This window comes from Pterocles gutturalis, unplaced genomic scaffold (genome assembly GCF_000699245.1).
Source record: "Pterocles gutturalis isolate BGI_N339 unplaced genomic scaffold, ASM69924v1 scaffold3675, whole genome shotgun sequence".
NCBI classification, from domain to species: domain Eukaryota; kingdom Metazoa; phylum Chordata; class Aves; order Pterocliformes; family Pteroclidae; genus Pterocles; species Pterocles gutturalis.
The window spans coordinates 64,137-123,959 of NW_010143162.1; the positions used below are offsets into that span (position 1 = coordinate 64,137).

Consider the following 59,823-nt stretch of genomic DNA (forward strand, 5'->3'; position numbering starts at 1 on the left):
AAAAAACCCCACAAAAAAACAAAAACCAAATCCAAAACCAACAAAACCAAACAGTAGCTTGATTAAGCAACTCAGCAAAAAAGTCTGACAGTTTAGCAAAAGGCAGTAGTTTTCTGTCAGTTTATTTCTTTCTCTAATCCAAGGAACTGTTCACCTTTTTTAAAGGATTTGGAAGGTTCAGGCTGATATGTTTCTTTGATGTAAAAGCTAAAGTAGATAGATACATCTAAGTAATACTTAAGTTAGCATGTTAATAAATCAAAAATTTTTGATAATATATTTAAAACCGTGATTTTTCTTTCATTTTACATATTTAATGTACAAAATAATTAAGATTTTTATTTTTTTTTTTCACTTCATTAGTGAAGGTAAAAGTTAGGGAAACAAAGCAAATGACCTCCAGCTGTTCAGCGTGTTGTCTGCAAGTTTGTTGAACACCAAAGGCTTAAATTGCCTTTGGCTACTGGGAGCTTGGAAGGCATAATTTAGGAGAAGATTTTTCATTTGAGGGAAGGAAGTGGAGGGCCCTACAGATATTTCTTGCCATGTGTAGAGAAAAGCAGGTGTAAAACAAGTTTCCTTACATTTGCTTCACTGTAAAAATTCTTGCAACACAACTTTGTGGCACAGATAACCTCCAAACAAACTTAGAGAGCAAGCATAAGCAATAGAAGAGTGTTCCTCAAGAAATGACCATCTTATTATGAGGTGAGCATCCCTAAAAGCACTGGACAAGCTGAGCAATATAAAAGTCTAAGATATCTTTGAAGTGCAATAAAAGACTTTTCAGCTGTATTATTTTTGTTGTGAGTCAGAATGTACAAAATGAAAGGACAAATCTTGAGGTCTTTATTCTGTTTCACTAAATCCTTAGCTAAGTATTGCAGATTAGAAAACTAAGCAGTCTTCATCTGTGTAGGCTTTTTTATGTGGCAGCCTCCTTGGAGAGCTGGTGAGATGCATTTGAACAGAGATTTTAATATATTATTTTACAGAAGAGTTTATTTTTATTAAAATCACAAACTGGGATAATGGAAATCAAGATTTACTTTTTCTCCAATGAATAAATTTGTCTCCAAAAAACAATCTTGTCTCTGAGGGGTTGACGAGGTGCACTCTTGCCTCTGATTGTTACAGGTGTCAGTGGTGAAAATGTTCAACTGATAAACATTTGAGGACGACTGCGTGTGGTTAGACTCCTGTAATCAGCTGTACCATTTTTTCTCACTCTTTTTTCTAAACAATGCAGTGTCATAGATTATAAATTCTTTCCTAGCTATGAAATTCATGGTACAAATTGTATCTCTGGTAGACAGTGTCAGGTGTCAGGCTCAGAAATGCAGAGAAGCAGGTACTTTTCCATTTGGCAACCAAGGTATACTAGTCAATGTCCACAGACTGTAATGCACCAAATTCCAAGTTTCCAGGGGTTCAAAAAACAACTAATAGGAAAAAAAAAATCAGTCATTCTTTGTTAAATACAAAGAGCCCAAACCTTCGGCAGTGCAAAAGATTGGTGTCTGTTGTGAGAATGTGCTGGGGAGGTAAGAATATATAGATAGTTCAGTTTAGACATCTTTGTTGGCCAGTGTTGAGAGTATTTTGTTGGTCTTGATGGGAATTTGCTCTGTCCCAGGATGACTGTTCTAATTTCTTTTTTCATTGATGCTCTGTAACTGGGATTTTACCTACACAATTGGTCCAGATTGTATGTGCTGTCTCTTTAGCCTCAGATTATGTGTTTATGCCCCAGCTATGTCTTAAGCTATGAACACTTCATTCATTGTCTTTGGGTTTTTTGTTTCTTTATTCATAAACTAGTACTCACGAGTAAGAATGAAAGGAGGAAATAGTTGGTATGCTCTATAATTCATTTTAACATCTAAGGTACAATGTGAATACTTCCCAATAGACAATAATGGTTCTTGCCAGACCCATGCAGTCCTTTCCTCAAGCCTGCCTTCTGGTGTCTTTGTAATAAGTAGGAAGAAGAAGGGAGGGCAGGGGAATAAACCTTTGGTTTAATTCGGCTGTGATATTCTCTGCTTCTTATCTTAAACCTTAGTGTCTGTGCTTTTAAAAATAGCTACTATGTTTTATGCAGACAAGATCATCATTCAGTTGTGAATGAAGTGATTTCACTACAAATGGAAGATTAGAATTCATTTAAGATTAATTTGGAAACACTTTTAGGGAAAATGCAATAGGGAAATTAAGAGAATAGCTTCAGTTTTACCTCTCTGAAATTTCTGATTTATCTGAGAGCAATGCATTTTTTCCTCCTATGTGAATATTGTACCTGTGCATATAAAAGTAAATGAGCAAGTTTTGCAGCTTTTATCAGTTCAAGTTTTATTTATACATATTGAAAAACTGTTTCTCTCACTCTTGAAGAAATAAGAATTACAAAACCTCATAATGGGAACCAGGTTGTGGCAGCTTCATAATTGGAAAAGGGGTGGGGGATGAATAATACAAAGGCTGCAATGAACTCCACCATTTGTTGACCTCATTCAGTTAAAAAAAAAAAATTGTTGCCCATCAGATTGCAATCTTTGTATTGTTTTAGGTGTTTTACAGAGTAGTTAGCAGTTCATAGTGCAAATCTTTTCTGATCATATATGTAAACAGAAAAAACAGTTTTGATCAGGACCTATCTTGTTCATGTGATATATAAAGCTTAAGATAAATTTCTGTAGATGAAAAAACATTTTAAGTCCTATTGTTCAGAGACCACATGTATCAAGATTAAACCTGATGGAAAATTTTATAATCTGTGTACTATAAATCTTTAGAAGAAATTGCAGAAATGAAAAAATTTCTAAGTTCTAACCTGTGCTACTCAGTGCTGCTGCAGCCTGTAATCTAAAACGCTGGTTGTTCTTATTTTGCTAGTTTGCCCAGCATAAGAGAGAGACTAATACGGAAAGATAACAGGAAGACAGTTAAATTATAGATTTCTCCATAGAACTTTCTCTAAAATTCCTTTACATGTCAGGAAAATAAATATTTTTTCCCTCTGAGTCTCTTAAATAAACACAAGGCAATTGTGTAGCAAGAAATAAATTCATTGATTGAAGCCCGCTTTCCTGATAGCAAATTGTCTGCAAATATATTTATGCACTTGTTAGCTGTTCTAACTTTGTTTTTACGTGAACAAGTTCAAATAGCTTTTGAGAATGTATTTGAATATATAAGTTATTCATGTTAATAGCAAGTCATGATCTGATATTGGAATTTCTTGTTATGTTTCTCGGTCTGTTTGTGTGGGTCTGTGATTGTTTTTTTCTGTAAATTCTGCTCAAGCTGTTTATATTGCATCTGGATGGATGCAATATAAATGCATCCTCCTTTTAGATGGAGGATGTGGATTATGACCATAGCTTATTAAAACATATATAGTTAATTAAACCTAAAAATACTGTGAAGCATCTTGAGGATTAGTTTCATTTTATACGCTGAAATATTGGGAAGTTAGAAGTTATTCAGGTGTCTGAGTCTCCACATTCTAATTTGATCACAAAATATTTTAAATTAAATTTGTTGACAAATTGAGAGATTAGTAGTAAACAGTAATAGCTTAGTGTCAGAGAAAATGTTGTTCTAATGCAACAGCAAGTGTAGGTGCAATGGATATGCACTTTTATCACAATGTATGTTTCTTCACCTATATTTACTGGTGCATATTTATGCTGCATTTTTTTCCCTAGGAGTATTGAGGAGATGGAGATTTCAGTTTATATGAGTTAGTTGTCACTCTCCTTTTATTATATTAGTGGGAAAACAAATTTGCAAACCTGATCTGCATTGTGTACACTTCCTCGTGGAAACAGACTGCAGTTTATTATTCAGTATGCAGGTCAACATGCTTGATGGGCAAGTGTTCTTTTCTTTCACTTTGTGAGTGTGAGAAGCAAGACCTTTCTGCAGATAGGGCATTGTTCTTCATATCCATTAACAGATGTTAGCACACGCCTCCGGGAGGGTTAGCAAATACAAGTCACAGAATCACATTCCCTCAATGCTGATAGACTGTGTCTTCTGGGTTAGACACGTGGTCAACACATGTTGTTAGAGTTCAGTTCAGACTCTTTAGTAGTACTTCTACCTGGTTTGTTTGGTTTTTTCTAATTATTATTTTGGTTTGTTTTTTAAGAATTTAAACTCTGAATAGGTTATTTTCTCCCCAGTGTGCCTAACTGTAAAGTGTTTGTTAGCACAGCAGACATCAGGTAAGACTTTCTTGCTTTATTAAGAAAGATAGATATGTTAATGAATCAGCAAACTGCAGTTTTTCTGCTATGGGACAGAGGTAGCTGAGGTGGGTTTTATATTTTCAAGCAAAAGCATGGAATAAAAGGTGAATCTGACATCTTGTGTGGTGGTATTGATGACCATGTTTAAAAATACGTGAGTAGTAATTACCAAATCTCCTCAGTCCACCTCAGATAAAGTGGGATAAATGCTCCTGGTGAACTCCAGAGTAGTAGTAATGTGAACACAAGTAATGCACTTGTGTCTGTAAGTCAGTTTAACAAAGAGACTGGCTTCAGCACAGATGTTTTAGATTTACGGTGTGGATAGAGACTCCAAACACAAATCTCCAACTGCCTTTAGTATCTGGTTGGGTGTGGTATGTTTCAGATTCTGTTACTAAGGTCTTCAGCAATGGAGTTTCTTCTGTAAGTCTAAGTGATGCCTTTGACAGAATAGTAATTCTTCCTTTACCTTCCCCTCCTTCCTCCTGTCTTCATCCCTCTCCGCAAGTTAAATGCCTACAGCAATGGAAAATCAATAGCCAGGTAGAGTCTGTAGTCATGTGAATTAAAGCTATCAGATCTGAGACAGCTGAGAATGAGAGCCTGATCTCTTCAGGATCAGTGCTGTGACATGTTGTACCCCTTTATCACGCTTATCCTCCACAGCATCACTGCGTCACTGAAGCCCCCAAGATTCAACAAGTGCTTTGCTTCAGAAGTTGCAGTAAAACAGAAGTTTTGAGAGATCAGGTGAAAGTCATGTGTACCAGCTTTGAACAAATTTTGCAAATGCAGAGTCTAAGGAAGCAGTTTTAGTAAAGAGAATAAAAAATGTCCAGCTCATCAGTTAGGAGGTACAGATGATGGGCAATTAAGTGGGTGAGGGTGTTGCAATATTTGTGAATATCTGGAGTACACAGATTTATAGGTGGGAAATAAATGTTGATTTGTTTATTCCCTCCCTCATGTCTACTCAGGGAAGAGCAATTAGTTTTTATTTTTTAGTGTTTGCATTATCATTGAACATAAATCTTTCTTCAGTATCAGCTATAAAAAGTCAGTACAGGATCCAGCTTTAAATATAAACACGATTATGAGTGTAAGGGGGAAATTATTGACGGTAAGTGGAGTAAACACATTTTTGCACAATTCATTTCTTAAGGAGCTTCTAGAACATAAAAATAAAAGATGTGTCTATACTTTAAATTCACTGTCATCATTAACTGTTATGATGCAACTGAAATTTTTGTTCAGTGATAGAATCAGAAAAAAAGTATTTGTGGTCTCTGAGGTTAATGGGATTAACACATACATGTAATTCAAAGAACTCTTACATTTTAAATAGGATATATATATATTTAAATAGGATATATACCTTTCCCATTTCAAACACCTTTCTTTCTTCCTGTGTTTTGCAGTCTTTTTTTCCATTCTGCAAATAGAAGCCTCCTTGTTCTAGGTGTAGGCTGTCTTTATTTTGTAAAGGATGTGTTTCTATCAAGACCCATATTAGGGAGTTTTCAACAATCAGGTTTTATTAAAAAAAAAAAAAAAAAAAGAGTTTGTGGGGGGTTTTGTTAGTGGGGAAAGTTTTTGTTTTGTTTTATTGTTGTTTTTCCAGAAAGTTAAAGGCTTTTACCAGACTGGTTTTGAGGAGGTTTCTTGGTTCTGGAAGGTAAGAGAATTATAAGAGTTTAAGTGGTTACATGCAGGATAGCTGCAAACTTTGATGCATGGGAAAAATGAAGTTTGAGAAAGTTAAGCTTGAGCAGTTACTTTACAACACTGGTAAGTGTTGCAAACGTTGGTGTGTCCTATCTAAAGATAGCATCCAGATCCATTGCCTATGCAGGGGTAGGTGCTTCTGACATTTCAAAAAGTCTAGTTTTTGTATCAGCACAGAATAAAAATAATTAACATGAGCTGGGTATTTTTTAGTGAATTTCTTCTGTTCTGGTCAAACACTTTTGACTCTTCAGATCTACTTTGTGCTTAATAAATTCTTTTATTTAAAAACCTAAATGCTATCTCAAATTAATTTCTTTCATATTTCTTCCCATGTTCTAGTCCCTATATGCTTGTTATGTATGTTTATTATGTTTGTCTCATTTAAATAGGCAATATGAAGTACCAGATACAATGGTAACTGGTCAGAATCCTGTTATTTAACAAGGAAAAAACCCCAGCCCTCCAAATAGGAAGGCACAATATCTCTCTTGTACTGTTGGCTGATAAGAAGGAGTAAAGGCATGAGACTTTTTTCTGCTTTTGGACCCATTCAAGTAGTGTGAAAAATCTCCCAAATGGGAGGGACGTAGCAGGAATAAAAGGGGAAGGTGGACCTCTGACAGATGCATGTGAAGTGAAAGGCAGGGAGATCATTCAGCTCTTTGAAAAAATGTGATAGGCTCTTGCAGCCGCTTGTGAAGCAGTGATTTGAAATCTGATGAACTCTTTCAAGTGTAGGAGCCTGATTCTGCTCAGCTGTGTAATTGTGATGGAAGGGAGCCAGCTGAAAGCAGAGACCTGGCTGCAACCTTTTGGAAGGCTTGTTCTGGCAGAGTGGGTGGGAAAGTAAAGAGAAGGTTACAAATACTAAGTTTCTCTACCTGATTGATAATGAACCAGTAATAAGTGGACTTACTATAGTAATAACTTTCCCATGGAAGCCTGATGATTGCAGAAAAGCTTTTCCTGAGTGCATGTGACCACATCTTACTCTGATCAGCTGTAGCACAGCAAAGCTGTGTAATTATCATAATCTAACAATTAGCCTGGCATCCTTTCCCAGTGTTTAATTACTCCAATAAATGGTAATTGAATAGAGGACTTAATGACAAGAGAATAAGTTTCTTTTTGCACTGTGTACTTAACTTGCAGTCTTTTCTAGGCATGATTTTTGAATAATGTTTTTTGAACAACAGCCTTGATTAGTTGTTTCTCTTTTGTTCTGTCAGTCAGTATTTTGCATCCTACATTGTGTTTTCTTATGGTGTTTTGAACTTGTCTTAACTTGTGAAAGTGTTACATAAGGACTAAAAGGTCACAGACAACTCCTTTATATGAGAGGGGGGTTTTTTGTTTGCTTGCTCAGGGTAGCAATATCCTGCTGGAGACCTAAAATGTCACTGGCTTGCTACTGTTATCAAACCCACTTCTCTTAGCATCTGGAAAATGTTGAATTTTCTTTTGGTTTGAATAGAGCTAAAATTAAAACAGCTCTTTGATTACTTCATTGTTTGTGCATCAGAGTCATTGTTGATGTCAGCAGAGCTATGGGAACAGAGTTTATTAAATGTTGTGACAAAGCCAGTAAAAAGAGCAGAAAAGCATTAAAGAGGTTATTTTTTTTGTAGCACAGAAATAGCATCTTTAAAATTATCTGCAGTAAAATCGTACACTTAATCCCTCAACCCCTCAGATAACTAACAACCACAAGATTTCCCCTATCACATGTAACAGCTTTAAATTAGTTGAAATGAGGGGACTCCTGTCTGAAGGAATACTGAGGCACAGGTTACCCTGCTGTGTTGCAGTCATAGCATATGAATAGAGCTTGAGATGGTCGGATGCACTACTACACTTATCACCTAAACAGGGGCAGAAGCTATGAGCAAGCTCGGTAGTGGAATGGTAAATAACTGACATCATCACATCCTAAGAGCAATTAAAGTGGTGTCCTTGTAAAGGACGTTAACATTTTCCAGAAAAAAATGTCTGTATTGTTGCATATACAAATACTTATTTTATATTCCTCTCTGTTTTTAATAATTTAAGCAAAGAGTTTCATAGCTAGTTAACAGAAATAAGCTTGATTTTCAACCTATTTCTGTATTTTTCCAGTTGAAGCTTTTCCTGTGTCTAGAGCATTTGTAAAAGATGTATATTTTGTCTCATAAGGTTTAACCTACTGGTGGTTCAGCCTTTGTTGGGATACTTACTGGATCTTCCCACCTTGCTGCCTTTCCCTGATACTTGTAGGAACTTCTCTGTGAGACCTCTCTGTCTCCTTTAAATTTAGTTAAAACTGACTTAGTGACAGTGAAAGTAAAAAGGAGGAGCTGAGTGACCAGCTGATTTACAGGGCTATTCATATGTGATGATGGCAGAAGCCTTTTTATCCTTCAGAAGTAGAAAAGTAGCTTTCTGCTGAGCTGTTTCTGAAGAACAATGGGTGACTATGATTTGTGTTTACCCCGAGAATAAATAGTTTCAGTGAATTTTGTTGATGTTGCTTTGCATTTCAGATTATCATTTGAGAGCGAGGGGCCCAGGCAGCGAAATTGCAGCCAGTTGCATCTGATCACTTCTGATGCCAGACTGAAGATCAGAATTTCATAATTAATTGTTAGAGCAGTTATTTGAAGTCTTTTCTGATTCACAGTGAAGCCTTGCCGCGTGCATTTGACAGAACAGGTTCCAAATAAAAAAAGGTTGACATAGCAAAAGGAAAATTTTCTGGTACACTTATGTTGAAGTAGAGCATCTGGTGTGTTGATTTTACAGAAAGGATGATAGAATGTAACTAATAGGATTTGTATGGGAAGCAACAAACAGAAGCTGTTGCAATTTTTTGTCTATCTAAATTATAATGGGCAATTAGTATTATTTGTGCTATTCTTAAATTGGATTTTTATTGTGCTTATTCCAAAAAGAAAGGAAGAAAGGAAAAAAAAAAACCCAAACAACACTATTGTTGCATTCTAAATATCTGTTTAAATAAATCATCACTTGTTTCAGTGACCAGCAAAATTATTAAATTCAAGATGAGCCACAGATGCATCAGCTCTTAAAATTATGAAGAGAAGCATGCACACAGACTGTGTACTTTCACTTGTGTTAATGGATAAACAGAATACAGGAACATTTTTTGTTAGTCTTGTGTTTCTGTGGTTAAAATCACCATTAAGCTCTTTCTCTACATCCTGAATACTTGGACATTTCATCAGTGGCACTTGAGCACAGAATCACAGAATCACAGAATGTTAGAGATTGGAAGGGACCTCGAAAGATCATCTAGTCCAATCCCCCTGCCGGAGCAGGAACACCTAGATCAGATCACACAGGAACGCATCCAGGCAGGCTTTGAATGTCTCCAGAGAAGGAGACTCCACAACCTCTCTGGGCAGCCTGTTCCAGTGCTCTGTCACCCTCACTGTAAAGAAGTTTTTTCTCATATTCAAGTGGAACCTCCTATGTTCCAGCTTGCACCCATTGCCCCTTGTCCTATCACTAGATGTCACAGAGAAGAGCCTGGCTCCATCCTCCTGACACTCACCCTTCACGTATTTATAAACATTCATTAGGTCACCCTTCAGTCTCCTCTTTTCCAAACTAAAGAGACCCAGCTCCCTCAGCCTTTCCTCATAAGGGAGATGCTCCATTCCCTTCATCATCTTTGTGGCTCTGCGCTGGACTCTCTCTAGCAGTTCCCTGTCCCTCTTGAACTGAGGGGCCCAGAACTGGACACAATATTCCAGATGCGGTCTCACCAGGGCAGAGTAGAGGGGGAGGAGAACCTCTCTCGACCTACTGACCACATTCATATGACTGTCTTTGCTGGAAGAAGTAATCAAGTTTTGTGTAGCAAGCTGATGTTTGTTGGTTATGGAAATGTTTAGATTTGGAAGCTACTTAATTATCTGTCTCTGTCTTCAAAATCGTTTTTGTAGCCTACAAATAGTTATCTGTGTAGTATGCAGGTTTCCAAGACACTGAATGCCGCCTAAGATAAAACAAGGTTTAATTATGTTTGAAGAAAAGCTCTGTTTTGCTGTGTGTAAGCCAGAGTGCATAGAGACAAGTGACAGTTTTTGCAAGAAGGTTTGTAGATCCTATCAGAGTTTTGGAGAAGCGTTTTTGGTTGGTTTCTACCACAATACAATGTTCTGTTATGCAAAATCTAGGTAGGACTGGTTTCTTGCAGTGAGATTATATGAAGAAGCCTGATTACCGCATGGCTCCAGAAGGTCATGGGAGTCCAGATGAGGATCTGCCAGAACAGGATGAAGAAACTGAGAAAAGGAAAAGAACATCAGTAGCATTGCTGGAGACTGTAGGAAAGCACACTTTCTATTCTGAAGGGGACTGGAAGAAGGGATGAATTTACTACACCTTAAATGCAGCCAACAGGAGATCCGTTATTCCTGTCACCTTTACAAACATATCTGTTAACAGATTGCCCCTTCCCTCTGCCTGTTGTGCTTATGTGGCTAAACATTGATAAATGCTTTAATTTGGAATGGAACATTTGTTTCTCTCTTAATACCTGACATTACACTACTAATAAGAAGTTTTCAGCCTGTAAATGTTAAGTGTCTTCCTCTTGGATGTGGTTTAAAATTCTTGGAAATACGTTTCTGAAGTGTTTGCTTTAATAGCTTTGAGGAGTCTGAGCTGATGAATTTTTTTTTTTTAAGTTATTCATGGCCATTGCTTGCCTTTCTGTTCAGGTTAGAGGCCTTTGTTTCCTCTTTGAGGAGTTAAATAGAACACACTGCCATGTAGCTGGATGAATGAGAACGGTCTCAGTGTACTTTAAAAGGCATGCTGGAGATTTTGTAGCCTCTTTTGCAAAAAATAAAATTAGTTCTACATTTCTTCAGTACACATACTGAGGTTTTGGTTACTGACTTCGTTAAGTATTACAAGAGGGGAAATAAATACCTGCTTTCTTCTTAGTTAGCTAATAACCACTTTTCAGTGTTGCTGTTACTATATGGAGTGAAGAAACTTTACTCAGAGCTGCTTGATAAAATGTCTTGGTACATGTTTTCCCTGGAGCACTGCTGGGCCAGCAGAGTCAGCTAAAGGCCAGTTTAGATCATTTAAAATATGCACCATTGTCTTCCTTTTTTAGACATGTAAATGTAATAAACACTTTCTGGCTATGGCAAGCGACTGTGGAATTAAAATACTGAGAGAGCAGGGGAGCAGGGAGGCAAGGGCTTTGGAATAAAAGGACTTCGTTGTGTACTTCACCCTCAGACCTGCTTTGCAGGCAGCCCTTGCTTCTTAGTTTCCACGTGTTTGACAGGCAAGGGTGTGCTTGGGCGAATGAAGACACTCAGCTGCTTCGGCACCCATTTCGGGAAGCAGAAATAAGAATGAGTCTACTAAAATACCAGTGATCAAAGAGGACAGCTCTGTTGTGGTTTTGTTTGTTTAACAATAATACAGTAGGGGACTTTGCCTAAAGGGAGTCAGATGAGCTCTTGGTTTGCAGCATTGGGTGGAAGAGCTCACTGGTCCAGTTTACAAGTTTGATTTCATTGCTAGTGCAGATTTAAGTGTGATCACAAATTTAGTTGTCCATCTCTTTGTATTTATCAACTCCATTATCATAGACTGTGCGGTCGGTTCTTCCCTTCAAATTCAGCCGTTTACAGTACAGACTGTCTGGGAAATGTCTGTCTAGACTCTCATTTTGGTTAAAGGAGAGAAAAAGCTACTTCTGAAGTGTGCTGGGTCTCATTCCAGTGTATCTTGGGCCTAAACAGGCCAGATGAATTGGACTTGAGAAGTTCCTATTTTTCTCCATTGACTTAAAGAGAATGTATAGAAGCAGTTCACATGAGGTTATTAGTGTTGTAAGAGTCTAATGTTAAGGAGGCCACTCTGATCCTGAATGTCTGCAATTACCTAAGTGTAGTGCTGAAAGCATAGTTTCCGTCACAAAACCATAATTGGGCATTATTGTGAAGGCGCAGGCTGATATAGCAGGTTACCTTGAGAATCACTTGAGAAAACTGCATTGTCTGTCCCTTGCATGGTTAACAAAAGTGTGGGCACACACATACAAATATATAAAAATATATATTCATTTTTACTTACTAAAACTGTAATTAAAAAAAATGAGAATCATTGCCAGAATGTGCCTTTCCTATTCATAACTTATAAAATACTCTTTTTATTACCTGTTAGAAATGGCATACTGCTAACTGATGCAGAGAACAGACACCGATTTGAAAACAATACATTTTTGCAAATGTATTAAGACACTATCTGTTGAGGTGACAGGTTTTGAAAGCACTGGAGTACAAAAATATATATATTTTTAGCTAATGATTTAGATAAATGTGAATTCTCCTGGAAGAACGGTTGTTCAGAGAGGCTTTCCTGTGTTACAGAATGGAACTGTGAGGCTGTGCACTGTCTGAAATTATACAGATATATAATGATTTGATGCATGTTCAGTTTTTCCCCTTTAAATAAGCTATTTTATTGAATTTAAATTATTGTAGGGATATGAAAAGGTGTAGTTTGCTTTGTATTTATCCTCGAAGGGCCAGCAGATCATTGCTTTTTCTCTGAAATTAGATAGAAGTATCCAGATGGCAGATTTTAAGCCCATCAGGTGTTTAAAATATGCCCCTCAGCTAAAAAGAAGTATTATAGTTAAATCTGTCATGGCCTTTTTATTGCTCTGTGGTACACTTGACAGCTGCAGCCGTGAAAGAGAGAAGCTACAAGTAGGCCAGTTGGCCTGAAGTGGAATAGGTCAGTGGTTGGTTTCTTTAGCTGCCCCAGGGAGTTTGATAGACATACAGGCCTGATTTATGCAATTATTAAATCCATCATGGTATAAGCTCCCCTGGAGACAGTGAATTTGTTCCCATAGTTTCTACTACATCCTGTGGTAGGCATTACAGAAGTAATGTAAGTGAAACATGGAGGGGTGAAAAAAGGACACCCTCCCCAACCGCAACAAAACAAGAATCCCACATCTCTAAGGACTCCTGAGTAATACTAGTAGTACTAATAAAGTGCATCTGGGCTGGTACCTTGCACTGCTTTTTTCATCTGGCGCTCATTCAGACCTGTCATGTTAGGCTGAATGCTGATCATTCGTATCCCAGAATCCTTTTATCTGAACAGAGCAACATCTACACTGTGTGCTTTTGGCAAAGGAGATGCGCTGCTTTTCAAATGTCTTTAAAAAGCAATACAGTCTCTTCTTTGCATCTTGATAAACTGCTGCTAATCATGAAGAAAGAGTAAATCTGTTTGTGATCTTGTAGTGACTATAAGTACTTGCAGTCAAATCAGCTTTCAGTGCAGGGATGATTACTGCCTGATTCAGAGAAGAGGATATGTTTGGGTTCTTTATTTGCATGCATATGTAGGTGTTTATGTAGACACTGACTTGGGGAGACTAATACAGTTTTAGCTTCTTTGCTTCTTCTTGCTTCTTTCTCCAATTGAAAAAAAAAAACAAAAAACAAAAAACAAAAAACGAGACAAATAATGCATATACTTTCTTTGTTTGTTTGTTCAATAAACCATAGGGAAGGATAGCCTATAACTTTGTGTGCGGTAGCAGGAGACACACGTTGCAAGACAAGAGAGCAAAACCTTTATCCAGAAGGCCATATGATCATAATCCTGCATAAACAGTCTCTGATAGCTCTGGTGAATTGTAAGGGATATTTTTGAGAGTGAATGTGCATGGCTGGAGCGAAATGAAGTACCACTAGTGATGCCCCTTTTATGAGAACGTTATCCTGCAGCAAGGTATCTTGAGTTAACTGTGCTTACATCTGAAGTCTTCCTGTGATTTCAGATTCCAGCGGGGTGACTACCACATCGATGTCTGCATCAATGACTACCTGGATGTGTTCTGCCCTCACTATGAAGACTCGGTGCCAGAAGATAAGACCGAACGTTACATTCTGTACATGGTAAATTTCGATGGCTACAGCTCCTGCGATCACACCTCCAAAGGGTTCAAGAGGTGGGAGTGTAATCGGCCACATTCCCCGAACGGACCATTGAAGTTCTCCGAAAAGTTCCAGCTCTTCACGCCCTTCTCACTAGGATTTGAGTTCAGGCCAGGCCGGGAATATTTCTACATCTGTGAGTATATAGAGATTTACCACTGCTGCACAGCAGGTGCTAATTTTTCACCTATGCTTTGTGGAAATACAGAAGGACAAACAGTATATAATGCAGATGTCTCACAGTGAATGCAGGCTTAACTGTCCCCAGATACATTAGCTAGGGATCTAGCTAGTAAAAATGAGATTAAATCACAGCTTCTTTTCTCACATGAAATAGCATGTCAGCCTGTTCACTGAACTGTGGCTGACTGTTAAAGCAAAATGCACAATTACGTTTATTCCAGCACTCTGAAGTAGAGGAGGAGGAGGAGGGGGAGGGGGCAAGAAGGGTAGAATGGAAGCTATCCCAGAATATGAGGAAAAATAATTAATCCTTTGCATGTGAAATTCGTGGATTTTCTTATTTGTTCATATGAAATACTGTTGTCTCCGTAATATTTATCACAGGGAAAGTGACTTTGTCGTTTGTAAGTGTTATGGCTGCTGATGTCAGTAGTCCAGTAGTATTTAAAGTTGTAATTTCTTAGGGTAAATACTTCTAGCATCAAGCCAAGTGGCTTCTTTTTTCTTCCTTCTTTTTTTCCCCTCCTTTTTCTTAGACGAGCTGTTTCTGTCAGCATGGGCAATGTGGGGTGCAGTGGGAGCAGGTGGCAAGCAGGGGGGTGTGAATGGGCTCACACACCTTCACGCCCACTCCCCAAAGCACTGGGGACGGAGCACCCTCCCAGAGCTGTGTTCTCTTGCACAGCGGTCTGCTTGAGTCTGCTCTAGGCACCCAGAGGAGATGCAGGATAACATCTGGGGCTAAGGAAGTAAAAACAGCAGGAAGTTAAAAACCCGTGGGTTGAGCTATGACTGATTCCCTGACCCCACTGTGCGGTTGATACTCATTCAGCTGTCTCATTTATTTAATCTTCCAACGCAGATCTTATTTCATAAATTTGTTTTGTACCTGAATCTTCTGCTCCTAATAAGGTTTGACTGCTCCAGCAGTATTTTTTTTTCTGTTTTTAGTTTTAGACTAGAGAGTTTAAAGCTTTGGACAGACTGTAGATCCCAATAAATATTGCCTTCGTATGTGTAGCTGGCCTTTCTACTCTGAAACAGTCATTCCACCTCATTTCACCAGAGAAACTGAGCATGATGCCTGTTTTTCAGCCTCATTTCTTCAGCACTGAGAGTTTTATTTCCCTTTCTAAATCTACAGTTTTCCATTAATTTATTTTTTTTCCGGCAAATTAAAACCTCTAATGAGTGGTGATTCAGCATCAGAACAATACCTTGTTCTTGTGCTGAAGCATAGTAGTAATGATAATAAATAATAATAATAATAACAACAACAACAATATGCTCATTAATTATTATTATTTAAAACCAAACTGTAATGTTACTTTAAAGTGTTGTTTAATATGGTCGTGAGAAATCGTGTAGAGATATCAGAGTTAAGAGGATAATGTTCTAGGATAAATAAATCTGTACTGTGTAGGCACAGTCCTACTCTCGTCACTCACAAAAGCTTGCTTTTAACTTCAGCAGTTTTGTGTCATTCAAAACTCCAATATCAGGCTCCCCGGGAACAATTGGTGGCAGGTTTTTGCTTGTTTCTTTGTTTGGTTTTTTTTAGTTCAGTTCCTGAGCATCAACATCATCATCAAAAAGCAGGAATACTTAAGCTAAGGAATGCAGTCTTTACCATTACATGATCATGATAAAATATAGCACAGGGATGGCATCAGTAGTTACAAACATTAAAATTAAAAACAAATTGGTTTTCTAAATTTTAAAAAAGAAAGAAAGTGTTTAGTAAAAGTGGAAACTAACCATGAAAGTGAAGGAAAAAAATATGAGAAATTGCGACTTGGTCTGTCTAGCTAATAGCTTCATTGCTAGAACATACAAAAACCATTGAACACTCAAGCAAGACGTTATTGTACAAATGCACCCATGTTGCTTATGCCTGGTTTTCCTTGTTTGTGGTTAAATTCAATATTTCACCAAAAATCATTATGTATCTTTGATAACATTCATTTGGCTGGGTCATTTAACTGTCAAGGGCGCCCTTCCAAATAATTGTTCCAAAGTGCTTTAAAATATGAAGAGCTTTATGATATTCAACTGCATTTAGATGGCATTATTTTTTTTCAGTGAAAGGTAAAATAGGAAAAAATTAGCAGCAAAGAGGTGTTCATTTACTAGTAGCTTATTGACCTGGCATTCACTGAAATTAAATGTTTAGGCATATTTCAGAGACACAAAAGCATTTTTCATTTTTTTCTGTAGTTCAAGTATTTTTGCCCTCATCCTTCGCTCTGCTGAGGGCAGTAACAAGGTTGGCAATGAAGCAGTTGCAGAGAAGCACTGTACACTACATTAACAATTAAATGTAAACCTTCTCGAGAGAGAGTTGGCTTTCTTTCCTGAAATGTTTTTCTCTTAGTTTGTGCTGAAGAAAGAAGATGGTGAAAAGTTGTTCCCTGTTTCCTTATCAAAATTGTAAGCAGTCTCTAGTCTGGGCTACAGAGACTGCCTTTGTTATCTTTCTGCATCTACACGTTGAAGAAATTACTGCTTCGCCGGGGAAGGTTTCCTTTCTTCTGCAGATCTGAAACCTTTGCCCTCTACTGAGGAGAGGGGGAAGGCTGTCTCTGTAGCATCAGTCTGGTATATTCTATTTAAGGGTTATAAAATATGTCATATAGTCTAGACTTCTGGAAAGAGAAGTATTAAGTGGTTGTTTAGGTACGTAACTGAATTACTGTCTGGAGCTTTTTTGAAAATCTTCTCAGTTTACCTTTTAAGGATGTGACTTGCCTCTTTTCTTCAATTATTTTCAGAAAATGCAATCATTTGAGAACAATCACTGTCTCTTTTTCTGAACTGTTGGTTTTGAAAATGCCACTTTTCTTTGTTGTGCCCTTGCCTTTGTATATCACTCAGATGAACTTGAATTCTTTGCATGTTCATTCTAGGAAAATACAAGAAAAAATAATCTATTTTTCTGATATCAAATTTACACTGAAGAAGTGAGTTAAACATTGCAGAAATGCAATCAACAGGTACTGATTAAGTTTACATTTGAAAGAAGAAAAGGTTATTGAATATTTACAGATAAAGTAAATATTGTTTAGTTAAGGAGTGCACAGTCGGGGGCTGGGGAAAGTAAATAATAGATCATGACCTGTAGTCTTGATTTGTACTTAGTTCTTAGCTGGTGCTCACCTCAGATTAGTGTATGTTAGCATGAAAACAGACAAAATAATATTCCTACTGAAACAGAAAAAAGATGAAATATAGAGAAAGCAGAAACTAGTACTTAGTGGTACGACAGTGACTTTAATGTCCTTCAGAAGGGAAAATAAGTTTGGGTATGCGGATTAAAGTGGGGTATTGTGCAAGGCGAGATAAAAAGAGGAAAAAAAGAAGATCCTAAAATGTATAATCTTATATAATTGTATAATTCAAAATAAGTATGTAATTTTCATTACTTTAAGTTAACTGTGGGTGTTTTATTTTTGATAATGTGCTAAGTATTGAATAAAATACCAGTAACAACTTCAGCAAATATACATCACAGCTGTTGGAATGAAAAAATGAAGACATGGCTAGAACCAGACTGGTGCAGATTGCTGCGGAATCCTGACCACAGTTTCCAAACCAGCCTCCTGTGTCGCTTTAAGATAGACCACGTTGCTCTTTTCTTGAAAACGATGTATCATGGGTGTAGTGTCAGAAGTTGTGCTAATATTAAGCTGTAACATATGCTTTCTTCTGAGTGATCAGTCCAGTTATTCCATCAAAGAATTCGGTATTTGACATGGTTTACCCTTAAGAAATCTGTGCTGTTTTTATATCCTTCAAGATTTCATATGTATTGTTTATTTAGTCATTTGATCACTGTAAATATTGTCATTTATGTATGCTTATACACTTTTCCTAGAGAGACCATGTAGGTTTGCTCTTTTTCACTGTTCTCTTGCTGCTCTTCTGTTCTCCACAAGATCTAGAAGGGTTTTGCTAGCAGTTAGCAGGCTTCGTGTGTAATTTATCTAAACATAATTTAAGTGGTTCCTTCTCCATTCTTATTGAGAAAAGAGCTGCTTTCATCTTGTAAAAATCCTGTTGTCTTACCTGTGGCTTATTTGTGGAAACTTTTTTGTTACTGTTTCTTTCTAGTTTTATCTCATGCAGGTGTCTTTCTGATTTTACTTCAAAATGCTTATTCTGTTTCTTTGTATCACCTTTAATGATGTGTGATTATCACTGTATCTTTGTTGTCACCATGTCTTTGCATGAAGCTTCTGATTGTCAATTCAGGAAGCTTTTGTTGTAACCGTATTCTTCCTGACCACACCAGGATTTGAATTCAATTATGATTATAAATAATATTTTTAATCGTTCTTAAATTTATGATTAAGAAACTGCGTCTGTGAAGTGCTTACAGTTGTACATACACTTCTTTTTAGTAACATCCAGTTTTCCCATACTCCTTTTCCTCATAGAATACATTCCCAGGGAACCTACTGTTACCTGTTCCCTTGGTTTTCTTAATGTTTGCCTTTATTCCCCATCATCCTTGTTTCTCTGCACTAATTCCTTTTTGGTTTTTTTTCCTGAAATTTCTGACCTCCTGAGGGCTTTTCTTCAAATTACATTCCACTCTGATGGTCTTAGCTGCTGCTTCTATAGAAGAACTTGTGATTTTCATAGTTTCGGATACAAAATTGTCTATCTTCTGTTAGCTTGTTCCATCTCTGTGACTGGAAGTTGTCCTCACCATGTTCCAAAAACTGTGGGACTGTTTGAATCCTGCTGTCATTTTTCTCTGACAACTGCTGGGTAGCTGGACCATCTCTCTGCAACCATCTGCACACATCTGGAGGCTTCTCTGTTTCAAAAGATCTTAAGGAAGAAACAGTAGTAGAAAAAAGTGTTTATAATGCCTCCACTTCTTTTTGTTATACTGTTGCCTGTTAATTAGGTAGTTACCTTATTAATAAGGTATTTAGCTGAACCTTTGTTGAGGTAGTAACAGTCTCTCATGACAGTTAAACTGAACTTACTCTCTTCTCCCTTCTGCCATGTTTTGTGAGTGTGTGTTTACATGTTGAGTGCTATTATTGTTCTTCAGTTTCTCCTGTAATCCTCTAGCAAGCTTGTCTGTCCTGTGCAATTCCATGTTTCATGGCAGGTTAATGTTTGGGAGGGTTACTGTCTTTTTGTCTCAAAGCTGTAAGTATATTTTAAAATCATTATCATTGTTACTTTGTTCCTGTTCCCTCCTTTCCACCTGAGATGCTTGCAGTAGAATCTGTGCTTGAAATGTTTTCTCCGGGTGAATTCCTGGAGATGGGGGAGGACATGAAACCACCACTGCTTGGTGGTGGTGGTAAGGATTTTTGGTTGTTAACAAAGAATTATTTACAGAGTTTAGAAGTCTAACTCACAGGGAGGAACTGTACATATCCCTCTACAAATCAGCAGTTAGCATAGGAAAGGCACTGCCCACTTTTCATGGGAATTAACACAGACCTAACAAAACCTTTCTGTGACTAAGACCCTGGCATAGCTTCCCAGATTACCAGCTTGGCTATTTTAGTTTGGTTGGGTTGGTTTTGGTGTAGCAAGAATTAAGAAAGGGGACTTCATAGAGGCAAGGCTGAGTAGCCTGTGATACTACGAGGGAGAAAACTACTGAGAAATCTTTATGCTGTAGTTTGTTAGCAGCTACTTGGTATATTTCTTGTGCTCAAAGAATGGTATTAAACAGCTGCATGGAGCTCATTGCTCTTGCCTGAGCATCAACTTAATATTAGTGGATATCAATGTTTTCCATGAACAGGCAGAACTCACTGTAAGATGATTATTTGATTTAGGGATCTTGGCATGTTTGCTAGAGGTTTAGTTTGATGTAATGGGAACAGATAACAGAAAGATTATGAACTGTAATCTTTACCTATCAGAAAAGGTAAATGTGATTCTCCCTAAAAAAACATACTTCTCTCTCTTTTTTTCATCCTGTTACAGACCTGGAAGTGCTGCTTTTTTAGAACCAGTTGGTGTTGTTAGCGTAGCCGTTTATACCGCTGACTGTAGATCTGCTGGTAGGAGGTGCTGTGTGAGGACAAAAGTATAATATTTCTCAGGTTTTGAGTCTAACTTATTTGGGAAAAACCCTGCTGGAAAAGCAGATAATGTAAAGAAACCAGTGTGACTAACTCAGTTGCTTCCTGGAGAATATGAGAATCAATCAAGGGTTACTGTTGACAGTTGGGCTAGTGGTTAGGTTACTTACTTTTTCTTGAGGAAGTCAGCAATTACTTTTGTTGTCTCCTAGCTGGGGTAGCGCAGCAATATTTAACTAGTGACACTTTTTTTTTTTTTTTTTTTTTTTGTTAAATTATTCTTAATCCAGCACTTGGAATATATGGTTTCTCTGTAAGGAGTCATACTGGTAAGGAAAAATCTCATAACCAGCAAACTGACCTTGGCATAAGTGGCAAGTTATACCATCTTGGAAAATCAAATAAAGCACAGTGGATGTTTTATTGATGCATTTACCAATGTAAATGTAAAGACACTGTCTGCCTGATTTTAAAGTTGCCTTTATATAGGGGAGAGTTGCTCTTTCTGGGAGTTTCTGTTCCTCTGTTTGTAATTACGATAAAGGCTGGACATCTCTTGGAATCACCTGTTTTGTACCTTGTGTATCTGCTTGTTCAGGCAGTTGGTCATTTTGTATGCTTCTAATGCTATTTGTGTCACAAAGTCCTTGGCTAAATCTCTTATTTGGCTTCTTGACCAATACCTATGACATCTTCTTCTGTAGGACAAAATAAGACTGAAACATGAAAACCGGTTGCTTTGCTTTTTCCACTGAGCATAGTCTACAATTGTGTGAGAAGATCTTTCAGCAAAACCCCTGTTTGGGTGGGGTTTTTCCCTCATATCAACAACTTATATGGTATAAAAGGCCTGGTTTGGATGTTTCCCCCTTTGAATCTGTCAATATTGGCACTCAAAGGTTTGGCTTGGGGCAAAGTTTGGACTTCAGCTTCAGAAAGTTGTGCACTCTCTAGAGAAATGAATGGAGCAGATCAATGGTAAGTCTTGCCATGCCATACTTGACTTATACTGGGGGCAGTGGAGTCATGGTATTTACTGCAAAGGCTTCACTTGTATTAGAATTTTTTTCTACTCATGGAAACGGTTGACTTAAGTTGGATATATTTAGCTTTGAAAGTGAAGTCTGGGTTTGTCTTTCAGCAAGTGAAATAAGGCTGTCTGTCAGGTGTCAGTTAATGCAGGTACTTCTGGTGTTCATGTTTTCTCGTTGCTTTTTGAAGATGTGAGGTCAGAAAATTCCTTTTGGAACTCTCTCTCCAGACATCCTGGTTCATACCAAAAGCTAAAAAATGAAGGTTAACTAAAGAACAATGTTAAAGGATGCTGAGGGAATTACAAACATTTTTAGTGTGTTAATTGCACTTTTATTTTGGGGAAACATTATTTATTGCCAGGTCCTCCATTAAGCGTTCAGTCAAGATCTGGTCAGCATAAACACTGAAGCTACTTGGACAGCAGTGGGCTCAGACATGCCACTCTACTATGAATCCTGCTTTGATAGCTAGTTTACCAGAATCACTCAAGATATTCTGAATGAAATCAAAGCAATTTAAAGGGTTTGATAAATGTGTACTTTAAAAAATTTTTTTGTGTGTGATAACATTAGACAGACAAGGAAGGTGACCTTTAAAAGGGAATTCATGCTTAGCTTAGTGTGTAGATTAAAGGACTGGTTGCTGTTAGAAAGCATCAGAAGAATTAAATGCTGGTACTGCTAAAAAGAAAGCAGAAACAATCACCAGTGCCTAATAGATTTTGATGTTGATAGTGTTCTTAGACTCTTCAAAGGGAGTGTTAAAACCTGTTGAATAATTTGGGACTCGGGAGAAATCCATATAAGAAAATGACGAGAGAACCCACAGAAGTGCTGGTCTTTATTGTTTGAGTTTTTTCAAAAGAAATGAATGTCTTTCAGATAACAAGTTGAAAGAAGCTTATTTGGATTCATGTGCTTCAAAAATTCAAGTCCTGATAGCAGCAGAAATATAAAAGAGGGGAGGATATACTATATATCTGCAAATTTGAAAGCTGTCTCATGATCATATTATATAATGTCCTCACTCCTGTAGGAAGACCAGTGACTTGTGTTGCTTTCTACTGAAGTACTGATTTTGAACATTAGAAGAACGAGGGAGTGCCCACAGACAGAAAGGATGAAGGACAGGGTTTTCTTTCCTCTGTCTCTTTTGCCTTCTTACCTAATGTGCTTAACAAAGTTAAGTTCATTTTGTAGGAAAATAAGGCATGTATTGAATGTTGTTATGTGATCATCGGATCACAAACATTAGAAAGATAGATTGGTTAGACCTTGGATAAAAGACCTCCAAGGAACATTAGGAACTCGTTAAGGCCATATGTGACACACCTGTCTTAAGGCAAATGGTGACCGAATATTCCATACTGGTGGCTATGGATTGGTATAATTTTAACATTTGTGATTGTTATAAAAATCCCCTTGCAACTTTCTTAAAAGTAAGTATTTAAATTCCAGTATTCTGCTGGAAGTACAATTGAATTAGTTGCACACAGCCCTTTAAATCCTGATAGACCATTCATCATTCCTTGCTTTATGTGAGTTTTAATGTTCAACAGCTACAACTTAATATCTCAGAGATACTGAGACTGGGATACTCGCCCACCGCACTTCAGTGGTGGGTGAGGCTCTTGGCAGTGGTACTTCACTGGTGTGTTATGAGGTTAATAAGGTGGAGCATGTGGATTCCTTGGATGAAAGAACTCATAGCAGTGGAGAGTATTATTAATTATCTGAGGACTTATAACTGTAACAGTGTTCTAATTTGATTTTTGAGCAAACTGAAACCTGTTTAATGAGCTGTTGTATTGGAACTATGAGTTTTGTAACATGGAGCAGATGCCAACAGAAATGGAAATAACATAGCAGTAACATTTGGAATAACAGTGTTGTATTTCATTGCCTCCATGTCATCAGCATGTTAGTCCCCCTGTTCCTCAGACCAGCTCACCAAGGCAGCACTTCCTCTGCTGATACTATCTGTGTGTCATGATACAAACTGAGTATGTATGTATGCCTGAAACCAATAGACCAAAACCAAACTCTCTCAATGAAAAAATGCTTCCACATGCTGAGCAATTAGGTAATTAACTTGTTTCATAAATTAATATTCAACACTCGACTCCATATTTCCAGAAATGCTTGGATTTAAAAGAAGCAAATTTGTTTCTAAGATCCTCTGATATTAGAGGAGGCTGTAAAATAGGAGAATGTTATGGAATTCTCAGTAACTTTTTATTTCCCAGTAATGTGTACTGTTCAAAGGGGCCAAGACTGTGAGCTCAAAATGGCACATGCAGTTAGTACACCTGTGTCTAATATTCTTGGCAAGTCAATATAAATCATGTAGAATAAGATTTTTCACAGAGTGTTTGGAAATGCATGGAAGTGCTTTATTCTGAGAAATTATAGAAATATCTTTTCAGACTTCCGAATGTTTCCACTTTCCCTCAGGAAAGCAGCAGGTCATCCTCAAATCTACATTATTGGCCAAATGAGATTTTTACTGCCTCTAAAATCTCCCTGGCTTCCCATTTACTTCATGGATAGTTAATATTTTATGTATCAAGTGGTATAGCCAGCTAGATACAGCACTGCTTTAGGGAATTAAGAAGGGCTTGAAGGGGTATCAGAATCTCACTTGTGCCATACCTCTATGCACAAAAGTAACCAGGCTCCTGATGATGGATATGGGGAATAATGTTGCTGTTGGTGATCTTCTGGGGGTGAAATGATATTAATTATTTGAAGAATAATCAGAATGGCAGTATATTAATCAATTTAAAGAGCCCTGACAATTCAGTTGTAGTGGCATTCAAAATGTGTTCACAGAAAAATAGACCAGAACAATTTAACTTACGTTTTAAGAGTTGTAGGCAGGGATATTGTGAAGATACGAGCTTGGATTTTTTTTCTTGTGTGTTTTTTAACAAATCTGCTTTTAGTAATGCAAGGTCATCTTCCTGAATCTTTGTGCCTGTGTCATTAAAAACTGCATGTGGCCTACTTCTCTCTAATATTTTAAGGTTTTGCAGAAGATATTCAGCTGTGATGTATTGCAGAATGCACTATCCTACAGTATAGAGCCCTGGATTGGGAATGAAGTCAGGATCCATAGCCACAACTGCAGCATGGCTTGCTGTCTGTACACATGTGAATGTACCTGTACCAGAGAAATCTTGAGCAGAAATAAAGTAGCCTTAGGCTGGAAAAGGTGTTATGGCTTTCTTAAGTATCTGTAAGAAAAATGCAACCTCTCCTCTTGAAGAGGGCTTAGTATTAACACCTCTCTGCTTCTGGCTGGTGATGCAGAGAGAAGTCATGAACTTGTTTTTCCCCAGTTATGTGTGCAGTTCCCATTGGTGCTTCCTGGAGGTGGGACTGACTTCCTTTGGTCCTTTCAGTAAACAGCATCAAGAAGAAGAGAAAAATAGCATACTCAAAACTCCACAGGCACCTTAGCAAGGTAGAAAATGTGTTTCTTTCTCAGGGAGAGGTGCAGAAGAAAAGCTTAATGTTTGTTCAGAAATAAGGTATGTTCCCGTGAGGACGATGACAGTGCTGTGTAGTTCAGATGTGAGCAACCAACATGGGTAGGTTATTGTTTAGCAATTTCTTTTCTCAAATTTTCTTATATTTCACAAGACTTTTAAAATTATTTTAGTTGGCAGTTGAATAAGCAGGCAAATTATTATGCTACTGGAGTTTCAAATTAATGATGATGTGTAAGAATACATTTAAGGTATGTTTGTAACAAGACAAACCCAGTTGTTTGAAGCCTTGAAATACAGATATTATTTCATTTTCACTATTGATATTGCTGTATCTCTTACCTGGGTCTCCGTGGGGTAATCTGTGTGATCACAAAACCACCTCTGAAGAATGAAGCATCATCTGCTTGAAAACTGTTTGGCAGTGTGCTGTGAAGCACCCACATTCCAGCCAACATGCTTTGCTGCAGTTTTGAGCTTAACCTGGGGAGATTTTAGCTGTCTCCCATCATAGCACTAGAAAATGCTGCCAGCTAGGTAGCAGACAGCTCAGCCTCATGGTTTGTGGTAACGGGCTCCTATGTCTGTGCCATTTCCAGCCTAGAGTAGGAGGGTGTTAGGTGGCTTTCACTGCTGACCCTTTTCCTTCAGTCCAAGCAGAGTCATCAGCCAGTATGTTTAGAAATTATTGCCAGAGGTAGGGTTCTTCATCTGTAGCGCTACACCTGTGGTAGCTTTGCTTAGAAACATACGCCAGTGCAACAGCATTTTTTGTTTGCAGTCCCACTTGAAATACTCAGTGGCAGCTCAAGCGAAGCTGTATAAATTAGTCACTGTCACGTTTAGGCATTAAAAGTGGAATTAGTAATTTATATTAATCACAAATATTTTCTCCAGCTTTTATTAACAAGCAGATTGTCTGCCAGAATGCTTTCTGGAAGACATTTTTTTCTCCCAACTGCCATAGAGAACAAAACAGTTATTATGGGCATTTAGGTAAAGATTAACAGTTTCAGCATTTCATTTGAGGATAACTGTATTTTGCTATACATTCCACTTCAGCACAACCATCACTGCCAGCGTGATTTGTCACCTCTGTGATAAAATTACACAGTGGAGACACAAGATGGTGTAATTCATTTTAAGAGCAGAAACAGGTTAATCAACAACGCAGAATGAGGTTAAAAAACAAACCAGACCCACATTTCTTAATTTTTTGGCAATTCCAAATATCCAATAGGAGAAGTGAGATATCTATCTACCTGCTGTTTCAGCACATTTTGGTTCATTTTGTCTCCATGCTTGCTTCTTTCTTCACCTGCATCATGCCTTTTTTTTTTTTTTTTTCCTCAAGATGGCTTCACAGGCCCTGTTTAGTCCACCAGGAAAAAAGTAGCATGGGTAACAGCTTCATAGTCTGTGCATCTGCAAGTAGTTCTGTCAAGTACTGTAGGAGTGGTCCGTAAACTTGGTACAGGGTGTGAAGAAACAACTAGAATGATAAGACACAGATTGAAATGAATACTGCAGGGTTTAGCAACAATGCAGGGCAGACTGCCAACGTGACCTTCACACTTTCACGTGTTTTGGACAGACAAAATCAATTTCCTAGCATACTACTTCTTGAGCTTATCAAGTTCCAAGGAATTAAAGAACAAACATGCTGTATTTTGTTCTGCCATGGCTAGCTCCCTTTTTTCCTTCAATTCTGTGCTTTAGGTTTGTATAAAATAAAGGAAACCAAAACACAAGTGAAAACTCATCTGTGTGTTACAAAGGAGACAAACAAGGGTTGAAGGAGAAAAAAAAACTCATTACAGAGAGATTGGAAAATTAATTGATTGGTGGCTCTGACAGTTCCCGTTGGATGTCTAAAGATCCTGTGAAGAGGAAGTATAGTCTCAAACATAACATTTCTTCCTATTATTTCTTTCTCTCGCATAGAGACTCCTCTGAAGCATCATTAGGTTACAGTTATTTTCAGTGAAATATTTCACAAGAAAAGAACATGATAAAATCAGTAGAGGTAGTGTTATTCCCCCAAGAGGCTTACTATGCCATATGCTCAAACTGTAATAGGGAAAGCTTCTGTTCAGCATGTGATTTCCACAGGGGTGATTCTGTTTCATGGAGGTTTTGTAACTCCTGTGACACGGTGTTAATGTGCCCTCTGTTTTCTCAAAATTAGTATGGGGCAGCTAATTAATTTAGTGGAGTCTGAGAACTTAATCATATACCCTGCTTAAGATAAGCGTGTGTGAAGCTTGCAGTGAATCGATTCGGTGGAGTTATCTATTACTATTTTTTCCCTAAGGCCAAGTGTTGGCTTAGAGGTACTGTTCTTTCAAAAACGACAAAATCTTTGTAAGAATGTTTACTTCTCTGCTCACTGACCTTTTTTCCTGTACTTACATATTTATTTAGCAGCTGTATGTGTATGGATTGTATGCTCTCAGATGTGCACATATATACACATATGTAGATAAAATAATAATATTAAAAAGTCACATATTGGTTAAATCTTTAATAAAAACAATCTTTTTGTGTTAAAGGCTTTAGCTATTGTGATTATAAAAATGCTAATTTTGTCAAACTAAAAACACACATTATTTTAACTCCACTGAAATATAAGGTGTTTATAATGTAAAATACCAGTTAAGTTCCTACTAGGCATTTTATTATAATTTCACTAGATTATCATTCTGCTCTATGGGCTTAGCTGGCGAGTTGTTCCTTCTTGCCCTCGATGTGGTGTAACCATGCTATTATCACTATGCATCACTTAATGCTTTCCCAAGTGAAAATGAGGTTAAAGATAAATTCAGCCCCCATTTTAATAGAGGACTACTTGCAATATTTCTCAGGGCAGAGATATGACTATATGAGCTGTTAACTTTACTTCTCTGCTGTTCCCCTCTTTTCTGGTAACTACTGTGGTAATGGATGTACATTAGAGGAGAAAAATTCCCGCTGAGATCTCTCCTACTGAAGAAAATGGCAGAAGGAGCCATTCTCTACAAATGTGCTCCAGCTTCCATAAGGAAGTATGTCCACTTTTCAAAAAAGAAGCATTTTGTTTTGCCTCCGAAATCCTTGGGATGCAAAATATAAAATGTTCATTTTCATTGGAGTTCTCCAAACTGTGTGTCATGCCATGCTATTGCTGTCTTTTTAATTGAAGGAGAAACTACCTTTTCCAGTAGCTTTGCAGTTACCTGGCACCTACTTCTGTGTAACAGTCAGTGCTTGCTGTGAGGGAAGATTTGAGGGTGCTGTGCACTTTCAAACCCTTCAACACCACACCAGCTGCTTGTTTTCATCAGAAGCAGTAGCATTGCTTCTAACCAAATTATAGGATAATTTGGAAATCCAATAATCTGTTCTAGTTTTCACACAGGTCTAAAAGATGTGCATTAAGAGTTAGCTTGGAAAAACCCCTTATAAAGGACTACCTAGGGAGAATATTTATGCTAACCTACCTGAGAAGATATATTTCTGTCCAGGACTTTTTCATTACGGTGAAGCAGAGAATATTTTGAGTGAAAAATAGTCTTAAACTAAAAATAAATCTCTTGGGGAACCTGATACCACATCTAAGTTGTAAGCAGAAAAGGAAGAGAAAATTTTCAGAACTGTATCAACTATGAGGATGAGGAACATTGTGCTTTAGAAAAATCAATTAAAATTACATGTGGTACTTGTGTGAGTACAGCTGAATTTTCACAAGGATGTATTCTGTTCCACAGAATGCTTGTGATCAGTGTATGGTATTGTGTGCCAATATGTACATGTAAATCTGCGCTGCACTGTTATAAATATGAAGTGTAATTGTAACCACATGTACATTCTACAAAGAATGAAAATGTCAGTGTGGCAATGAAAGCCACACAAATAAAGCAGCAACAGAAAGTCCCATAAAATTGCCTTAGCTCTTCAGCAACTGTATTTTAGGCTTAAGAAAAAAAGACCTTGAAATAATGGCTTTCAGTGAGGGGAGAGGGGAAAAAAGACTAAAAGTAGCGGCAAGTTTTCTTCTGTGCCATTTCATAAAGAAACAGTTTTTTTCATTTGTAGATATAAATTTCTCACTGGAATCTTTTTCAGATTTGAAAAGCAAATAGAGATTGTTTATGTACATTGAATGCTAAAAATTATTAATTTGATTCACATTAACTGGAATTAAAGAAAAATTCTGGCAACTGTGCTCACAGATAGTTGATCATCATGGTCTTGTGAAAATGACATTGATTTTGGTGTATCTACATTTGAGCGGATTTTTTATTTAGGTTTTAGCAGACTGATCTGAAATGCACCTGAGCACACAAATTTTCAAAAAAAGAAAAAAGGACCACAACCCACCTAAATCTGTGCTAGCTACAATATATGTAATTTATTCTATGTAAATTGCACATATGCTTCTTCATTCTTATTCTTCCTTCATCACAGTCCAAAAGTAGGTAAAATAAATTGATTGCATATTACAGGCCATATGTCAGAAGTGCTTGGCATTCCCAATTAGAGTCATAATCTTAGAAGTACTTAGCTGTCACTTAGGTATCCAAATAGTTGATCAGATTTCTAAAATGCTTTGCACATGAAGCACTGACTTTTGAAAATGTGAGCTCAGTTGCAGATTGTAAACATATTGAAAACTTGTCAGTAGGTTCTTTTGAATGATAACTTTATGTTTTACCAGTTGCTTTTTTTTTTTTAAATACAAATACAATTTTCTTATCAACTTGGGCCTCATTTCTGCTCTCAAGAGCTAAGATAGTCTAGTATTGTTAGCAGTTCCTTCCTTTTAACACAAAGTGCAACTGTTAGCTTAGAAACACAGAAGAGTCATTGTAGTGTTGATGTGGATGGAAACTGACTTGAAAGTACAAGGTTTCGTTTACGTTTAACTAGTGTTTTGAACAGCTATCTCTCAAGAGCAACTGTGTGTCTCTAGACAGGTAAAGCATCTGGATGGGGAGACCAATAACAGAGGGAGCTGGAGCACTGGACTCTCTTGGCCTTTTGCTCATGTGCCACCAGAGTCCTGCCATTCTCCTTAGAGGTGGTAGGAACAGGGCTCGTACCCTTTCCTGGTGTGAAGGTGCTCCACTAAAAAAATGGAATTTCCTGTAGGGCTTTTGTCGTAAGTTTTGTAGTAGAGCTCTGACATTAAGCTGGTGGGATTTTTTTTGTGAGCCCATAGGTGGTTATTTTTTCAACAGTCATGTCTTAAGTGGGAAAATTTTAAAGAAAAATAATTAAAATAAAGCCAACAACCAACTTACAGCTTTGTTGTAAGCCCCTAATGACCATGAACTGTGGATACAACCACATGAACCTCCTTCTCCTCCAAGCAAGTGCACAGAATTTCTATAATTGGAACTGATGGAAACTTGTCTTTACAAATACCATCACCTTCCATTGGAGATGCCTCCCACATGTCACTGCTGAGGCTTGGGCAGAAAAGCAGACCTAATGAAGGAGTTTTCCAGCCCTTGGTGCTTCTGTGGCACTTGCTCTCCCTGCTGTGCTGCACAGCACACTGGCCGTTTGTTGGCAAGTTCGTATTTCACACTGCAGGGAATTGAAATGATGGAACAGACAGGAGAAGAGTTTTATTTTCAGTAGCCTGTGTATCCCTAGACTCTGATTTGGCATAAAACATCTGCTTCGTGATCTGTTTCAAGGCTGGTTCCCTTCTGCCAACAAAGGTTATGACTTGAGGCAAGCTGTGCCTTCACTGGCAGGGGGAGATTTGCCTGAAGACTTGATTTAGTCAGAATCAAAGCATCCTGCCACAGAAATAGTTTTTTCAATTACTTTTGAAAAAGCAGCCAGATGGTAAACATAATAACAGTGAGTAAAGCAGGCCACTGACTTCTGTTGTATGCGTTTTTGCAAGAAGTTGATGTAAACCGTACCTGCGTGTATGTGCAGCTAGGAATAAACATTCATTATTGTTCTAACAGTAGGAGAAGTTACAGAGACTCTACCTGTACCTGCTTAACTCCACTGCAAATGAGCAGTCAGTAAGTACATCTGTTGGTGTCAGTTCCAGTTTGTGCATATTTGCAATTTGCAAAGTTAATTGGTGTAATATTGATGTAGTTTCTGCTAAAGTCTTAGGAAATGGGCCCAACAAGGTGCAATATTTGGAGATGCATTAAATCTTTTTTGTATTCATATGGGTACCTAATTTCAGAGGGTTTTGTCTCCTACCAAAAAAGTCAATTTTTGAAAGACTGCTACAGATTTCTTTCCAGAAGTGTCATCTTGATCCATACTTACATATGTCCAAATAAAATCTATGTTCCTTCTTGCAATAAAATAGTTAGATTCAACCTTTATTAGAGGGAGTAGCATATTATCATCTATGTACTTCACTGCCATTGCTGCAGTCTTTACAACAAATGGCTGTTTTTCCTCCTCAGAAAAAATCCTTTCCTAGCTTAAAGAAAACTAGTAATTGAATTTGCATATCTCCAAGGAGTCACGTGGGTTAAACTCTGCATTCATCTTCTGCAGTTCTTAGGCTGCTTTTCATTTAGGAGTAAGAACTATTGCTTTTATGAAGTGCCTTTTTCTATAAAGTCAAAACCTCACAGCAGTGCACAAAAAGCCAGTGCTATAAAGGAGCTAAGTAGAGTTTTTAATAGAGAGAGGTAGGTTGTAAGTGTTTTTTTTCCTATGGAGCAGATAGATTTGGTTCCATCTGTTCCATATTCATAACAAAGGATCTCACTTGCAGGAGGACTGACTTCCTGGGAGTAGCATGGTAATGATCTTTTCACCACAGACTGAAATGATCTGAAAATGGTCACTTCAGCTCAGCAGAAAGCAGCTATCGCTGACAGCACTTCAGACCACTTAAGACCTGCTATTTTTCTGCAGCTTGGTTTCCAGATTATGTTTTTTTCTGAATGAAACAAAACAGAAACATAAGCCTTGATCACCCAACTCCCTTCCCCCGTCAGTCCTCCTGAGGAGTTCAGGATGTTTTCTCAAATGAAAGTGGAATGACATGTTACAAATACAGTGTCATTTTTTCTTTATTTCTTCTTAGTATTAAAGACAGAAGTGAAAAATTGTGTACTGCTAGTCTGGGTTCTGTCTCCTGAACTTTTCTCATAATCTCATCTTTCCCAGCAAGAAGATTCTGTCAATGGGAAATCTGAAGTCTGCAAAATGTGTGTGAAAGTTCCTTGATGAGTTTCATAATTAGGATGCTCTAGTGCCAGCTTTGATTACACACCTTTCAAAAAAAAAACAACTAAAAAAAATTCCAGCTTAATCCAAGAAAAATATATTGTTGTCTCTGTAGGCTGTTTCACAACAGAAAAATGCAGGAATGTACTGCAAGCACTTTTACTTGGCTAAAGAACAGTTTATTCAGTGAACCCTAAAAGGTGAACTGGAATTTTACAGAGAATTTAAAAATTAAGTAGGAACACAGAATGAGAAGTATCCTTCTGTGTCATTGTTTCTGGCTATGCAGTCTCTGCCATGAGACAGACCTGTCCTTGCTGGAAATCCTGCTGGGACATGCTGAATCCCATGTGTGCTCCACACTCCAGAACAGTTGGTGCCTGAGACAGCTGTGAGAGGACGACGGGCAAGCAGCATAGCCTGCCTCAGCTGGTACTGCAACATCCCTGCACACTCAGGGAGTTTTTGCCCTTCCAGGCAGCAATACAGTATCATATAATTCATAGATGTGTATGAAAGTGTCCGCTGCACTTGTTGTTTAAGACTCCAGATCAAACCGTACACATGTATTTGCAGATCTGATGCTTCCCACCACCCCAAAGTGAGAGATGTGATCTCAGACTGGGGTTTTTTGTTTGTTCAGTTGGGAGTTTTTTTTGAGTGTTCGGTGTTTTGCTGCAGTAACCCAAGGAGAAAAAGCATGCATTTCAAGTGACTCTTCTAACTAAGGTAAATGAGAGTGTATCTGGGCTTCTTTGAAGAAACTCAGTACATCGAATTTCCTTTTAAACGTGAGAGGAAAGAAACATCTGATGCACACTGTCATGCAGCTCTGCACAGCTACCAGAACTATATCCAGGGCAAATGTTAATTGATATAGGCTAGCCAGGAACTGAGATACAAATCTAAGTAGATCTTTATGGTTACAGAATGGGGGATAGATATTGTGTACTTCACTGGCAACGTTGCTCTAGTATGACCAGGCTTGAGGTCTCCCGCTGAGGCGTAGAGACACCACATTAGTTTAGAGGCACTTAAATTGAGCAGTGATGGATACTGTGTGGTTGAGAGAAGTTAATTTGGCAGAATTTCTGTCCATCTCTTTTGAAGTGAAATATGCATCAGCAAGGAGGTTTCAAGTAAGTGGTTTTGCGTTGCCCTGTGTTGTTTTCCATATGTATGATCTTAGATACACATGGGAAGCACCATTAGAAGCTGCTCACAGCTTGGTCACACAAGTTCCTTAATGGGTTAACATGTACAGAATAGAGGAGCAAGCTTGAAGTGTGGAGGTACTTGCTTAGCTCAGAAAGCAGTGGGTGGACAATAGAGATGAGAATTTCCCAGTCTGCTTGGAAAGATGTTAATTGTGAGACAGGGACTTTTCTGGAGGAGTGATGGAGAAATGCTTCCGTTTTGAGAGAACAATTGTTACAGCATTCAGGAAGAGAAAATCTCAATAAGTACCTGTGTGTTTCAACAGTCTGATGCAGTATTCATTGTTTTTAAGAAATTGTTTCCAAACCAACAGGGCTTTTGAATCCCAGTTATGGAAAAGTGTACACATGTATGTCTAATTTTGAGTTCATCTGGGAATGATCACTGAAAATAGGGCTAAACATCCTGTGGTATACATTAATGTAAAAGGAAAAAAGTGCAGAAGGAAATAATTTTTGTCAGAGTGAAATGAAAGGTTAGCTATCCCATGGGTGTTGTGGACTTTCCCACAGTCGTAGTTATGACAGTCTACAGTCCTTTTCTTGCGTAGGTGACACATGTCAAATTCCTGACAAGGCAGCAGTTCTCCTTGATGAGGCTGTGGCTATTCTGACATACATTGGCTTTTTTCAACTACAAATTTCAAAGTGTGAGTGCAACCTCTGGTACTGAACACAAGCTAGACATGTGAAAGAAAGAAGCAGGGATCTGGAAGTTTAAATGAAATTGCTATCGCCTGATACACTGGACAAATTTTGGTTAAAGAGAAGACTATGGCTTGATGTGTTCCAGACCTTTTCATGGGAATGGTGGCAAATTGAAGGGTTAAGGAAATTTTTCTAAGGACTTGTCGTGATTTAACTCTAGCCAGCAAGTGAGCCCTACACAGCCACTTGCTTACATCCCCCTGACTGGGGTGGGGGAGAGAATAGGAAGAGTAGGAGTGAGAGAGGACTCATGGGTTGAGATAAAGATAGTTTAATAGGTAAAGCAAAAGCCATACACACAACCAAAGCAAAACAAGGAATTCATTCACTGCTTCCCATTGACACACAGGTGTTCAGCGATCTCCAGCAAAGCAGGGCTCCACCAGGCATTGTGGTTACTTGGGAGGACAAATGCCATAACTCCCAATGTCTCCCGCCTTCCTTCTTGTTTCCCCAGCTTTATATGCTGAGCGTGACAGAATATGGTATAAAATATCCTTTTGGTCTTTTGGGGTCAGCTGTCCTGGTTATGTCCCCTCCCAACTGCTCGCTGGTGGGGTGGTGTGAGAAGTAGAATCAGAGCTTGAGTTACAGTGGACTGTCGTGTGTTTACAAACTTTACTTTTTCTATTTCATATCTGAGTTCCATCCTGGTAAAATTTGGATTTATCTGTGTAAGAACTGACTGTGCACATAAACGCAGTTTTTTGAAGGCTGTGGCACGGTCCTATTAGAATTTCGCCAAGAGAAAAAGTCTTCAGAAATATTTTGAGAAACAGTATTATCTCTAAGCAGTGTGTTTGCAAACTTTTGGGCATGGATGTGAACTCAAACAAATTCAAACTTGCATTATTCTTACTGTTTGCCTTCATTTTGAGTAACAACAAAATACACCCCACAGTCTGTGCTTTTTTCTAAATGTCCCCTGATCCTAAGACAGCTTCTTGAAGATCTCTTCCTTTCTTTACATCTTTTCCCCCCTCCACAAGACATAAACAAGATATTTTGTTGCTTTGCTTAGGTGAGTCAGCAGAAGCAACTTTTCATGTCTGTGTAGGTGTCATGCTCCTAGCCCAACACAACAGTTACAATTACTTCTGTATTTTTATAAACTGACAGAATTTGCAAGCATAGCATGGGAAGCTAGAAATGCTTCTAAATATTTTCAAGGTAGTGGCAAGCCCATGAAAATGGAGTAGAATGGAATGCTTCTCTCTGCTTTAATTATAGTGTCAGCAGTGGTAAAGCTAAACACAGATAATATGAAGCCCATTAGAGTGTATGAGGTTTAGTAACATGATACAATACCCACAGATTCCATGTGGGTGAACATGTTGCTTTAAAGATCGAAAAGAGAAGGTCATTACTAACAAGACTATAATGTCTCTTCAAAGGATTTACTTTTGTCTAGTTCTTAGAGATGGAAATTAGCAAAATAGATAGCCTGCTTAAGAAAAACATTTTATTTGTAGTGATACCAAGGGAAAATCAAAGCACAGAAGTGCTTATGAAGAGTATGAGGAAGATATATTTTTCTCTAAGTGTTCTATTTGGTAGTATTAACTTGTTTTATTAGCAATTTACTCTAATACAGTCTTAATGTTGTACAATAACTGTATTGCTTTTGTTAATGCCACTGAAAACAGTAATGAGATCTGAGGTTTTTATTTAATTCTAGTTAATAAGTGTTAGTTTGTTGCAATAGAAAAGTATGACATCAGTCATTTATATTATGCTAGTGCAGAAATGTTAGCCTTTATTTTTATGGTATGTAATATGGTTTGCATTTATGAAAGAGAAACCCCCTTATGAGAAAGGCCTGCAAATATTTCATGTGTGAACAACTATATCTTTTTTTCATCTATGCTTCCTTATATTTCACAGGAGCTTACATGCAACTAAAAGTCCATTCAAAGTAGGATATGCCTTTCATTTATTTCCAGCTGAGCTTTGTTTGTTTTTTAATGAGAATAAATACCACAGAGGCAAGACAGATTTTCTGGGAGGCTAAGACAACAGTTAGACAGACAGCTTTGCCTTGGTTCATAAACAAAAGATAACTTCTTGCTTTTATGAAAAAAAAAAAAAGTCCTTACAGAGAACAGCTGAGCTTGGTTCTTCTATGTGTTCAGGGCTTGGTTCAGAGGAACAGCTGAGACTGGGTTGGGTTTTTCTGCATCTGAAATACCAGCTTTCTTATTCTCCTGCAAGTGTGAAGGATACAGGCTGCCCTGCACTGAGGTGATTTTGTGTTTTCCTGTACTTGACTGGACTTGCCAACGTGGGACGATGGATAATAACAGTATGACTATAATAAACCTGTGGACTGAATCCAAAGTGATGCTGTCTGCCTTATATGAGCCCTCAGCTGCTGCTCACCTCTGGAGGTGCCCAACAGTGTGAAGGACTGGGCTTTGGGATGCTTTGGCCATCTGCTCTGAGAAAGTCTGACTCCAGTACACCAGCCAGGCCAATAACAGAGAAGTCTTGTCATTAAATCACCCTCCAGAGCAGATAAGGGACCTTCCTAAGAGAGAGATACAGAGCCAGACCTTGCTCAGTCCCCTAACAGAGGAAATACTGAACAAACGGCTTAATTAAATTGGAAGTCCATGGTTTGTATCTCTTACTATACAGGATTTGTTTTTCTTTTTTATGACTTTGATATGAAATGTCTAATCCATGCAGCCTTCAACCAGATATATAAACTGCAATGGACTAGAAGCTGCAAGAAAAATTATATTCTTCCTGGCCAAGCAGTTGCCTTGGGACAGTTAATTCAGCATGAAGTGCTAATGCAGAAACAATAACTACGTATTGCTTTCTTCCAAGAACTCTCACTAAAATAGCATTTGTCTGGCAAGTAATTTCCATTTACTAGGCTATTTTTAGGGGGTTTGAGAAGTGTGCTTGATTATTAGGTCTGAAGAATGAGTAGGTCATGGACATTCAATATTTTAATTTTCTCAGAATGGAGTTGTGTTTATGCTACCGGAACAAAACTTTTGCCGATATGTTGGAGTGAAAGACCAGACATGCAAAGACTCTCTTTAAGATTAAACTGAAGCATTGGTGAAAGCTGGGATTTCCATAGGACCAGTATTTAGCTGGTTTAAATTTTTTGTTTTAACATTTAGAAGGAGAAAATGATTGGTAAGTCCTTTCAGGTAGCTTCTTTTTTCAATTAATAGTTTTAAAGACCCCTTAGTTGTCCTTAGGTATGGGTTTTACTTCATGTATGCGCACAAAGGAGTGTTTTATCAATTCACTAAATTCAGTCTGACTTTTCCAGTTGTACAAATCGGAAGTTTATGGAAATTTGTAATTTTTTTCAATCTAAACTGTGAGAAGAATATTAATAACTAATTCTGCATTTACCTTGCTAATTTGCATACATTTGTGTTGTATGGTAAAGCACATGAAAACCTACAGGGGAAAGGCTCAGCTCTTCTAACAACTAATAGGTTATTTTTTCTTTTGACTTGCACAAATTGAGAAATATTGCCTGTGGCAAACATAATGGAAAACTGCGTTTTTAATGCTCTCACACATAGTCATTTCTTTACAAAGAAAGAAGCAGATGACTGTTCTTAAAAATAAAACTTTTTAAAGCTGTGTAGCTGACACAGGATATTGGATGCTAAAATACTTCAGGTTGGTGGAATTATGATTTGCAGGTTGTATAAGGTTACCTGGATATTGGATTTGGCTAATGGGAGTGGTATTGTGCCTGAAAGGGCTAGAGGCAAATCACAGCTATAAATATTTTCTCCTGAAGAGCTTCTCTGTAACTTAAAGGACTAAGAGAGTGGAAGGACTGCATAAACATGAGTTTCTGATTTACAGTGTGCAACATCCTTTGTATGGGATTGCTGCAGGTTCTGTCTTTGTGGTGTTTCTCCAGGTGATCACAGAAGTTACAAGTGCAACCCTTTTGACTGGGCAGTAAGTGTTACGTGTTTACTCCAGCTATATGCATGGGGCATCTCTCTTTAGTGTTCTGGGGAGAAGCCAAAAATTAATTCTCTATTGGCTTCCCAGTCTGAACCAACACTTACATTCAGTGCTTGTGATTAAGAAGCACTTACCAGTGACAAAATTTATGTAACACATAGAGGGTGCTGGTAGTAATATATCTACAATGAACTGGGGTGATATCTTGGTAAGATTTCTCAGATCTTCTCTATAAGGAAACTGTTTGCAGGACATCTTAGCAGAGAGCAGAAGAAAACATTCATTGCAGTTTTCAGAAATACACTGAGAACAGACTTGTGTCCACAGTGTTCCTTGATCAATGGTTTATAATACTTCAGAGAATACTCCAAGTGAACTGGTAATAAAAACTTGAAATACAATGTAGTAAAAGAATTGCCATCTGCAGGGTGTCTGCAGCATGTTATATCAGGACCATGAGGAGACACAGTGTGTGGTGTTGGGTTTCTGTGCAAGGAAAGGATGCTCTTTTACCAGTGTCCCTCTGTTGTAAAACAAAGGTACCATTGGACTTACTTAAATAAATGGAGATGAATTTGTACACTGGATAGTTCCAGCTTTGCTAATAGGGCCCATAGTGGATTGTGCTTTGAATATTAAATATATTTATAGTGCTAAACGAGGATTTGAATTGCATTTATTACTTTTTTTTTTTTTTTTAATACCAGGACTTGCATTAGGAGGAGGTGCAATGCTATAATTAGAAAGCTAAGAATAAGCAAGGAGACAAGAAGAGGAAACCAATGATTACATGTGAATATCAGTAAATAGGATGGTTGAGACACTTTTTATATGTGGCATCCTAATAACTTGTTTTTAAGTTAGAAACTGAGCTTCACATTGTTGCCAGCCAAACTACTGCCTGTCCCAGGAAATAAAATAATTACAGCTTTTGTCACATGACTAGCAGATCCTGAGAAACACGTTGCTTTTGAAATTTTAATACTTTTTTGTACATTTGCTTTTTAATTAGCTTACTTTGTAGGTTGATTGGGCAATATGTTGATGATTTCCTTAAGGAGTTTTTGTTATTTAACAAACTAAATTCAACTGCTAAACTGTTGGGGAAAAAAAATGCACACTGTTTTCTGTTACTTTTTGTTCTCTATCTGTGGCTCCCTACAGTCATTTAATAAGTCTGCTAAGCCTGATCAGCCTGATGAATGACCTGACCTGTTATTTATATCTAATATATTAATAATGTACCATGTGTTTTCTAGCAGAGGACTGCTTACGAGTCGGATGAAGGGAGCTGTATTTTTTTTTTCCATATTTAAATATAGCTAGCAAATGCTGAAATATTTATGGTTTGGCTCTAGATGAGGAGAGAATAATTTTCTTCACTGTCTTTCCTTTCCTTACAAGGTAGAAAAATGGTAGCCAGAAGTGGTTCAGAGAAGAAAAATTTTCGCATCTAATTTGTCTTTATGGACTATTTTTGAATCCAGCTTGGATGTAGTCCTATGTGAAATAGTTCATTGCATGGGCTTTTTTTTTCTAGTTCAAATAATGGAGATGGAATTTTCATCTCCAGAATACAGAGACAATGACTGGAATGTCTTCTGAATCATGGATTTTCCCTATTTAAAAAAAAAAAAGAAAAAGACCAAACCAGTTATTTTTGCAATCACTGTGTTGTTTTCATATATGTTGTGATTTCATAGGGAAATCACACTTCCTTCTAACCCCAAGTCTTTGTGTGACCATGAAGTCTAAAACATGTTCTTTAAAAAGAGAGACCCAGGAGATTCTAATGAAATAGCTGGCAAAGGTGAGATAGGGAAGGGGAAGAGAGAAGTATCATAGGAATTGTAATGGATTACAGGAGCTAGGAACACTACAAAGTTCCTCTTCTGGTTTTCATTGTGATTTTTCCTGACACAAACTAAACCAGTTAGACCTTTTCTATGCTAGTATCATTCATAAAAAAAGGAGGATATAACCTCTTTGCTCCTTATAAGTGATCTTTATTTCAAAGGTTTCTTTTTGTTGTACAGCAAGGTTTCAATTGCCTTTTTATTTCCTTGGGAATTTTGGCTTTTGGAATGGAAAGTGTTGCTTGGGACAGGTTCCATTAGCATCAGAGGCTTCCTGCTCTCAGAACTGGCCTCTATTTATAGCTAATGTAACCTTTAAAATGAGCAAATAGAGCCTTATACCAAAGCCTTAGGGGCTAACCTGGTTTTGAGCAGAAAGGAGAATGAAATTTCTCTTTGTACCACCTAGAAAGGACATCTTTTCTTATACTATAACTAGTTTCAGTGGAATGTAGCAACAACAGTCATGATTTACCTGGGAAGCAACTTTAACAGATCCCAGCTGACAAAGAGCAGTTCTCTTTCTCCTTTCCAGAGTTCAGCAATGTTGCTCTCTTGCAAGCATACAAGAGAGTCTCAGGGAGTTTGCCAGAGTCTGGTGCATTGGAAAACCACCTTTCCTGGAAAGTAAATCACCTTAAAAACACTAAACTTTCTTCTGCTAACAGTTTGCTCTTTCCTACCTTTAGGTCTTGAAGTCAAGACTTGAATTTTTCCAGTTGCAGTCAGTTCGATAGGAGATCTTTGGTTTAAACTGATCCCAGATTTTTTCTCATAAACCTCAGTTTTGTTAGGTCCTAGCTGCAGCATTACTTCTCCAGAAAAAACATATTTGGTTTTATTCTTACTAAACTTTAATATGTACTGTTTTATCCTTTCTACAGTGTTGCTGTGGTCATTTGCTGTTTCTTTGTAGCTGTTAGTCAAAATGCAGTTTAATAAGTCACCCTGATTTGTAGTTTTGTCCTCTTCAGCAAGAGTTTGCCATTAAAGCTCCTTTATGTAGAAGAATAGGACTTCAACTTGAGTTCAAGCTTCGACGCGTTAGCTTACAAAAAAAACCCAGATTTAATGAGGACTCTTGGATTTCTGTAGAGGAGAGCAAGTAACATTCAGAGGAAAAATATCTCAAGCTTGTTGCTGAAAGAGGGGAAAAAATATCCAGCTGTTGCCATCATAACCTGGACATCTTAATTCTTCAGGCAGGGTTTTCTTAGGATACTGGTGAAAATATTGCAGAATAAAGAAGACAGAGAAGAGAACAAAACAATACTGGGAAAGGTATTGCAATGTGTGAGAGGAGAGGACAGATGATATGAGCCAACTTGACTCTTCCCTGTGGGTTATACATCTGGTCTTAAGGCAAATACTGCAACAGGTCTGTGTTTTATATTTTAAGATGAAAAGGAGAAGGGAAAAGGAGGGAGAAGAAGAAGAGAAGAAAGAAAAAAAAAGTCTATTGCGTCATCTAGCTTGGCAAACAGTTTCTAATTTCTCAAGAAGGCCAAAGAAGTTACAGTGTATCCCTTTATCACGTTGTTCTTGGTTGTTGAGGCAGATACGAGAGCAGAACAATAAGTCACTTGATATTTTTTTTAATTCATTATAATTCCTTCTGAAGGAGTAAAACAATGATTAAAAAAGAATCTTTCTGTGTTTACAGCAAACATTGACAGTACATAATTTTCCTGGAAAAGAAAAAAGCACTTTTTCATACTTATCGCTAAAACTGTGCCTGTTTATGGGATGATGAGTTACATGAAACTGCTATGGTTGCAATAGGACTGCGGTTCATGATATAGTCTATAGTATGCAAACTCATGTGAGAACTGGTAGAAAAATATTTAAGCGGGGAATGGATTTTAATATTTTTCTTCCAAAGAACATGGCCAATCACTAGTTGTTGTTTGTTCTGAATTGTGTGCAAATATTATGTACACATATAAACTTCATATGTACGAGGCATTGCACATAGAATATTTTTAGTTCCTAGCTAGTCAGTGGTTAGTCATTGACTAATAGAGTATTCTAATGAACAGCAGTGAGCCCAAACATGCTTATTTTATGGGCATAAGCAACAGTGTTTAAGCATCAAAGCTAAAATTTGCCTCTAAATAAATGTGCGTCATGATGCACTTCGGAAATAATTTGTAAGCAGCAAAAATCAGTTAGTGATAAAATTACTGTATGGTTTCTATTTTGGCTAATGGTGGAAACGTTATTTCCACCTTTATGCTAGTAATGTGGTAGTGACTATGGGATTCTTATCTTTTTGAGAAATCTACAACTGCCTGTTTAGTCTGAGCAAAGCATTTAGCCAGTTGCATGTATTCAGTGAGGGCCACAGAAAGGACACAATTTCCTGACTATAACCACTGAGTGCAAATAGTGTGCCCTAAGTAACACACCAGTTACTGTAAATGTCAGCAGAGGGAGTGTTTCTGACTTTGATTTAGTAAGAGCCTACAGCAAAACCAGCTGTTAACATTTCTTAACTGCTTATCAGTTTGAAGGGAGGAGCATCATTTCTACATACTCTTGTCTTTTGACTGAAAGAGGGAAACAATTTTTCAAGCACTTCCCAACAGGTGCAGAACCACAGTATTAGCTGTATTGGACTCTTACTTTGCGCCTTTTTTTTGTGTGTGCACTGAATTTGCTAGTTGTTCTTGTTAAGTTCATCTAGGAAAAAGCTGATGGCTGTCTTGGAAACACATCATCAAAGACTAAGGGAGTTCATTTCAAGTTAGCTGAGGAGCCCTTCAAGTGTGAGCTTAGCATGAAGACAGAGATTGTGCATTCATATGTCTGTTCATAAATTGTTTTAGTTATTTGTCACAAACAGGAACAGAACTAATACAACGGGGTGAAACAGTGATAAACAGAACAAACTAAGACCTTGCCAGCCTAATAATCTTTTGTAAATCAAGACAGCTTCCAATAGTTGCCATTTTCTGCAAAAGGCAACTTCTTCTGCCCTAGTACATAACTTTTTGAATGGTGGAGGACACTAGGCAATGAAATAAAAAGTACTTTGCAGTTCTTCAGGCAATATTTTTCAGGTATAGCTTTTGAGGATTTTTGCAAGGGCAAAAAAAATGTGTATGCAAATGATCTGTTGCAAAGTGAAATCTGCATGCCCAAGTCAAGTTGCTTGGTTGCCAGTGTGCATGTTGAACTGCAGGCTAATGTACAATTTCAGAATTGCAGACATTGATGAAAGTTACCAACGTGTTCAGATTGGCAGAACACTAGGGAGTCCAGTCTGTGGTGAGAAGCAGGTATGTTTTCATGTGATTATGTATTTTGAGGCAAGCACAGTTTGAGAAAAGAAGTTTTCACAGCAGCATGTGTTCCAGGGAAATGAGTAGGTGCTGACACTATTCCTGTGTGTATGATCTTTTGCATTAGTGCTAGACATGTTGTTTTCACTTATTCTTTTTCTCCTAATACAGTAAGTACTCTTAAAATTAAATACTTTGAATGAGAAATGGTGAGGGAAGGCAGAAAGAAGGAATAAGCTGGTTTTGGTTTGTTAGTTATATAACATGTGAAATCATGTTTTGAATGAAGCAAGATAAGTATTTTCCCAACAAAAGCAGATGTATTGGAGCATGTGGAGGCTGATTTTGCTGTAGAATCCAATGCTGTGTATGTCTGCTTTTGTTGGGAGTGGGTGCATAGTTCTGTTTTTAGCATTGTCACCTTCAGTGTTGTTTTGTTTTTTCATCCCTTTTTGGATTGCTGAAGCCTATGGCCTAGTGTTTGAAGAGATTAGCTTTTCTCTAAGTGATCTTAATTATTCTGAAGTGTAATTTTTCAGAGTAGACACCTACACTACAGCAAAAATCATATTAAACAACATCTTGAGAAAAAGGTGTGGAAAGGTGAAAGGAGATAATGAAACATTGAAAATACCATGTGCTTCACTTCATCCGTGGAAAATAATCAAAAAAGGGATAATATTAAAGTCTGCAGTTCCTTCCCTGCTTTTGCGTAATGAAGCTACTTTGTGCACTTGAAGTCCTTGCATGAAGAGGCTGAAATATGTCCAGCCCTTCAGATGAAGGGAAGATAAAGGGTATTTTATTTTAGCACAAAAGGTTATTTGCATTTTCACTCTCTTACTTTTCCACTTGTCTTTCCTTCTTCCTCATTTACAGCTTCTGTGATACCAGATAATGGAAGGAGATCCTGTCTAAAGCTTAAAGTCTTTGTGCGACCAGCAAGTAAGTTCTTCAGATTAAGTTTTCAGGGGTGGCTTTGTAGCGCATGCTTTACTGTGTGTTTACGCACACTTTACTCGTAAACAGCAGTAAAACTTTTTTCTACTGTTAGTTCTTGTGTATCTGTTCTGTACAGCAACATTTGTGTTATGATTTTCATCATATTTTCTTATCGTTTTTCATAAAGCTTTGTTTTAATTACGTGGCAGTTGCTAACTTGTTTCTTACACTGTTGTACAAATTGAAGACTATACTGGCATTTGGACAAATGCCACAGACTTTAAAATATTAAAATGCTTAATTATTTATAGTAAATAGAGAGAAAAAAGAGTGAGAAAAAAAGGAAAGTGGGGAGTTTAAGGGTGTCTCACTAACATATTTGGCTGTTATCTCTATTTTTGTTATAGACAGCTGTATGAAAACTATAGGTGTTCATGATCGTGTTTTCGATGTTAACGACAAAGTAGAAAATTCATTAGAACCAGCAGGTTAGTATGCTTAGAGAATTTCTTTTAACAAATGCATGTGTCCTTCTGGTGCTTCAGTACTTTTTCTCCTCTTCTCTCTGCATGCTTCGCATGGTACAACTGCTCTGCTTTTGCACATTTCTAGCAGTGCTAATATTTTGTATGGCATGTTTTCTGCATCCTTGGTTAATGCAGGGGACGAAAAATGTTGATTTGTTGTTTGGGTGGTGTGGTTTAATAAAATATGGTGCGTGCCAGTGTAAAATTTTCAGCAGTATCCTGAAGTCACTGGCCCATCAAGGCCAAGCACCCAGCATATTGACGAAGCACTCTATTTACTAACTCGTCACAAAGTTTTAGAAGTAAATTCAGTGAGCACATTTCATTTACTGTGTGGTTTCAAAAGACTTTCATAAAAACAGAACAACAGCTTGTTTAGTACTGGTGCCTGACACAGGTGTGCAACTTTCAGAGTTAGTGTTTAAGAAATTAGTCTTTTTAAATTATGTAAATTTGTATGTTCATTTGGTTAGGCAAAGTATCCATTTTACATATGCACACTCACACACATGCTCTGATATATATATAAATTCCTATGCTGTTTTTATTGGAGGAAACCTAAGTTTTGGGGGGCTTTTCAGTCTTTTTTTTTTTTTTTTTTGAAAACACTGGTTTAGGAATAAGAATAATGTTTGTTGTGATAAAGCCCCTCAGCTGCCCAGGGCAAAGTAGGATTAACCTCCACCATCAACCGAGCTGATGTATCTCTGTGTGTAAAGTGCATGTGTATTGTTTGTATGGCTCAGGGTTATGAGAGATAGAAGCATGTTTAATTCTAGGTGTGTGAGTAATCCCACCAACTTCAATGGAATGGCTCGTGACATCAAAATTAGGTGGGTATGTAGGAAAAGTATTCGCAATAGTAGTAGTAGCTGTTTATTTTGTATGTACCTACACACTGCTCACACATTTTTTTATTCAAGCCTCAGTCATTAAAATACACAGTTAAATAAACAAATTATACCAGAAAAAAATTACACACATACAATTTAGTGTATACCCTGAAGAGCAGATTACCAAGATTTTTTTTTCTCTTGTGCTATTTGAAAGAGACTTCCCCTTTGGTATAAAGCAGCATACTATTTTTTTGCTCTTTGTTATTTACAGTTCCTTTAACTAGAAGGCATTATTTATGCAGAAGTATAAATAAGTCTTTCACAAGTTATCCAGTTTGAGTTATTTGCCTATGGATGCACAATAGATTTTACTAATTTTCTTTAAAAGTATTTTCAGAAATCTAAAAAGTTTGGTTTTGAGAGTCAAAGATGTTCTCTAAGCAAGCCTAAATGCAAGGAGATTGAATTTACAATAGGTACATTTGTACATGTATTAACAGTCTTCTTTTACAGAAGCCATTAGGATGATTTTACCCTGTGTCTAGGTAACCTGTGAATCTAGAAACTCAATGGACTTTTTTGCATTGCGTGATTTGGTGGACATGGGCTAAGTAGTGTGTACTTCTCCTGTTACTGATTTGCAAAAGAGATCATCTGAGTAGTAAATGCCTGGTTTTAGTAAATGCCCTGAGCATTTTTTTCAGCAGTGCAGCTCACTTCCCATTCAATGGCTATGCCTGACTAGGACCATCACAGAAGCATATTGTTAGAAAGCAGCAGGCAAACCCAGGGAACCAAAATCACGCAAAGAGCATCCTGCGGTCTGATATGAAATATTATTTGTGTTACCAGGAGGAAAGAATAGTTTTAATGAGAAGGTTTCATGCCAGAAAGTTCCCACTCCCAACATCAATGTATATTTGCATTATTATTTGGACCAGTCACCATTAGATAATGAGTTGTTCCTAGACCTGCCAGCTGCTGTCACACTTTACTGTTATTAGGCTGTTAGACTTGCTGCTGCCTTGGTGGATCTTACTGTATATGATCTGTGTCGAGTACTAATTTACTGCCTCTAACGTGCATCTTCTGCTTCTGTGCTCTCCTCTAGCCTGCCGATGTCTTCTTCCACAGTAGACAAAATAACTGGGAGGCAGGAGGGTCATGTTCAGTGGATTACTTACTGTCACCTTTCTTTTAAAAATCACAATTTGTTTGATTTTTGAACCCTTGTAATTTCACTGCTTTTGTTCAGGAATTTGTAGGAAACTGCTCTATAGAGATCACACTTGTTTCAGAAGTGATGAAAGTAATTGGCCCTATTCCTGTGCTCCCCTTCTTTTTCTCCTTAGTAATAAGACTAAGAAGTCCCTAAACAAAAAATGCAGCTATGCATATCTGGAAAAAATATACATGGAGCATGTTATGTAAAGCTATGTGATCTGGAAAATTCATGGCTGTCAAAATACTTTTTTCTAATTAGTGCTGGTATTCTCAGTCTTTATGTTACTCAGGAATTTTGTCCTCTTCATTACTTGCCTGCACTGTTTAAAATAAAACAAAACCTTTTCCCTAACCATTAAATATTGTTATAACTCTGCACCTCCAAGGAAAAACATATTTGTAAAGTGATTTTGAGAACTACCAATGAACGGTATACTCTAATATAGGAGTGCAGAGACCTTGGGACTGCATTGACAGAAAACCCAGATGGTTTCTTGAAAGGAACCCGTTAATGTTACGTGAAAATTAGTTCTCCTGTGAATAATGGCTTTATAAAAATGGCATCGTAGAAGATCACCGTGTTTTATTTAAGAGAAATAATCTTTCTAGTTCAGGATTTTTTCATTGAGATTTTTTAGCAGTAGCCACTATTCCAGTCATAACAGTATCTGATAGTCAAAGAGAATGAGAATTTATTACTGCGCTACACTACTTCTGCCCTATTGTGTTTTAGTGCTGACTCATGAATGTAATTAGGACAAAACTGTTGACATTCAATGTTGCAAATTCAGACTTATTTGCAATTCTGTTGATAATGCAAGAGTTCGAAGGTAATGCACATCATTCTCCCCTGTAGTTTTAGTTCATCAGCAGTGAGTAAATGTTTCCAAATTGGGAAGAGCTGACTCTAAATATGTGGAAGGTGGTAGAGCTGACAGCTAGAACAGGGATATTTTTTCCCTGTAACTTCTTAGAGTATGATTTAGTTGGGAAGCTGCTCTTGTGAAGTACCGTATTCTCATTGCATCATCACCAACGTACAAGAGTGTAACTCAGAAGTGAAATGTGAAACACCTTTTGGTACTGAACCACTGGAACTGATGGTTTTCAGTAGCCTGCATTCACTGAAATTTTTAGATTCCTTTGTAATAAATCTGGAGGAAAAATATTAGGGCCTTGTTCAGGGCCAAAGTGCCTGTGAGGGTCTCCCTGCTGTTCATGGTGAGGAGCTGTAGCCAAAGTCATTCCAGCCAGTCTTTCCCACCTTTCTTATAAATGTGAATGTATTTACAGCTGACCAGTACTTGCTTCTCATACTTTTATCTTGAGCAGCACTGAGAACCTGTCGATAAGCCTAAGGCGATGGTAACGTCAACTAGTGCTGGAAAAAAACACTGTGCTTCTTGCCGTGTAACCACAGTGGAACTGAAGAGCCTCTTAACTAAATTATGCCAAGTGCTCTACCTGCTTTTTCGCTAGGTGTCAAGGGTCTGAAAGGGAGGGAGCTTGCTTCTGTCTAAAGCTAAATAAAAGGCTCCATGCCAAAGCAGCAGAGTGATCACAGTGACTCCTACTTCCCTTTGTGCCTTTAGTTGGAATTGCATAGTGTAATCCTGCAATTTGCTGAGATGGGAGCTATGAGACAGATATGTCATAGGTATGTCAACACCTCTCATAAAATGTGGGAGCTTATTACATGAAGCAGTGAGATACTATTAATTTTCCTGGAAACTTAGGCACTCTAGAGTAAGTCATGAATACATTTTGAGGCCACTTCACACTTCCTAAAACGGTTTAACTAATTTCATTCATTTAGTACTAAGAAAATTTGAACACAGAGATGATTTTTTATCCAAGCCTCAGACCGATTACTTTTAAAATAGCCAAATTAGATAGCTGTGGATATATGGAGGGCATTGCAAAGAAAAATACCACACCTATAACAACACTGAAGTTGAATTTAGCTTTATCTACCTTTTTTAATGGTTACTACCTTTTTTATGTGGTTTTAAGGCCTGTCTTTAGTTTACAAAAACTAAACAGAGCTTTATCTGATATTATAAATCTAGTATTATCTACTGTCTTCTTTTTTTGCCAGTAATGTATAAGCATGTTTTCCCAACTCAGATGGTTCTTTTTTTTCATTAGTTTCAGCAGCATATATGTAAATCTGTATTTTGTGTGCCATAAAGGTAGTCTGTTACCTATGGGGTTTTCCAGATTGAGTATGTATTCTATAAAATCAGAGATTCTCATGTGTTAACCTTTAAAGTTCCATTTTGAGCAAGGAAGACTGGTCTTACATCCCATGCATATTCCCAAATGTGGAGATTTTATGTGTGGAACTAGAATACATGCTTGGGCTTGCAGGCTGTAATTTCAAATTCAGGAACCAAAATCTGTAACTCAGTACAGGAATTAACTGCAAAATTAAATCTGAGCACATGCAACTCTTCTTCAAGCCCTTTTGAAAATCAGGTGTTTTTATTTAGCTGCCTCATTATTGACATTGCTATCTAATGAGCCATCCAAAGCTAGAGCTACAGTGTTTTATTGGAAAAGGAATCTTTCATTCTGTAATCCACTGAAATCAGACTTACTTTTTGCTCCTCTAGTCTTCAGTGGGAGTTTTGCCAGTAAGAAATGCAGGACTTGGCCCCAAGTTGGTTACATAATGAGATATTACATGCTTGTGAAAGTCAATGACAGCACAAGGTTTATTGCCCTATTTCAAAAAGGCACTGAAATCTACTTACGGTTGTCAGCTCAGTGAGAGTTTATTAAGGATGCAAAATCTCATTGGAATGTATGCTTTCTGTTTGAACAGATGATACCGTACATGAGTCAGCCGAGCCATCCCGTGGTGAGAATGCGGCACAGACACCAAGAATACCCAGCTGGCTTTTGGCAACTCTGTTGTTCCTCCTGGCAATGTTTTTGATATTATAGCACAGTATGCTTCGGCAACCTGTCGCAGAAAATATCAGGGTCTTGGAACATCAAAGATCCACCTAACTGGTCATCCCAGGAAAGGGACTTTATTGTTTTTGCAGATGTCAAATTGTTATTTTTCCCTTTTCTTCTCCTTTTAGCCTGAACTCAGCAAAAATTTGAAGGGGATAATTAGCTTCAGCACCCATCCCTACCTACCCTATGACTTTCTTAACCCTTCCGTATAAATAAAAGGACTCCAAATGAAAATGCCAAACTATAATAGTGACACTAGTGATTCTTATTTTCCTCTGCATTCTCCTTTAAGAAGTCACCTCTGTTAGCTCACTGTGTCATCCATATGTGGACAAGGAATAATAGTGACAGATGCAGTCAGTGAAGAATAAGGAAAGCAAGTAAAAGCCTGCGAGAGTTTTTCTCTCCAATACAATATTTATGCCTTCTCGTTCAGCACTGTAAGATGATCATGCAAGGCATCGTGTCACCATGTCAGGACTGGAGGGGAAATATTAAGAATGGATATAATATAATACCATTTCTTCCAGGAGTTTCTAAATGAACAGGCTTACGAAATGGAAAGACGGTGTTTCTTATAGGACTGTCTTGAAACAAAACATCTTTGACAGTAAAATCTGTGGTTAAAAGTAGAAACTCAGTCTTTGGAGAGAGGAAGAAGTTAGTATTTAGGAATGATAGCACACAGCAGGCAAGGTCAAATTTAGGAAACTTCACTGGGGGTGTGAGTGCCTCTGTTATTTCGTTTTATGGGGATAATGCACACCGGATCATTTTACTTTAAAACAAATCACCGTGGTGCTACAATTTTTTTTTCTTGAAATGCAGAGGCACTTTTGAGAATAAAGTGACCTTCCCCAGCGCTGACTTAGTAGCTGATAGTCTTGGATGCTGCTCTGGGTGTTAATACATGCTAAGAGAGTATGTCAATGGCCAGAGGAAACATGCTTGGGACACAGGATCTCCAGTGTGCTCTTGATTTGTCTCTCCTGCAAGTTCCTCAATCATGGGAACAAACCACACATAGAAGAAGCGAGGACAGTCCAGTAGCATTGTTTGGTGGGGGAAAGAAAAGAAGTGTGGAGTATGAATTCAAGTGTTGATTTTTTATCTTTTCCCCTTCCAGCACAGTTTGAAGAGTAGAGGAAACGTGTTTATCAGCTGGAGATAAACTAGATCGGCTCCCAAAGACTTAACAAAATATTTTTTTAAAAATCCACTAGAATAGAAAATACATTATTTAGATATACTTTATGCTAAGAGTGAGTATATATGCTTGTCTTATTTAAACATGTGAGAGAAGTGGTAACCCTTCATGCAATTAGGAAATGGGACTGTCTTGTTTGATGGAGTTAGGAGTGACCCTGTTTAAGGAATCTAGGCCTTGGCTAACATAGAACTTCAAAAAGTCCTTTTCCAGGAAGTGCAAGCCTTGGGGTTTCTTTTTGTTGGGCTGCCTTGAAATTTGAAGAGCAAAGCATAATCGGGGAAATATCAAACCAAGACCGAAACAAAGCTTTTCTAACAAAAACTATGATAATAATGTTAAATGTGAAAAAAAAATGGAGTGCATTCAAACAAAACAAGGGTTTTCTCTATTAATTCTGAAGAAAAAGTCTGCCATAACAAAATTGAGTGATACCATTAATGGACAGCACTCTGTGGGATTTTTTCTTTTATGAATAAAGGCTTTCCAGAAGTTGAAACAGCCCACTATTTAAAAGAGGAGGATAGGTGGAAATAAATTTAAGATGTAAAGGGAGGTTTTATGCATGCTAAACTATGGTCTGGGCTTGCCTGATGTCATACAACACAGTTATTAATGCAGGGCCTGTGCTTACAGGAGGAATGTAGGAAACTTTCTCTAGTGTGAACTGCACACAATAAAGATGTGCAACCTAAACAGTGAAGGAGAGTCATCCTCTCATTACAGGCTATCTGGTACTTTTCTCTCCTCAGTGTGGATGTGCTTGGTACACATATTAATACTTCCTGCAGGTAGGAGTTAAAAAGCTTTGGATGAGGTGAGCTTAATCACAATGCGCCTTATCAAATGGAGTATTACCCAGGGTACAGATAATATTGCATGATAGGTAACCATGTCAAAATTATTCTTAGCAATTGCAGGCTGTCATATCAGTAGCACCAATTTCAGGTAGAAATGGTGAATTAATTTTTCATCCTTTGTGTCTGAATGATGTTGGAGTTCAAGATACACATTTCACCACAGCAAACAATTTTCACTAGTGTTACTCCTGGTGAGACTGAACCCTTTGTTTTGTCACAGAGTCCTGCTGGGTAATGAGGAACAACTGAGTGATGCAGCTGCAAGGCAGGTTCCTGCACTGCCTGGGATGGCTGAGAGCATACCAGACACTGCCAGTTTTTTACTTGATGGCATCAGGCAATCTGAGTCATGCCAAGTACATAAATTTTGATGGGCTTTGTGATGCATTGCAAAACTCTGGGTGCTTTAGATGCAGATGTTGGTGCAAAATAATGAAATTTCTGCTCCCTTCCCTTTTTTCTGCTCCAGCTCAAGTCTGAGGGACTGATTCTCCCTCAGCCTAGGCGGCTTCCTTACCCCCATGACCTGCACTCCTGACTGCCAAAGGCATTGCAACCTAAAGCAGGAAAAATAGGGATCAGTCAGGTTAGTGGATACTGTGTATCCTTTAATAGACAAGGTAAAATTTCGTGTTAGTTTAGAATATTGTTTTGTACTGTACTTACTTGGATGACGAAGGAAAGACAAGTAAAACTTAAAGCTACGTTCTTTAAATTCTGTATTATTAGCAACCTCTGTTGTATATAGTGTTTGATAATAAAGTATTAATTTGATTCTTATGTCTTTTGTAAGTGAGAACAATAGACTTTCAGGATATTAAACTCACACGTTGATTACAAGACAGAGCTTTGAAGCATCAAGTGTGATCATGGCTGAGAACTGAGAGACAAGTGGCCATGACACTGCAGCATACAGAACTCATCTTTGAAAATCGTTCATCTATTGCAAGACTTCCCAATGTCAAGACCTGGAACAACAAGACTTTTAATGATCAGTGTTTTGTCCTCAGTGTTTAAAGGTCTGATGTTGGAGCCCTGTGGTTTCTGTGTTAGTTTTTGTTCTTTTGTATCATATTTGTTTCTAAAAAGGCTTTGGGGATACCACTCTTCTGTTATTTTGTTTGTTTGTTTATTTTTATTTCTTCCTGTTTTCTTTCTGGTTTTATTTCCATTAATAGTTTTGGTTTGTTTTTTCCAGAAAGGATCTTGCCAGTGTCGTGTGAGATATATGCTTGTAGATGGTTCCAAAAGAAGTAGAAACAAATTTGGGAGGTACTGAGAGTAGATGAGTAGATTGCTTCCTTTCCTGTATAATTCTGGAAGGAAAATGATTGTATTTGTACCTATTGATTCCCGCCCCTAACCCTTAAAACTGAGATTAATCCATTGCCTTGTGAGAGCAATGGTTCAGTCACTTTCAGAGGCTTAGTGTTAACTCTTCCCCTCCTTTCATTACACTTGGATTTTGTAATCGCCAGTTTTAATGTAGAGCCCTCCACACTTTTCTCCCCTCTTCCTGCCCTTCCTCCTCTCCCACCCTCCTCCTTTTTTAGTTTGGGGCTGTGAATGGGCAGATCTGTTTCTGGTCTGGCATCACTGAGTTTTTCCCGTGCATTTGCCCTTGAGCTTCTCAGATGTGAGACAAATCTCCCTACAATAGGCTTGCTGCCATTGTTTGTACAGTTTAATAGATGCTGGCATGTTGGAGGTTACCCATGAGTCTGCAAAATCTGCTTTCCATGCATACTCTTGACACCCCATTGAAGACACTCATTGTGTATGCATCTGGGTGTGAAAGTCCAGCTCAGTGTGGTCCTGTGCTTGTACTGCCCTGCTTTGCAGTTTCTTTGCACTTATTCATTGAGTGCTGTTTTTTGAAATGCTTACATTATATGAATTTAAAAGAAAATGTTAAAAAAAAAAGAAAACCCACCCCAAATCCCTGCCCCATAAGATCTGTGTTTGTATATACACGTGTCCGTACGATTATACTTAAATAAAATTAAAGATTTTCATCATTTTAATCAGTTCTCTTAGGCTACATTTTTCTTCAATGAATTACATCTTTATTTTGGGGGCTGTTTGTACCTACCTTAGATATTTGTGGGCAATAGAAAGTGATGATGAGTATGAGTGGGAAAGTGTGAGGAAGGCAGTGAGCACAACAGCTGACTATCTAGAGCTCTAACTACCAACATCCTGGCTGCTCTAAAGCCTGGCTGCTCTGCTCTTCACGTTTTTTTATGTGTTCATAGCTCTTCCAAATACTTGGGAGAGTAAGGAACTATGTCAGACAAGTGCTGGAGCATGACGTGGCTTACACTTTTACCTTGCACTGGGCCTCCTGAGTAGTCTTGGTTACTCCTCTGGGTAAAAGATGTTTGCATGGTGTAACTCTTGCTTCTTGAGGAACAGAGCCAGCCCAAGAGGTGTGCAAACAGGGCAGTTGCACATGGTGCCCCTCTACCCAGGATGCCTCTCAGACTGACAAAGAGATGGGGTTGGAAGTGGCTTTGAAATCTCAGCCATGGTTTTCTGTATAGAAGGGAGGAAAAGGGCTGAGAGCAGTAGTAGCTTCACGGATGGGAGAATTTGAGCAAGGGTGCCTCCTGACTGGAAGAGGGGGAATGAGGAAGCAAGCAGCTAGCTGGCTGTTTCTCCTCCTTCTTTTCACCTCTGCCCCCAGAGGCTAATGTAGTGCCTCTAAAAATGCACAGGACTGGGTTGGGGTTGGCTTGTATTGAAGTCTGAAATGGTTGGTTTTGGCAGTGCCTGTTAACTAGTCATATGACAGTTTTAACCTGAGAATTTAGGTCATAGAAGGTGGGGGGCACATACCAAAACCTTTAATACATGCACCATCCATTCAGAACTCTTCTGTAATTACACCATGTTAGCATTAAACTCACTGAAAGCTTTTTATTACATTTAATTAGTTGACAGGGCAGCAAGGACTAATTATAACTTACTCTAACCTTCTTAACAAATGAGAAGTGAAAGTTTGATGAAAAGTGTGTGTGAGTATTTGATACAAAGAATTGATGCACCAGACTTTATTCCTCTGGAGCTGTGATGTTACAACCAGGGCAGGGTTGTAAGTGTCACATGTTCAGTATGTCTTAACATCATAGCCATGTCCAGAAAGTATCCTGCAGTCTGACACACTTAATAGTCTTTGCTCAGAAGACAGCTTTCGCTGAGAATGCTATTTGATTTCATTTTTCTGCATTAGTGTGCACAATGGGCTTTTGTGCTCCCTCATCTTTCCTTCTGCAGAATAATTCTGCTCACAGAGTACCTCTGAGGGCATTCTTAGGAATATTCAGGCATGAATCATACCACTATAATATGGTTGTGTGCCAAAGGTTTTATTCTTCAAAACAAATCTTTGGTTTATATAGGTTAGAGATGTGGTAACCATCTGGGATTGTTAGATTCTTTACAGTCTTTAACAGCACGGGATTGAAAAGTGCCTTCTTCCTTATCACTCATATTTTTGTTAGCATTTGCCCTTTCCCATTTAGGAAATTTAGTTTAAAATGTGATTTAATGTTGTATTACAGGTGTATGTCTAAGAGCCCAGATCAAGACTCAATCTTCACTGTAAAGACTGCAGTACAGACAGCCCTTGTATAAGATGGCTATTTATGATTTGCTTTCAGCATCATTTTGGTATGCATATTTGGTATGAATCGAAGCAAACCAAAGAAAATAGACAATTTCTGTTAAAATTTTCTCCTGGACCACATAGAAGCTTTTAAAACCAAGTATTTATTAGATGCAAAAATATCCTTTAAAGAAAAATCAACATGGAAGTGATATTGCAGAAATGTTGAAGAGCCAAGCAGGTTTTTTGTTGGTTCCCTCCCCCCCCAGATAAATCTGTTAGCTGACTGATACTGTCAGTCATATTTAATTCAGAAGAACTCAAAACACATAATAACTTTTGCACATTTTGAAACACTATTTTTTCCTATTAAGTTCTTCAAGCAAGTTGTCCTGTCATTTGGTTACACAAGGAGGAATATAAATAAATTGCAGTGTGGCAAGCTAGATGTGTAGTTGGAGAGAGAATATTTTTTTGTTTTGCCTAGAACTTTGTGAAAGCGTACACTGCATTCAAGATCAGGAGTAAAGAGTGATTTCTAGATGCGTATCTACCTTGTAATGTATTTCTGAAGTAAAGGAAAGAAGGAAAGTATCTCTTTCTGTGTATAAAGTCTTAAATGCATTCTTACACAGAGCTATCTTTCAGTTCTTCTGTTCAGAGCATGCTCTAAGTGCTATTTTGTGGGTCACACTTGCGCACTTAGCAATATATATTTTCCAGTACTAATTTTGACATTTAAACACATTTTTTATCCACAGACAAAACTGCTGTTGGCAAAGCTGAAGTTTTTGGCTAGATGGTGTTTGTAAAAGGAAAGGTCAAGTAAATCAATAGGATACTGTAGGTATAAGTATCTTTCCGTTCCTTCTACTGCTGAGAACCGATTGTACCTTTTGTTGTCATGTACTCTAACTTGCAGTATCTTAACTAAAGGTTCAACAAATCACGAGCACGTAGTCCAAGAAGTTCAGGAGGTTTGTTTTGGGTTGTTTTTTTTCTCTCTCCTCACTGTCACTTCACCTATTGCAAAGCAAAGGAATAAGAAGTCTAGAAATTGAATGCAACGAAAACAACGCATCTTTACACCTGAAGTCGCAACTCTGATGTGATACTGAAGTTCTGATCCATTTATGCTTGAATACTGGGAATAAATGGAGTGCTACATATTGCAGATGTCTAGCTGTGGTCCTGCAGCAACTGTCCTTGCATAAGGAGGGTCAGAAGAATCAGGCCCTTGGCTGGGTGTGAATTCTTCAGTGAGAACCTGGCATGCTGTGCCTTACGTAGCACCACATGTATCGCAATCCTTCTGTTTGCTACGATGGGGATGGAGAAGGGATGGGGAAGAAAGAGGCAGCTCATTCATTCGTGGGTGGCTAAGCAGAGGCAGGAAGTGTACCACAGACTTGGAGCCAAGGAAATGGCTACTGGTGTAAACTGTCCATGTGTTAAAGTCTTTTGTTGAAATTCATTGAAACATCAAACAGAAAACCAGCAAGGTGCCAGGTTGTGTTCTCCAGATGTGGTCCTCTGGTCAAGCACTAAGCTTGTGGAAATCGTGGAAAGATACACCATTCAATTGGGCCAGCATTGATCAGTTTTGAAAATCCACTAGTATTCAAAAACATACACCTCACCTTGGCATTCTGAAAGAGGAAAACCTTGAAACCTTGTCCTCCGCAAGGCTGGTCGAGGCTGTATCTGGAGCTGTTGCGTGTGGAGGTGGCAGCTCAGGATTTTGAAGAATCGGGCCTTTGTGAGAAGTCTCCCCCCATTGCTGAGCACTCCATGCAGCTAACACTTTAATGGTAATTTTTAAACTTGGTTTTGGGAGTAACTTTTTGTTGTAGTTTTATCTTTGCCATCAAAAAGATCCAGAAGCTGAATCAGGAGAGCAGAGTGCAGATAAACTGACTTTCAGAGGGCAGGATACAGCTACATTTTGATTTAGGACAACCGCAAACAGAAGGATGGCTGCTCTGCTTTAAAAATGATTGAACAAGAGTGTGGATCATGCATGATGTAAATGGTTAGACATTAAATCTGAGGTAAAGCCAGATGAACCCATGTAGTGATGGTTATCAGGTTTTGCACAGTTAGTTTTACAATATCCTGTTCTTGCACATACTTGCATTACAAAAGGCCTTGTGTTCCCCTTGACACAGAAGCCAAAACAAGTGTGCATATCATCCTTGCTAGTGAATACTTGCCCCTTTTGTTGTTGTTTATTTAATTAGTTATCCTGCATTTATTTGCAGGTTAAAAGAATGGAAAACCTTGCACATTCCCTGTGCTCTGATCTCATTATCCAGATTTCCTCAAAACTTGTAATCCAGAGAAGTTTTGCCAAGTGGCTAAATTAAATACACGGAGTATGAATATTTATGCTGTTTTAATGAGGAGATTTTTGCATCCATGAATAATAAAGGTTTTAACAAGAACAGATAACGACATTGGCACAAAACACTGAAGTGGTTAATACAGGAGTCTCTCTGGTGGGTGGACTCCATTGAGAGCAGCAGGTAGTACATGCCTCCCTCCCCTTCTTCCTCTAGCAACAAACTTACTCTGATGGGACATGAAGATCTTCCAGATAGCTTTGCAGAAAGCAGGTGTTTTATCTACACTTTGCGCCACAGCCACCTCTTATGTGCTTAGTTTGAGAAAACTCAAGGTTTTTGACTAAAAAAGGACCTTCAACTTCTGAGTGCTATCCTTTTTTCAGATACTGTCCAGCACTGTTTGCATTTGAATGTGAAGCTGCCACTTTGTTTTGTCTGTTCAGGAGCAACTGATTGACAAGTGTTTACAAGATAGGGAGGTTTGGGGGCCATAAAGTCAAAGCAGCAGGGTTTTCATGAGCTGAGGCAGGAAAGGGCGATCCCGGCTCCTCCCTGCTCCAGCTGCGGGGAGATAGCTTTGAGGTCTCATCTTTGGGGAGGTAAAGGGAAGCTGCAAGGTCCTAAAGACCACAGCCTTCTTTGTGTTTGTCTACAGCCACAACTACTAAAAACCTGGTCTCTTTAGTGTCCAAGTGAGATACTGTAAGGTCATGATAACAGCACACTTGGAAGAAACACTGAGCATTTTATTTTCTGATGAATTTTAGAACAAGGGTTTATTACATGTTTACTATACCTAGGTGTGCTGGACCTGTGGGAGCAAGTGTCAGGCACTGTATATATAGATAGATAAGTGATGTCAAACAAGAAAAAAAAAAAAAAAAACACTTAAAAGACCCATGTGCTCACCCTCTCCATCTTAGCCAGCACCTCCCTGCTCTGTCCTGTTGTCAGACTGCTTTACTGCCATCCTTGGTGCCATTCTCCCAGAAAAAATTCTCAATTCAGGGCTCAGTTTGGATCCTGGGCAACAGCTATCCATTCCATGTTTTTTTCCACTTGGAGATACCAAACCCCATTTGCCTGAATTTTTTCCTTTGGCCAAACCTGTCCTTCAAGGTTCAGGGCTGTGCCCCACTGCTCACTGTGAGGTTGCCTGCCACAGTTCTCTACACATCTAATGAAGGTGAAGCCTCAAACTGTACTACTGACACCAGCCTTGCTCTCGAAGTAGGAGCTAAAAGGTGCTTCAGGGAAGAGCTGAACTGGAATAGCTGCCTAGGGCTAGGCACTGGGTGTCTATGTGAGTCACAGAGATGATATCATGTGCCTTTGAAGCAAAATAAAGGAATTTATTACAGTAAAACTACTTTTCTTGAAAAAAAAATGTAATAAAATTCAAAACAAAACAGTGACTTGAAAGAAGTCAGAAATGAGTGCTTTTAAAAAGATTTAATTTGCACAGATGGACAGTCAGGGAAATAAAAGACGACTTTTGATCTTCAGTGCAGACTAAAAAAAAAATCAACATAGATCTTATGATATTTTCTTGCCATCTTCTCCTAATTGAAGTTTATTTGGTATTATATCTAACACTGTCAAAGGGAATAGAAAAAAAATTCTTTCAGACTTTATTTTTAAAACTTTGATCAAGGGGCAATAAGCTCACTAGGAAACATGTAGATCCATTTCTCAGTGAGTTTATGCATGACACATGACCAGTATAGTGGAGGAAGTTATCCCTGACAGTATTATCTGGGTGTCTTGTCACTTTTTGTTTTCTAGAAAGGGTGCCAGGAGACCTGCATGGTTAAGCAGGGATCTGCTGGGCAAACTCAAGTGCAAAAGGAGAGTCTACAGGTCATGGAAGGAGGGGCTGGCCACTTGGGAGGAATATAAGAATGTTGTCAGAGGGGGTAGGGAGGCAACTAGGAAAGCTAAGGCCTCCTTAGAATTAAACCTTGCTAGAGGGGTCAAGGACAATAGAAAGGGCTTCTTCAAATACATTGCAGATAAGGCTAACACCGGAGGCAATGTAGGCCCACTGATGAATGAGGTGGGTGCTCTGGTAGCAGAAGATACAGAGAAGGCAGAGTTACTGAATGCCTTCTTTGTCTATACTGCCAGAGGCTGTCCTGAGGAGCCCCGTACCCCTGAAGCCCCAGAGGAAGTCAGGACAGAGGAGGAGTTTGCCTTGGTAGATGAAGACTGGGTTAAGGACCGGTTAAGTAATCTAGACATCCCTAAATCCACGGGTCCTGGTGGGATGCACCCGCAGGTGCTGAGGGAGCTGGCGGAAGTCGTTGCAAGGACACTCTCCGTCATCTTTGGTAAGTCGTGG

The 59,823-nt window shown here is 38.1% G+C and overlaps 1 protein-coding gene across 1 annotated transcript; it reads left to right on the forward strand.

The window, feature by feature from the left end:
• Nucleotides 1–10,215: 10,215 nt before the first annotated feature.
• On the forward strand, nucleotides 10,216–49,576 carry LOC104469878 (ephrin-A5-like). Its single transcript, XM_010084602.1, has 5 exons — nucleotides 10,216–10,314; nucleotides 13,805–14,114; nucleotides 43,847–43,912; nucleotides 44,317–44,397; nucleotides 49,324–49,576. The coding sequence occupies exons 1-5, from the start codon at nucleotides 10,216–10,218 to the stop codon at nucleotides 49,443–49,445; spliced, it is 678 nt and encodes a 225-aa protein (XP_010082904.1). The 3' UTR covers nucleotides 49,446–49,576.
• The last annotated feature ends 10,247 nt before the right edge of the window (nucleotides 49,577–59,823 follow it).

Bases quoted from the DNA above. Each gene is read 5' to 3' on its own strand.
- LOC104469878 (XM_010084602.1), top strand. From the start codon at position 10,216: ATGGCTCCAGAAGGTCATGGGAGTCCAGATGAGGATCTGCCAGAACAG. The intron at 10,315-13,804 runs GTAGGAAAGCAC...TTACATCTGAAG, and splicing joins CAGTAGCATTGCTGGAGACT to TCTTCCTGTGATTTCAGATT. The intron at 43,913-44,316 runs GTAAGTTCTTCA...TTTTTGTTATAG, and splicing joins AGTCTTTGTGCGACCAGCAA to ACAGCTGTATGAAAACTATA.